This window comes from Malania oleifera, chromosome 3 (assembly GCF_029873635.1).
Source record: "Malania oleifera isolate guangnan ecotype guangnan chromosome 3, ASM2987363v1, whole genome shotgun sequence".
NCBI classification, from domain to species: Eukaryota; Viridiplantae; Streptophyta; class Magnoliopsida; order Santalales; family Ximeniaceae; genus Malania; species Malania oleifera.
The window spans coordinates 19,877,859-19,934,093 of record NC_080419.1 but is presented as its reverse complement, the minus strand read 5'-3'; the positions used below and the strand labels follow the sequence as shown (position 1 = coordinate 19,934,093).

General features: G+C 36.1%; 2 protein-coding genes across 2 annotated transcripts; one reads left to right on the top strand and one right to left on the bottom strand.

Moving 5' to 3' along the window:
- The first annotated feature begins 3,542 nt into the window (after nt 1-3,542).
- Nucleotides 3,543-39,596, top strand: LOC131151192 (retrovirus-related Pol polyprotein from transposon TNT 1-94). Its single transcript, XM_058102440.1, has 5 exons — nt 3,543-3,644; nt 20,253-20,543; nt 20,908-20,998; nt 37,820-37,960; nt 39,383-39,596. Exons 1-4 carry the CDS (start codon nt 3,543-3,545, stop codon nt 37,942-37,944), a joined length of 609 nt encoding a protein of 202 aa, XP_057958423.1. The 3' UTR covers nt 37,945-37,960; nt 39,383-39,596.
- A 2,300-nt stretch (nt 39,597-41,896) lies between these two features.
- Nucleotides 41,897-55,344, bottom strand: LOC131151018 (U1 small nuclear ribonucleoprotein C). Its single transcript, XM_058102174.1, has 6 exons — nt 55,120-55,344; nt 54,697-54,727; nt 54,519-54,561; nt 45,595-45,636; nt 45,160-45,430; nt 41,897-42,414 (listed from the first exon to the last, which is right to left on the bottom strand). Exons 2-6 carry the CDS (start codon nt 54,702-54,704, stop codon nt 42,134-42,136), a joined length of 645 nt encoding a protein of 214 aa, XP_057958157.1. The 5' UTR covers nt 54,705-54,727; nt 55,120-55,344; the 3' UTR covers nt 41,897-42,133.
- Nucleotides 55,345-56,235: the final 891 nt, after the last annotated feature.

The following is a 56,235-nucleotide window of genomic DNA, read 5'->3' as shown; positions in this document are numbered from 1 at the left end:
AAAAATGTGTAAGCTGAATTTTTGCAAGTTTTGTGTTCTTATGAAACAAAATAGGGGACAATTCAAATCAGTTATTTATAAGACAGAAGGTATTCTTGATTATATACATTATGATCTTTAGGGGCCAGTTAGAGTAGCATCAAGAAGTGGACATGTTTACTTTGTGAGTTTTGTTGACGACTACTTACAAAAAGTCTGAGTATACTTCATGCGGCACAAGTCTGATACATTTTCCAAGTTTAAGTTGTGGAAAGTTGAAGTGGAATACCAGATGGGGAGGAGAATCAAATGCCTTAGATCAAACAATGGGACTGAGTACGCTGATTCTAAGTTCATGGAATTTTATAAGCAGTAGGGCATTAAGATACATTTCACTATTCGTCGGACACCTCAGCAAAATGGTGTGGCTAAAAGGATTAACCGAACTCTAGCTGAAAGAGCTCAGTGTCTCAAGCTTAATGCAGGGCTACCGAAGAAATTCTGGACAAAAACAATTAGTATGACTTGTTTATTGATAAACAGATCACCAATGACATCACTAAAAGGGGAAGTGGCATAAAAGGCATTGTCATGCCCCGAACCCGCAGATGGGTCCCAAGTGTGAATATAATAACCTAACATGTCTCTGTATCAATTAAAACATACATGATACTAAACTAAATGAGGGTCCAACCCCGTGGGGTACACATACACCCTATACACATTCACATACATATCCATACTCATCAAATACGCAGCAGACTTGTTCTTTCTATACATACATCATACCATACCAAAGTCTATACATAACTGGAATATACGTTTCCAAAATACAATACATACTCCGGGTGTTTACAAAACCCAAAACTGACAACCCGATTACAAAACCCGTACTTACATAGGTACTAAATGTAGCTAACCGACACACACGCTTTCGGGTGCTAGGATGCTAGTTTCGGCTACCCGAAGGACCTGAAAAATATTTGTATATTCAGGGTGAGACACCTCTCAGTAAGAAAGAAAGCAGGTTATATTAGTGTGTGACATACAGGTGTTATTTCAACATAAAACATAACACGATACAGTTATAGTATTTTCACAGTTCAATTTAAGTACATATGATACGAAACATATGGTCATTGTCATCACACTCAAGCAAACGATATCCTACAATAACTGAAGCCTCATAGTGATATCATGCCAGTACGGTGTCCATTCACACCCATCGGTAACCAGTTGAAACAAACAGGTGATAATTCACACCCTCAGATATAGAGCCAGACACTCTCGCCCACGGTAATTAGCCGAGACATGGCGTCAGGGTACAGTAATTAGCCACCCCTAACTGATTTACAAAACCTGAAACAATTTTGGAACTCATATCCCTATACTCATTAGCGTACGATAATAGGAACCCCTAACTGTTTTACAAAACCCTAGAACATTTTACATACAACATTTCATTGTACACTTATTTAAGTATACAACAAATTATATTGTTTTCAATTTGAGAAATGCAGTTTAATACAAATACAGGTACGGTCATCTCAATACTACATTTTTATACATCATATGATTTCCCAACAGAAATAGAGATGATACCCGAAACCCCAAATTTTCCCAAAAATTGTAACCCAAAAATCCCGCATTTTCACCTGATAGATTTTCCCAAAAAAGTAACCAAAACATACATACGATCGTAAACTATAGGTTTACCGATCCCGATTTCAAAAATAATTGATATAAACAAAATCCTCTTACCTTTTCTCAAATACCAAAATACGAACTCTATGACTCCAAAACTACGAACCGAGACACCAAAACCAAAACATCCAAGAACTATACTTTACTATAATTTTTATTACTACACATATTCAAAAATGAAACTGAAATTGAACCCTTACCTCATTTTTGGGTCAAAACTCAAAAATCCTCGAAACAAACTTTCGATCAGCTAAAAACGTAGAGCTTCTCCTCCTTATCCACGTGGTAATGTCAGATCATTGATTCCAACAACTGACGGCCTGAAATCCTAGAGAAAGAGAGAAAGAGAGAAGTTTCGAGTTCTAAAGAGAGAGAGAGAGAGAGAGAGAGAGAGGGTGTTTTAGCTTTCTTAGCAATGAAGCAAGTGAAATAGATATTTATAACCCCTTTGACCCGGCCAACCTCATTGACGAAATGGCGCCTTCGTCGACGAATTATCCACACGTTTTATCGACGAATCGGCTCCCTCGGCGACGAATCCTATTCCGATATTTTACAACACGTTCGATATATCTTCATCGATGAGACTCTGAATTTTGGCGACGAAGAGTACGAGGGCCTTCATCGACAAGAACAATGGCTTTGTTGACAAAACCTGCAAAATTTACTTTTTTACCCTTTTGTTATTTAGTCAATCTACATATCTCGGGTTGGGTTCTTACAAGCATGGACAAGAAATGTAGTAGAATATTCCGTATTGAAGGTATTTAGTTGTTCAACCTATGATCACGTGTCTAATGAGGAGAGATTGAAACTTGACACAAAGTCTAGACGTTGCATATTTTTGGGATATCAAAAGGGTGTGAAGGGGTTCAAGCTATGGGATCCAAGGGAAAACAAAGTGGCGATCAGTAGGGATGTAGTTTTCGATGAGAAAGCTATGGTGAAGTGTACTTAAGAATTTGATGAAGAGTAGCAGGAGCTAGAAAACTGGAGCAGATACGAACATGTTGTGCAGGTGAAGTTAGAAACTCAGGGCTATGATAATGATTTTGGTCCTCCAGTTACAAGGAGTTCTAGGTCGAGAAACTAGCAAGTTGACAATATTCCTATACGGAGATCTAGACGCACTATCAAACCACCGCCAAGGTATGAATTTGAAGAGTTAGTATCTAATGCTTTTCATTACTAGTTGCAATGATCCAACTACTTTTCAAGACGTAGTGCACAATCTAGAGAAAAGTAGGTGGATGAGTGTTATGATTGAGGAAATGGAACTGCTACATAAGAAGCAAACTTGGGTGTTGGTGAAACTTCTAAATGGGAAAAGGGCGATAGGTTGCAAATGGGTATATAGGAAGAAGAATACAATTTCAGAAAAGGAAATAGAGAAATTCAAAGCATGGTTAGTGGCAAAGGAATACTCAAAGAAAAAGGGAATAAATTATAATAAAATCTTTTCACTTGTGATCTGACACACTTCCATCAGGGTAGTGTTGGAGTTAGTAGCTCATTATCTGCATTTAGAACAAATAGATGTGAAGATAACATTTCTCCATAGTGACTTGGAGGAACATATTTATATGGTACAACTAGAGGGATTTAGTGAACTAGGGGCAAGAACACTTGATTTGCAAGTTGAAGAAGTCTCTTTACGGGCTGAAATAGTCTCCAAGGCGGTGTTACAAAAGATGTGAGTATAAGTGTTGCATGTATATGAAAAAACTTGATGATGATTCTCTTATTTTCTTATTGTTGTATGTATAGCATGTTAATAGTTGTGAAGGATTTAATTGAGGTAAATTAGTTAAAAGATCTGTTGCATAATGGGTTTTGGTCCAACCAAGAAGATAATTTGAATGGAGATTCATCGGGATAGAACTACAGGGAGGTTGTGGTTATCTCAGGACGGTTATATGGAGAAAGTATTGGAAAGGTTTAACATGACTGATGCTAAACCGGTATGTACACCTCTAGCGAATTACTTTAAATTGTCTATTGCTAAATGCCCAAGTACGAATGATGATATCCGAGACATGTCAAAAGCCCCCTATGCTAGCGCCGCGAGGAGTTTAATGTATGTCATAGTGTGTATAATATCAGACTTGACACATGCAATGAGTGTGGTCAGTAAGTTTCTCTCTAATCTAGGTAGATAGCATTGGAAAGCCATCAAATGGATTTTTAGATACTTACGGGGTACTTCTAGTTATGACATCATATTCGGCAAATAACAAGATAGTCCATCAGTTGTGGGGTTTGTTGATGCCGATTATACAAGGGATATGAATGATAGAAGGTCTACAACGGGTTATGTCTTTACCCTTATGGGAGGACCTATATATTGGAGCTCCATGGTACAATCCTTGGTGGCATTGTCTACAACTGAATCTGAATATATGACAGTTGCTGAAGCTGCAATGGAAACCTTATGGCTTACCAATTTGGTCAAAGAGTTGGGTATACAACAAAGTGGGGTTGTGCTACATAGTGGCAGTTAGAGCACTATCTACTTGGCGAAGAATCAAGTGTACAATATTAGAATTAAGCATATTGATGTAAGGTTCCACAAGGTCTGAAAATTGATTACTTCAGGTGAACTTGTACTGAATAAAGTTCACACATCTAAAAACACAACAGACATTTTGACAAAACCGGTTACTACTGAAAAGTTCAAGCATTGCTTGAACTTGCTTCATGTCTCCAAGTGTTAGAAGGGAAACAGACCCAACCTAACGTTTCAAGTTCAAGGTGGAGTAGCGGGTTCATATTTTTCGGTTTCTCCTAAGTGGTGCATGTTTGCCAAAGTGGAGTTCATTGTGAATTATGTCTCACATTCTAAGGGAAAGCAAGAATGGAAATCATTTATTGCTGCGTTTAACTTTTCGCTATGCAAATACGAGTTCATTCACAACAAGATCCATCCTTAGTTACTAATTAATGTTAAACAAGAGGTAAATTACGATTAGGATACTTAATAAGTTTTCATTATTTGAAAAATTGTTATAGAATGTGGTGAAAATTTGAGCCAATCCAAATAAATGTTAGAAAAACAAGAGCAAAATTAACTGTATTATTATTATTATTATTATTATTATAAACAATTGTTGTTGTCAACGCTACTCACAGAACTATTGTCTTCCTTTGTTCTTAAAAAAAAAATAAAAATCTTATTTTGTTTTGAATAATTAAAGACAATAAAGAATTGTCAACATCATTGCCATTTATTTTTGTCGCTAATTAACTTAATTGTTTCTGTCAAAAAATAATTAGAATAAAAAATAATAATACCTTTGATCCTCACACATGTTAGATACTCCCAATTGATCATTATCATTTAGTAGCCACATTAAAGAAATCCCTAGCATCCCTTTTGTTTAAATCATAGAAATTAATATATCATGCCTCCCTTTGCTTAGTCATACTTCACCTATTGCAATCAATAAACTAGACAAGTGCTCCAATTAAAAAACAACTTATCTTAAATTGCTTCCTTCTAGTTTAAAGAGGTATAGGGATTCACATCATAATGACAAATTGCTTTGACCTTAAATCTATTGACCAAACCTAGATTCTTAATGATCCGCATAATTGACTTCATTATTTATACCTAATAGATTAGCTGCACAAGTATATGTTTTATTGGTTGTTTTCAATCTTCGTAATAAAAGAAAAGTCTCCTTATTTTGTTGGTTGTATAATTAATTAGAGTGATTATCAAGTTTATGAGTATCTTAACATTTCACATTTGATATTACGAACATTATGCTTCTCATAAAGACTCCTTTGAATTTTTTTTTTATAAAAATAAAAATTTCATTTGAGCATTTCATTGACCTTTCTTACATTTGATAGTTGGCTTACATGATCATAATTTTTCAACTTATATCGTCATCAAACAATCAACGTTTGTTCAAACAAAGTTTCCTTTGATTCTAATAAATGGTGTTATCATATTATTGAGTGAAAATTTAAAAGATTTACTGTGAAATATAGAAATGAGATATATATACTCGTAGAGTCTATAACAATATTTGGTAACAATTATTTTTGAAACTCTTATAAGAAGTTCTTAAAATTTGAATACATATAATGATTTAAGCATGGCCTAAAAATAAAATGTTCTTGGCTTTGATTTATGCCAAATTGGCTCATTTGGATTTGGATTTCTAATTTGTTAACAATTGGCTCTATACCAATTGCTCATTTCGTGTCCATTTAACTAGTGGCATAGAGTCAATAACGAAAGGTATAGACAAAGATATTGATTAAAGTGCTAGATATTGACTTGATACAATGAGATTTTTCAAATTGCTTTTTAAAATTTAATTGACAATAATGGAATGGAATGGAATGGAATGATATTACCCCATTTGATTTGGAGAATCAAGTATGGAATAGAATCAAATTTCAAGAATTGGGAATGCATTCTAGCATTTGATTTGTGTAATTAAGGGCGGGATTATATTCCGATCAAAATACAATTCCTGCGAATGGAGGAATCGTGATTCCAATTCAAATAGACTGAAATTGATTTTTATTCCATGAAATCAGATTTATTTTATTTTATAATTAAAAATAATCTAAAAACAACAACAAATACTAATTATTATTACTATTATAATAAAAATAATGACAACTAATAATAATTGCAATAAAAATAATATTTATTATTATAAAATAATAATAAAAATAAAATTATTAACAATAAAAAGCCGACATAATTATTATTATTGTTATTATTTTAAGGACAATATATCATAAACATATTTAAAAAATAAAAAAAACTAACAATTTATTATTGTAAAAAATAATAATAACAACAAGAAAAATAGTAATAAAAAGGAAAAAATTGTAATAATAATTATTTTCAAGATAATATTTATTATAAAAATAGTAAAAAGTAGTACAATAAAACATAATACTCACTATTATGAAAATATTGAAAAAAATAACAATAAGACAAAAACAACAACAAACAATAATATTGTTATTATTATTATTATTATGAAAACAATAATAACTAATTGTAATTACAATAACAATAATTGTAGAAACCCCAAAAAAAAAATTAATGACAAAGAAAAATGGAAATTGGTTTGGTGCAAGATCAAACCGTCGACGGTTTGGCAAGCTCAGAGAAAACCATCGATGGTTTTCTCTAGGGTAGTAACTTATAAATAGGTTTTCAGCTCTTTTTTTGGGGTAAATTATAACGCTCTCACTCTCTCTCTCTCTAGGCTGCGAAGACACTCTCTCTCTCTTCATTTTCTCTCCAAATTTGGGTCAAATCAATGATCAAACGCCATTTCGGGATCTTAGTTTCGATCCTTAACTATTTAATCGGAGCAGATTCGTGGTTTGGGCTTCCTAGGCACCACTCCAGGGATAAGGTAAGGGGAATCGATTGTGTTAGTTATTTTCAGAAAATTTAACTGATTAAATTGTAGTATTTGATTACAAGAATAATATATATGATTTCTGAGTATTCAGACATATGGAAATAGAAATTTTGAAATTATTATTATATGTATGTTTTGGGAAAGACCAGGTATTTGAGTTTCAGAAAAACCCTAGAGATGATTATACCATTATTTTCAGCAGATGAATATAGTTATCTTAGGCAGATTATTATGTTATGAATTATCACTCAAATTGTGTGGCATGAGTAATGAATATGTTATAGCATAAATAAACTTGTTAGAATATTTAATGAAAATTTACAGCAAAATATAATTTTACACAAAATTATGATATAATAGATTTTTACAGCTTAGACGGCTTATGCCGAGATATGAAATAACAGTTTTATACAGAGATATGATATATCAGAATTATATAGATTATGAAAATGAGATCAAATTACAATTTTACTATATATGAACAATATTATATGGTATAAGAACCCTGATTGACCAATTATGTTTAAAGCACGGTACCATAGTTAGCCAGATCAGTTAGTGTCACCATACTACTCAGATAAAGTATTGGTGTATGGATAGTCGATTGAGCCAGTGAAGAGTAGTGTTGTAATAACCCGGATAATTATTGGAATTAAATAATAAATAAATAGTAGGGAAAAGAATTTTAAAGGGGGATATAACAGGGCCTCGTTGACGAACACGGAGTGTTAGTCAACGAATCGTCTGCTTGGGCTCGTCGACGTGGACGCGTGTCTCGTTGACGATAATTTACGGAGAGACTATTTTTCAAGGTCTGAAATTTGTCGACGAGGGCACCGTCTTCGTCCACGAACCACCTTCATGAACTCGTCGACGAGGCGACGTGGCTCGTCGACAAGGCCACGTGGACACCATTTTTATATATAGCCCTAAATCAGATTTCCTGAGGAAAAATTCATTTTACCAGTTTCTTTCTCTCTCTAAAACGTATTCTCTCACTTCTTTCTAAATCTTTAACTTTGATTCTCCCCGGTTTGACGATTAGAAGCTACCACGATGATCCTGGGGAGATTCTCTACAACCTAACTAGAGCGAAAATTCAATTTGAGCAGTTTGGGAATCATTCCAAAATTAGGGTAAGTAGATTTTTAGGTATTTTCAGTATTACCAGTATTATTTGAGGTCAGATTTTGTATACTATGAGAATATACAAGTGTTTTGTGGAATAAATTTGGGGTATCATATTTTCAGGAATAGGGTGTTTTGGGCTCTATAGTCATGGGTTGAGGACCCCAGCAAGTATCTTGTAGTGACCCGAATAATAGCATGTTAATAATAATAAAAGGGAGAGAAAATAGATATTGAAACAGAAGGAGGTCGTCGACGACATTGCATTTTGGAGATAATATTAAATAATAAAAAATACAGGAAATTGCCAAGCTTCGTTGACGAACACAGGGTTTCGTCGATGAAGGCCTTCAGAATTTCGTCGACGAACACAGGGCTTCGTCGACGAGAAAGTACCAAGAGGGATTTTGGGATAGCCTAAATTTCGTCGACAAACACAGGGCTTCATCGACGAATTTAATGAAGAACTCGTCGACATGGTGACGTGTCTCGTCGACGAGCTGAGCTGTATAAATAGTAGAAAGACGGGATTTTTATTCATTCTCTCGCCGCTCTCTCTCTCCTACGACTCTCTCTCCCTTCTCTCTTCATTTCCAACCCCACCAGTCGCCGGATCGACGATCCGAAGCTACCACAATGCTCCTGGTGGAGTTCTCTACGCATCTACCAGAGCGGATCGTCGGGGAATCGGAGTTGGAAATCATCCCAAATTCAGGGTAAGGTCTTTTAGTCTTCTTTTGGCCTTGTGGTAGTTATAGGAAATGATACAAGCGGAAAAATACTGATTTTTAGTTCTGACAAATATTGGTTTCAGGGTGTTTTGTAGGAGGCCCTACGGGTATCGGGCTAGAGTACAGTAGGGGCTTTTCAGAGATAAGGTAAGGGATATATGCTATGCTAGGAAATTTCTAAAAATTATGCAGTGTATTTATTTACCAAAATTATGTATTACAATATGTTGTGGCTTGAGTATATGTATGCAATAAGGGAGTATGTTTTATGAACTGTAGTTTCATGATTTTATGTATTTCAGTGCTATGATTATGTGAATTACAGTACCATGATTTTACGGATTTCATTATCATGATTATACGAATTACGGATACAGTATTATGATTATATAATTCCAGTACTATGATTTACATAATTTAAAGCATGCCATGTTTTCTATTACTATAACATACAGAGTATATAGACAGAGCATTTACAGTGTTGATATATTAAAAAAAAATATATTCAGATAATTAGGCAGGTCGTTACATTTCTGTTTGGGAACCTAGGTAAATTATGGTTTAAGAGATTTATGAATAGGCAATTTTCAGGAATTATGGGTGTAGTGATTTACTGGAGAATATGTGTATATAAATGCAGGTTTTTGAGGTTGGTACACCGAGGGTGCGAGAGTGGAGTGTTGAGTGGAGGTCAGCCTCACAGTCAGATAGGTAAGGGAAATATGCTATGTTAGAGATTTTAGAAAGTATATCAGAAGATTATGTATATATATATCAGCTTATTATTCAGTTTTTCCATAATGTTATTATTATTATCACAACAGGAGTTACAGATTTTAGAGCATGAGAATCTAATTGCTTAATTGTGTGGCATGAGTTCATAACAATTTAGTAAAATATTAATACAATTTTACAAATATCATGTTTTACAATATACTAGCAGAAGATATCCATATACAATTTTTAGAAAACGTAGTTTATAATATTTTTCAGAATGCCATGACTACAGAACCATAACACTCAGTTATTCAGTTATTCAGTTGTTCAGTCAGATATACAGATTATGCAGATCAGTTTTGAAATGTTATGGTTGTTTCAATATCATGGTAAAAATAGTAAGATAATTATATATATATATATATATATATATATATATATATATATATATATATCAGTACTAAATAGTATCAGACCCTGTGGAAATATTAAGTCAGATTTAGATAGCAGAGCACGGTACTGTTGCTATTTCAGATTAGAGTGCAACCATATATCTCAGATAGTGTGTGGATTCTGTCTACCGTACCAGGAGAGATTGCAGTATCCCCAGAGAGCTGGGTTGAGGTGGCTGATTTGACGAGGTATAGTAGTATTGTGCCCGGAGAGACTATAGTGGGCCAGATTATTGATTGGTAGAGATTCATATTGACTTACCTGGTAGGCCAACCAGAGTTAGGTCCTGCCTATGGTCGCACAACCCTATCATGAGGGGTTAAATCATGACATTCAGTTCCTAGGGTATTACCACAGTTATATATATATATATATATATATATATATATATATATACAGATTTACAGTGTAGCAGCAGTTTTGTTATATTATTAGAATTATATGTAACTAGAAAACTCAGATATACAGTTGTATTTTAAACTATAATAAATGTAATCTGTACAGCATGCTAGACTATCAGTTTTACAGTTTCAGTATTATATCCGTATATTAAATGTATAACTCAATTGCCACACACTAGTGGTAGCATATCTTCTTTTACTAAGCGTTATCTCATCCTAATGACTTAATATTTTTCAGGTGATCCAACTAGGCAAGTAGATCAGGCTCGCAGGTAGAGAGGTTCTTGCGCTGCCCTTTTTGAAGGGTGAGTGTTTCCTGAGCGTTGGTTGTTTGGGTAGATCTCAGGATTTTTGATGATATCACTGGGTACTTTGTGATGTATATTTTGAGACTTTTTAGATTTCTGGTATTGTATGTATTGTTTACAATTTTATGTTTACCGCTGCTTAGGAATGAAATGTGGACATAGTTTCCTCAGTGCTTCCTTGGGGTCTGAAATGTTTTCAGTAGTTAATACAGAAAGTTTTGCTATATATTTTATATATATTAAGGGGAAAAAATATAGCATGAAAAAGTAGGTTGTTACAAGTGTACCCCCTGGCAGCCCGGACCAGGCTGGGTTTTGATGCCCCGATTTTTATACCATTTTTAAAAAAAAAGTAATTAACAATCAAACATACTCAAACAACAGCCACGTTAAATATTCTGATACCACTTCAACATAACCCGACCCGAAGTGGGTACCGGGTAAATGGTAAATCTCATATACACAAACCTAATAGCGGAAGTCAATATATATACATCTAAAATACAAATGACCAGAGTACTAAACATCCATATTCATATATATATACATATCTAACACATCCCCAAAAATCAACCAAAACTCTAGGGGAAAACATACATCCCTAGGTCAAGACACCAGGTACTAGCTCCCCTCTATTTCGGAGCTCTAGCACCTGGTCTTTCTCGGTTTCCTGAAATATTTAAATATTTGGGTGAGACACATCTCAGTAAGACGGAATAAATTATTTACAGTGTGTGACAGTATGAGTTGTTAACCCTATGGGTCATTCCTAGTTTTGATAATGACAAATACTCTTGGTATTTGATGACTTTCAAGTTTGTGTGCAGGATCATATTAAGTTGGATCATATTGATTGCATATAGTAACTTGATGAAATATGAAGACCTAACATACTCATTATTTATCTTAATATATTTTGGGTGTGTAATAATTTCATTTCAAAGGTCTGTAATAATCTGCATATCATACATGTAGGATCTATAAGCTCAAGACCTTAGAGAGACCTTAGGGATCACCCTTCGATTGACCAACGTCAAGTTTTTGGCATACTTAAAAAGGTTTTAGAAAGACCCTAGGTCCCAGCACGTGCACGTAAGAAAGTCCCCAACATCACTTAAAATATTAAGGGAATTAATTGAAGAAAAAATTGGACTTAATTGAAATTCTTGAGAGAGGTCGGGCGACCAAACCCTAGGAGTTCAAAACTCCTCGAGCGCCTGAACTGTTGGAAAGTCAGAAATTTGACCAGGCTTCAGGCGACCGAACCCAAAATGACCACATCGCCCTCGGGCGCTCAAACCCTTAGAAGGTTACTTTTCACCAACTCGGGCTACTGAACCTTCGCATTCAAAAAGACCTTGGGCGACCGAACTATCTGGTTCGGTTAACCGAACTTAGCTTTGGGCTCCCAAACTGCGGACAGAAACATTCTGTCTTTTGTTCAGCCAACGGACCCTAACTTCAGGCACCCGAACTGCTAAAAACTGATTTTCTAACTGAGTCTATTTGGGCGCCCGAGCCTCAGACTGAGCACCGGAATCTCATAGGGTAAATTAATTTTTACTAAAAATTAAAATGAGTAAACTGAGTTAATTTTTCTAAGCCCGTTTTAAACTTTTCTAATTATCCCTATTGAGTCCCCAATGGTCAAAAATTCCTCCTTGCCTATATATACATGTTCATTTGCAATAATTAACAATGATTGACAAATTGATTAAGGCCAAAATTCTCTCAAAATCAAAAATCCTTTTTTAGCCTATACTACTTCCAAACACTCCAGAACTTCATTTTCCTTGATCTTTCAAGTGTTGTGAGTATATTTAGAGTGCTTGTGCTTAATCCTTATTTTCTCATACTCTCGTTTGTTATACTTATTGTTTGATTTTATTATTGAGAGTAAAATTTAAAGTTCTTCCACCGATTTTATTTGATAAATCTTGTGTGGGAAGACTTCGAAGGTTATGGTTCTTGCAATTTCATTGCAAGACACTTAAGCCTATATTTTGTGTGCAAAATTATTTTCAAAGCTTGCATCCACACACTCCTTTGCTTAGTATATTGAGAACATCTTGTTGAGTTTGATTGAATCATCTTGATTAAGCATATTTGAAACCTTGATATGATTTTGTGATATTCATATACTGTGTTTCAAATCTTGCTTTGATATACACTTTTGATCTAGATTGATTATCTATACTTATTTGAGTGTTTAGCACACATTAGAGCACCGAGCTTATAGTTCATATATACTTGAGGTGCATTGATTATATTGTACATATTGTAGTACATATCTGCTTGTGACGAAGTGTATTTCCGTGTACAAAATTTCATACATATCCGTTGTATTCCAGGCGTGGGCCTGAAGAGGGAGACTAACCTTGTTGAATAGTCCCGAATTGGCTTAGACCCGGTTAGAAAAGTTAGGTGCACCATCCTAGTAAGGCGTACGTTGAGATTAGCCCCGCTGATTGACCTAGTTGTAATTGGTGCCGCTCCACTCGTTAAGTGAGCATTAGTGGAATCCTTAGGCTTGCGAGCTAGAGGTGGGGGCGTAGGCATAGTTAGTAGAACCCTGATAACATATCGTGCGTGTTCTTTATATTTTCGCAAATTTATTTTCCACACTTTTATTTTTAGCACATGTATGTTGTATGCCTGATTCATTATATGTAGTACATGTGTTGATTAGGTTTATAATTGCATAGACAGACCCTAGGTTGCGTAATAATGCTGATTTGGATAAACCTAAGTAGGACAAAATTTTAAATATCCAATTCACCCCCTCTCTTGGGAATACACCAAAGCTAACATGAGTTTCATTATATCATAACATATATTTATTTCAGTGATATTACTGTAGCAACCCTAATTTCCTTTAACATAAAATATAACATAATAATGGAAAAGTCAACCCGAACCCGTGGGTAACGAGGACACTTGTCAATCACAGTGGAAACCTAAGCAACAGTAAAATAAAATCTCAATCATTCAACCATGAAACATAATACCAGAGTTATTTACATTCCCAAAATACTGTATTTATTTACAATCTTTCAAAAGTTAAAATAACACTAGGATCGTACAACAAAATCTCTTGATCCTAGTTCAACGCTTACCCTTCTAGTAGGGAAGCTAAACCCACTCAACGGCGGCCCTGACCCGCCGGTCCCTCTGGGTTTCCTAAAAATAATTTAATATTTGGGGGTGAGACACTTCTCAGTAAGGGATATTAAACTAAATACAGCTGTGTGGCAACATGAATGTTTAAGGCACTTATACGTATATAGTACATTTCATAACTTTGTAAACATTCATCATATCATACTAGATAATCATATAATTTCATATTTGTTAATAATTCATAACATACATAAAATAGCTATTATAACTGTAATACTAAAAATATACCCAGGATGAATAACTAGCTGGTGTCATTTATTACCCCTCATGACGGGTTGTGCAGCCCGAAGGCGGGACCCGACAATGGCTGACCGACCACTGCTTAGTCAAATATGTCTGTAAGTACGATGAGCCTGCCACACCCTGGTCCGAACTGCCAGGTGGACGTCCACACTCTACTGAAAGCCACATCGACTATCCATCTCCTATCCCCTCATGGAATAGTTAACACTAATCTGAACATAGATATCTGATCTACATATAGCTACGGTATCGAGCCCCTGAACTGAACTAAACTAACATCTTGGTTGTGATAACATATAATACATGATCATATATAACATCATTACGGCCTCGTGCCGAAAGTATAGTAATTACGGCCTTATGCTGAATATAACATAATTACAGCCTCGTGCCGAATATATCGTAATTACGGCCTTGTGCCAAATATATCATAAATATGGCCTCGTACCAATAACATAAATACATGGCCTCGTGCCAAAATCGTTTCAGGTACATACATTCTAAAAATAAATCATTTATCATATATTCATCAAAATCATCACAACATAATTCATCTTTTCATAACACTTGAAAACATGCTTTGCTTGTAAAATCTTTCATATCATAATACATTTTACGTAAAATAATATTCATGCCACACATGTGCTGTTAAAAGTCATACTTCATATTCTAAAATCGTGCTTTTCTAACATCTTATACATACATATACATTTTAATCATCATAGCAGTATTTTCCCAATCGTACATTTCATTCGTAATGAACAGTTATAACATAAGTTTTTCTGAAAATAAATTTACTCATAATTAATCATAATTTACATGGAAATTAACTGCTTTAGTTTATTCCCTTACTTGACTAATGAGAAAGCCCCTAAAATATCCTAGCCTGACCCCAGTAGGATTTCCTGATCAATACCCTGAAACTGAAAATCCCTAATATTAAACGTCAGTATTTTCATACGTACATCATTTCCTATAACTATCACAAGACCAAATTTGGCTTAAAAAGTCTTACCTCAACTCAGGGATGATTCCCAACTTTGTTTCCCCAACGATCCGCTCTGACAAACTCGTAAAGAACTTCGTCAGGAGTGTCGTGGTAGTCTCAAATCTTCGATCCGGTGACTGGCGGGGCCAAAATCGAAGAGAGAGAGAGAGAGAGAGCCAAAGAGGGGAGAGAGAGAGAAGAGTTGGCTTCTTTTGTAAGTTAAAAATCGGATTTTACATATTTATAGAGCAGAGGATTCATCGACGAGCCACGTCATTTGTCGACGAGTCCTTCACAAATTTCGTCGACGAAATCCAATCTTCGTCAACCAAATTCAATCGGCTCAAAACCCCCCTCTCGGTATTTTCTCGTCGATGAATCCCTGTATTTGTCAACGAATTTTCTACTAAACTTGTCGACGAACCCCTGTATTCATCGACGAATCCAGGCAATCTCTTTAAAATTATTTTATCCCCTAAATGTAATGTCGTGTTCGTCGATGAAATCTACGACCTCCTTCTGTTTCTGTTTCTATTTATCTCCCTCTTAATTATTCAAATTCCATTTTTATTCGGGTTGTCACAATTACCATCTGAGAAAAATATACCAGTTATTCTCATAATCATATAGATATAAAACATAAGCCTTTATAAGCTTTATTTCCATTTCAACTCATTCACATGCAACTCATATTTAACAATGAAAGTTCTCGATGATAGGGGAGATTACACGCCCATACATGTAACTTTCCTCTGCTCTGATATCGTTTGTAACTTTACCCGATTAACTCGGGTACGGTTACAACTGATATTTATCAGGACACTCAGCTTACTTAGTAAGCCCTTAGGCAGAGAGTTTTACTTCGCCTTATTTATTTATGTTATTAAACTCACACTCTTTCTTTTCACTTTTAATTTCATTCCATCATCTAACACATGAGTGTCCTCAGTAACCAATATATTCGCGTCTGTAACTCATGGTTGCCTTAAGGATATTCTCTCCACTAAATGCTTCACCCCATGGTTAAGGTTGTGCTGCCCTAAAGATATTCTCCAGGCCATGCTTCCCCCCATGGTCGAGGTTGTGCGGTCCGAAGGCTGGATCTAATTGTAGTTGGTCTACCCGGTTAGATCAAAATAGGAAATCCATTAGTGTGTCTGTAGTACGATTGACCTGCCATATAACCTTGGCCCAGACCCAGAGGGAAAAACTACCTTTCTCACTGGCTCATCGACTGTCAACACCACACTCACCATGAGACCGTATGGTTGCACCAACACCTTACTAGCAATGGTATCGTGCTTTATATCAATAATCGTCCATTAGGGTTCTCATTTCCACATTACATCATTCACATTTCACAATCACATTTTAGTATTCATATTGCAGCATTCACATTGAAATATTCACATTTTCATATTCTCATTTCAATATTCACATTGCAGTATTCTCATTGCAACCTTTACATTTCTAGCATTCACATTATAGTATCCACATTTCAGTATTCACATTGCAATATTCACATTCACTTTTCATATTTCAGTATTCATATCTCATCATTCACATTCCTATATTCACATTTTTCATATTCATGTTCTAGAATTCACATTTCATCATTCACATTCCCATATTTACATTTTCATATTCATACCTCATCTCATAACGGTATATATCACATTTCAATATTCTCCTCATTTCCTGTTTCTTCTCATCTTTTCAATACACATTTCATTCTCAATAATATATATAAAATAATATATATATATATATATATATATATATATATATCTCATTTTGCGAATTTCCACATTTCATCATAAAACATATCATATTCTCATATTTCCTCATTTATCATATAAAACATTTTTATAATCATGTTTCACATTTCAAAACATCACAATTTAATATTACTCATATGCCACACAATTTTTATCTGATATTCATATCATAATAATTTCAGGCAAAATAGCATATTCTCATCTTCACGTATTAACTCAACCAATAGTACTCAAAATACCTGTTGTAATTTATTCCCCTTACCTGACTTACTGAGAGGCTCGTAAACACTCAAACTTACTGAGAGGCTCGTAAACACTCAAATCCTACGCCTGTGGCGTTCGAAACTCAAAACCCTAAAAATAACATTTTTCCCAAGTTAAACAACTCATTTCCTGGAACAATTTTCGTTTAACACTTCCTAAGTTTTGAATACTCTAAATAGCCTATTAAGCATTAAAATACTTCACTTACCCTGATTTTGGGATAGTGTCCTGGAACTCTAAATTGAAAATCTGCTTTGACAAAGTTGTAGAGAATCTCCCCACGAACCTTGTGGCGGTTCCCGATCGTCAATCCGGGTTATAATGAAGCCGGAATCAAAGAGAGAGAGAGAGGGAAAATCGTAGGTTTAGAAAAGAGAGAGAGAGAGAGAGAGAGAGAGAGAGAGAGAGAGAGAGAGAGAGAGAGAGAGAGAGAGAGGAGAGAAATAACGCGCTGAAAATAAGGGTTTCACTATTTATAGGTCGGTGTTCGTCGACAAGTTCAAGTGATTCGTCAACGAACCCATGAAGGCACTTCGTTGACGAGGAGGCTGGTACGTTGACAATCCTGAAATTTCCTAAAATTCCCAAACTCTCGGTATCTTCTCGTCGATGAGACACATGTACTTCATCGACGAGTTCTATAGGGACATTCGTCGACGAAGACCCTAAGCTCGTCAACGAATCCCTGCTGTTTCCCCCTTTTCATTTTTCCTTTCTCTTTCATTTCTTTCCTTTCTCTCTCCTTTATTATTATTATTATTATTATTATTATTATTATTATTATTCATGAATAAATTTTTCGAGTCTCTACATAGGTAGCCAATCATACTTATAGAAGCGTTATGTTTAACTTAATGTGGTAGACCAACCATTGCTAAGTCCCGCATACGGGCCGCACAACCCAATCAGGTGGAGTTATTACATGATATTAGATAATTGTCCATTCAGGGGAAAATTCTTTTATGTATAGATATAACAGATGATTTACATATACAAAGTAACTTATTACGATATAGTATACTTATGTTGAAAAATATGCATTTTCTATATATATATATATATGTACGACTATAGATTTACATGATTTATTAGTTAAATTTAATTACTTACAGGATATATTTATATTACACTAAAACTCATGTTGCCACACCCTGACGATAATCTATTCTGTCTTACCGAGAAGTGTCTCACTCCAATAATTTAAACATTTCATGAAATCCAAGGAACCAAGCCTAAAGAGCTCTAGGGCAGGGCTTAGATATTATAGTTTAGAGAAAGTATTGGTGAGACATGGACATGTTTTGTGTATTATGGGATGTATTATGGATTTTTGGGGATTTAAGTATGCAATTATGGTGACATTAAAACTCTGGTATGTGTTTTGGGGTTTTATATATATATGCATGCTTCCGCCATGTTGTTAATAAGAGTTATGGACAGGTGTCCCGGTACCCTACTTTGGGTACGGGTCGGTACAATTGTGGTATCAGAGATATACATAAGTAGAATAGCACTTTGGGCCTCACCGGGTTCAGGGCGCTACAATAATAATATTTATTACTATTAAAATAATAATGACAACAATAACAATATGATAAATGAAAAAAATTAATTATTATTATTTTAAGGACAATCATTATCTAAAAATAGTAAAAAAGAAATATTAAATTAACAACTAATACAATAAAAAAGAAGAATAATAACAAGGAATAATAATAATAATAATTGTTATTTTAAGGACCTCGAATACCATCATTTAAAAAAAAATATATATATAATCAACAATAATAAAAATTTATATTATAAAATAAAAATAATAATACAAAATTAAATAATTATGTATATAGAGATCTTATAAAAATGACTTATTTTTATTCCATTATAGAAGGCATAAAGAATACCAAATGTTGGAAAGAAATTGAAACTAAATTCCTACAGTCATTCCATGTTATTAACCAAATGCGATAATTGCATTCTAAAAGAAATTTCATTCCTATCTTAATTTCATTCATTTTTTGAATCTTTTCCTACTTCAATTTCATTCCACAAACTAAATAGAGGATTAATCTTTACAATATTACAAATTCCCTTCATAAATTTTCATTTCATTTTGTTGTTGCATATACTAAATGGGTATATGATAGGGCAAAAGTAAAAAGGCTTTTGATAATTACACCCATTTACCTTGCACACACATGGGTCTAAGTTAAATATTTTTTAAGAAAATGAAAAAAAAAAATATATAGTCATTTTCAAAATAAAAAAAAGGACAATAAAAAGATGAATTGTGTCGCGGGCTTGGAGTTCTCAATAATCAGAAGGAATCACCCTTACCAAAATTCTCCCAAAGTGTAAAGGAGTCACGCTCGTGTGGCAGCAAGACTACACCAAGTCCAATACAAACATACTCATTCTTAGGGTTGTTAAAAAATATTTGAAAATCGAATCGATATAAAAATATGATTTGAATCAAACCAAAAATTCGGCTAATCGATTTTTCAGTTTATTTTCGATTCATATTTTTTTTATGATTTACGATTTTCAGTTCAATTTTGGTTTTTATTTTCATGAATCGACGGTTACCCGAACCAAACTGATATATGTATTTATTTACAATATATATTATTTATATTATACATTACTATATAATAATTTATATATTATATCTTAAAGTTAAAAAATAGAATGTATTGAATATTTTTTAGGTGATTAAATAATATAAATAAAATGTAAATTCACATACTAAATCAAAATTTAAGTAAAATATTTTTTTTTTTTTATATAAAAAAATTGTAATAATTTAAAAATTGGTTTGGATCAGATAACCAAACCGAACCGTCGGTTAACCGAACCATTGGTTACCCAAAGGGTTTGAATCGATTTCAGTTTGTAAAAACACTGAACCAAAAGTTTTGATTTAGCTCGGTTTTTGAAGGTTCAGTTTGAGCAACCGATCCATACTAATTCTTATTAAAGGAAATACTTAGATTCGATAATCATAGATCAAAGGTATGTGTTAGGGTTGCAGAACAAACTTTAACGCACTGTTTCGGGGCTCTCCCGACTGGACGACTCTCATATCTCTGCTCTCCCAAACTCCCCTCACTGACGGTGGCTGTGCGTCCATTCGCCCCACCTCGGCACCTCCAGTCCGGCGTCTGGCGACTTCGGCGACTCCGGCCTTCCCGTCTAGGGTCTACCTACGAGGCTCCGTCAGTACGTTCCCGTCCCGGCGTCCCGTCAGCACAGGAGCCTAAATCAATCCAGGTATTCTTTGCAAGTGAAAAGCTCTCAAATTTTCATCCTACTGGTCTATAATTCTGTTGCAGATGCATAGTTCATCTGTTCGTAAGCTGGCTTGAAACTAATCCGGTAAATTTTTGCTAGTAAATAGCAGCCAGCGATTTGCAAACCAAAACAGGAGGTTTTATCAATAGGGCTTAAAAAAATTTTAAAAAATTAATTCACCAGCTGAAGAGGGATACACGTCAGTTCAGGCGTTCTTATTGCATTGTTGTGTAAGGTCTCTTTATCTTTCGGACTTGATGGAATTCATCTATAATGATATGGGCTTGCCCTAATATTTCTCTACGAAAATTTTCTCAGTTGTGTTGTGAATTGTTCAATGAAGATGAAGTTTCTAGATTGGTACTTGAAGATTTCACTTGTGTCGGCCATGGTTGGAGCATCCATGGAGATGTTCATGATCAAAACAGGCTTCTGTGTGAGAATCCTCCTTTTTGTGCCTTTCCAATTTCTATCCTTTTTGTTTTTTTTGTTCTCTCTCCTTTGTTTGCCTTGTTCTTAAGATTTTTTTCCATTTTTTTTGCAGTTCAAATTAGTATATTTGACGCTGAACATGTTAAATACTAGTTTTATTGCATGTTAACCTGAATTTGCCAATTATGAATAATGAAAAATTCTGCAATTTCATTTTTATTTACAACATTAATTTAGTTGTAGGACTTGGTTCACATTTTATTCTTTAAATAGTTTCGTCTTGTCCACTCTGATTAGTTGCATACTTGCGTAAATCTTGCAAAGAGACCTGACCAGGTGTTTGGAGCAAGGCTGTAAACAAATTTAGTTGCATAGTGTGGCATTTGAGCTTGATTTCATTACTTCGAAATTATGTTTGAGGTTGGCTTGACAAATAGTAAAGAAGCTTCTTCTTGGATTCATAGGGGCTTGAATTGCTAATCAAGCCAAATGAAGTTCAATCTTGAGCTTAAACCCAAGTTCCCAATCTTGAGCTTTCCATTAAAGTTAGGTTCAACAACCTTTATGCGCAAGCTGATGCTTTGTGCTTCAAGTCTACAAGCCATATCCATTTCAAGCCTAAGCTTCCACTGTTAAGTACGAAGTCATAAGCTTTTGAGCTGTATCAGGTTGAATATATTTTTCATTGAGCTTGGGCATTTAGAAAGCATGCCTCATTTGATGCTTGGCTTGTTTGTATATTCAGTGGCAGACCTAGAAATTTTCTTTAGGGAAGGCAAAGAAATATATAATTATGAAATGTAAATATATTTTTATATTTTCCAAAGTGATTAAAATGCATATGCATTCATGTTTAACACTGTAATAATTATTTAAAACAACATACATTTAACAAAAAAAGAGAGTCAAGAAACACTTCCTATCATGTCATTACATTGATTACAATTAATTTGCCCTATTTTGTTTATTTTAGTCAAATTTCCTAGGACTTTCAAGTTTGTTGTCTTTAGGAGTATGTGCAAAGTAGTATTTTTGAGTAGGGAAACTCTTTAATTTGTCCAAAAATTCTTTTCATTTTCAAATTTTAGGTGCTCCCCCCAGGGCACACCCACTTTCTATTGGGTCTGCCACTGTGTATCAGACACAGATCAGGCAATGCCTGTACCAAATTGAGCCTAGCTGTTCATAAGCAGCTTGGCTTGTTTACAGCCTAGGTGAGAAGGGTGCATATTCCAAAATGCGGAACGATTGAAGAGGACCATGACATGATGATTTAGCAGATATTTATTTATTTTTTTGTTACACTGTATAATACCATGGCAATTGAAGGGTATCACAAAATTGTAATTTTTAAAACTATCATATTTGAAGTATTGATGAATTGCTAGTGTTCTCGACTTATTTTGAAATGGATTTATAGCATTTAGTTATTGAGTCAAGAGTTGTTAATTAAAAGCTAAAAGCAAATGCTTAGTAGCAGCTAGCTTGTGCTTTCAAGAGATCATTAAAATCTATAAAGTTTCTTAAGATGTTTTTTAGATGCGTTAAAGTTGAATATAAGGCACTAGGCACAACATGGCCCTTAAATAGTAGAAAAACACAATGTCTCTGTAGATATAGTAATACAGTAATAGTATCATGAGAGATCATGTAAAAGACTAAAATTTATTCCTCTGCATTATGGGGATAATTATCTAATAATATAAGTTGTTGCTTGTTACCATTATTTTTTCCAGCTCAGGTAATTAGTAGACTACGTTATTGCCATCTTAAGAAATCACGTTTTATCCTGGAGAAACCCCTATTTTATTTACATGGGCTAGATTTTGGACACAATGCGAAATTGAGTATTCTTATGTGGATACTCCGCTTAGAAGGGCTAAATAGTTGGAAGGCAGATATTGGGTGCATCCAGGAGACAAAGATGAGTGTTATTGATGCAAAAAATGCAGAGAGTTTGTGTGTGTGTGTGTTAAAGATTGCATATTCATTTTTCTACAGACGAGGGGCACAGCGAGGGGGATTTGTATCACATGAAAACCTTGTTCATGAATGACTGCATCTTGGGTGAATTTTCTATTTATTGTTTATTACTTTATTCAAGGGCTGGCAAATGGGCTTGAATGGGGCTTTCATAGGGATTTATGGCCCTGGCATCGAGGGAAGGATGAGGCAGCTTTTGGATGAACCGCTGCAGGCTATGGGAGCTTGGGTGTACCTTGGGTTCTTGGGGGCGACTTTAATGCAATTTTTTTCTGAAAGGAATGGGGAGAGGAGGGAGGCTCAAGATGCAACCATGGAGGAATGCAGGCATTTCACGATTGTCGATGGCCCTATGGACCTTCCTGTATCTATATCAAGAGGGTGCTTTGATAAGTCCCCGGGCATATGGCGCAGTGGCAAAGGGCGGTCTTGGTGTTGGCATCTCACAATGTGTGGGCACGGATCGATTCCTGGCTGCTGCGCTGCACATCCGCGTTTACCTCCAGGAATGTGATGGGCTAGCTGCTCCTGGTGTGGGATTAGTCGGGCTAAGCCCGGACACCCGGCGTTATCCAAAAAAAAAAAAGAAAAAAAAAAAGAGGGTGCTTTGATTGGTGCAACTTCAAGAACGAGCCTCTTTTGTTCACTTTGACAAGATTGGGTTGGTTTTTGGTTCCTAAGGAGTGGGATGAGCTCTTCACTAATATGGTGCAAAATCTTCAGTCCAGATCTTCATCTGACTGCCACCCATCTTACTGAACTTGGGGGATCTGAGGTGCAGGGCAACCCATTTCCATTAAAAAATATGTGTCTGAAATTTGACGCATTCGAAGACTTTGTAACACTGTGGGTGGGAGATGAGGGTGGAGAGATTTGCTAGTTTGGTGGTTACATCTAAACTCAAGGGGCTGGAGGCCAACTGGAAATAGAATGAGGAAGTCTTTGGCGACATCAAGGTGAGAGAGGAGAGCCTTCTTTAGTTTACTGATGAATTGGATGAAAAATAAGCATTTTTGGGAATCTCCTTCCAAGATAGGGAGAGGAGGTACATGGTCAAGGATGAATTTGCTGAAGTTACACGAATGGAGGAAACCTTTTAAAGACAAATGTTGAGGCCACTTTGGCTAAAGGAGGGGGATAAAAAAACATCAAATTTTTCAGTAGAGCCAATTATTACTGCAAAATCAATTTCGTGATTAAGTGACCCCCATTTGAGTTGCAACATAGAATTTAGGCAGGAAAGAAGTCAAGGCAGGAATGGAATCAAGGCAAGAATAGAATTAGTGTTGGAATGCGATTACTGTGTTTGGTTTTTCACACAGAATGACTGCTGGAATTGCAATTTGAATTCCATTGTCATGTTTGGTATTCTTGGATGGTGATTGAAATTGAGTAAAAATTAAGTCAGTTTTAAAAATGCCCGTATTATAGACTTACGGCATTAACTTTCGTTCATATCAATCATTTTTATGTGCTTTACATCAAGACTCCCCAAGCACATTAACAGACCAAATGAAAGCAAAATTAATCAGACAAACCAAAAATATTAAATGCTCCATCTATCTCAACATCCATGTATACAACAACAGCAGCAGCAACAGCAATAAGCCTTGAGCCCCATAAGGTGGGGCCGGTTGTATGAATCCTTTTCCAACAGTTCTCACTATCAAACATCCACACACACACACACACACACACATATTGTCTCTCATTCCTCTTGCAGTTTTGCGGCGTGTTTGGAAAGAGAGGAATAGGAGATTTTTCAAAAATTCAATCTCAATTCTTCATTTCAGCGAAGAGCAGTGTTTACTGTGGCTATTAATTTGCACAGTGGACTTGTAGCAAATGAATTCAATGTAATTTTTGATTGTTGTGACACCCTTCAGGGTGGTTGATTTCTCGTACATTGAGTTGGAATCCCCTTGATGCTCTCGTAATATGTACTGTCTTTACTGATAAAAAAATTTAGATAATTATATTCTTATATACTTATTTAGAAATTTAAATAAAATATTAAATAATAAATATATATTGACAATGCTTTAGAAAATTTCATATTTAGAAAAAATTGTGTCTTCCACAGTGGAATCTGATAAGTGAGATTTCGAGTAAGTGTTTACATAATCTAAAATATTTTTCCTCAGGATTCTCTCAACAAATAGAAATAGACAAGAAAATCAATTCGGCCATAGTGGTCAGACTCTCTTATGGATTTCTAAGGAACTCAGCAAAATAGCCCTGTAACTTCGGGAGAAGCGGTGCCTCCGGATTGTAATTTTGATTCAATAGAAGAGTAAAGCAGTAATCCAATCCAAAAAGGTCTTTTTTGGATTGGATGGGTTGATTTCTTGATGAGTTGTGGGATAAAAAAACCAACCTTATCAATTAATATTCATATTTGTTGGTCCTCCCCCTACCCCCGCAAAGTCGGGAGCCCTGTGAGTTGTGACCCAGGGATGCTTTTTTTTTTTATTCCCCTTATATTTGTCGGTCCTTTAAGAAATTTCAAAATTCTGGAATTCCACATCATGATTCAACACATCAAAGGAAGCATGAGCAGCTCAGTTGGTACAAGTAGGACCCATTTATCTTGCAATCATCTTCACTGAATTCAAATTGCATTTTGAAGGAAGACCTGCTTTTACAATTGTGTCCTTTTCTTTCCACTTGCTAGACGGGGGTGATGGATCCAAAAGCCATGACTACAGCACAGTTCACTTCAAGACGGTATCAGCCAGAGAGCCAAGTCCTCAATTTCCACCAAATTCGCTCATTCACCTTCAAGATGAGGACCATTTTTCCAGTGGTCTAATTGCCATCCAATGCGTGGATGATGGGGAAAGATCTGAAATCAGATCTAGCATTGCTGTCACGAGGGAGAGAGAGCTCACTGGAGAGAGTTTATGATAGAAACTGTCAAGAGAGAGAGGTGGGGAAGAGTGGGGAGCAAGAGAGATCCCCAGTGAAGGTGTGGTGTTGCAGCAACGGTCAAGAGGTCTTCTCCAAGCAAAGAGACGTGCCAGATGCATTTGATGCCAGGGCTCTTTTGATTTGGGTAGTTTAATTGATTTTGCATTCTTCGTATTAACATGTTTGTCTAGGGTTATAATGGTCCTCTAAAAAATAAAGGCAAGAATGGAATGGACCCATGGGTAAGAGGCGGAATCACCATTCTCCCAAATGGCAGAATTAGTATTTCAGTTGGAATCACCGCCTCAAATTTGTTTCTCTTCCTGCCCTAATTCCACAAACAAAACCCGGGGGGGGGGGGGGTAAGAGTTGGACGGCAGGAAAGTGGAAGAGGAAAAGGAGGGGAAGGAAGTTATTTGTAATATCTACAAAAATATTGATACAGATTTATAGATTTGGAATTTGATAGAATTGGTGAGGAGAGAGTGACTTGCCTGGAGACATGAAAAAAGAGGTTGAAGAGGCACTTAAGGAATGTAATTGGGAGAAGGTTCTGGACCTGATTGGTTTATTACTTTATTATGTCATTACTTCAAGAAAAGTAGGGGTGCTAGAGATGGAATCATGAGGGTGTTTGAAGAGCTCCATGATATAAGTAATGCGTTAGCAACACTTTAATTGTCTCATTTACTAAGAAAGATGGTATGGTCAACATTAGGGACTTTCCACTCACTAGTCTTGTGGGTTGCATCTACAAAGTAATAGCCAAGGTCCTTGCCATTAGATTAAGGGTGGTGATGGGACACTTGCCAACAGATCAAGGGTGGTGATGGGACAGGTGGTGGGGCCATTCCCAAACGCTTTCACAGATGGTTTCCAAACCCTTCTTTTGATCCTCACTGCAAATGAAGTGGTGGGCAGCAAACAAAAGGAAGGTCGTAAAGGGGTTATTTGCAAGTTGGACATGGAGAAGGCATTCAATCATGATAATGTCTCTTGGGACTTCCTCCTGTGTCTTGGAGAGGATGAACTTTTGGTCTACTTGGAGGAATTGTATTGAAGATTTTTTTTTTCTTCTGTTTTCTCTCATTAATCATGTTCCTTCAAGTTTCTTCAAAAATCCTCAAGAGGACTAAGGGGAGGGGATCCCCCCATCCTTTTCCTCTTCATCTTAGTAATGGAGGTGCTTAGAAAAGTGTTGTTTAGAGCGAAGGATACTGATCTAATTTCCAGGTTCACTGTGGGTGTAATATTTGTTAGAAGCTTGATATACATTGTTGGTCCACAACCAAACAACATAAGCTTTTAGGTTAAGTGGTAATCTTATGCAAGGCAGGATGGAAAATCACCTCTCTTTTTTGAAGATGCTAACATTTTTTGTGGGTTAATCTAGGTGAAACTGTGAATTCAACAACAATTTTGTTATGCTTTGAAGTGGCTTGAGTTTTGAAGGTTAATCTGTGGAAAACTGATCTTATTCCCATTGGTGAGGAGGTGGAGGGGAAACTTATAGTTGATGCATTGGGATGCAAGGTTGGAGGACAGTGATTATTTTACTTTGTCAGAAAACTTAAAAGATAAATGCTTATATGGGATCCAATGGTTGAGAGGTTTGTGAAAAAAGCTAGCAGGATGGAAGAGTTATTTGTCCAAGGGGCAGTATGCTCACCCTTATCAAGAGTATGCTTTCCAACCTCTCGGTGTACTTTGTCTCTTTTCCGTAAACTAAGTTTGTGGTGAAAAGGTTAGAGAACATCCAAAAAAAGATATCTTAGGATAGCACAGAGGATACTTTCAAATTCCATCTAGCGTAGCAAGATGTTCTGAAACAACCCCTATGTCAAGGAGGGTTAGGGATCAAGACCCTTGTTTGGGCAAATGGGCTGTGGAGGTTCATCGTAGAGAAGGACCAAATTTGGAGTTTGTTGGAGGTCAAGTGTGGGTTATGATATAGTTGGATAACAAAGGCCTAGAGGTGCTTGCAGGGTGGGGTTGTGGACTGGAGAGACATTTGGGATGGATCAAATCTGTTTTGGAGCCTGTAGTGGTGTTTCTTTTCTTTTCTGGCAGGGATATCTGGTGCGGAAAGGCCCCTCTAACTAGACAGTTTCTTGATCTATTCAGATTGGTCAGATATGAAAAAGTATTGGTCAGGTCAGATTCTTTGGAATGTGTCTTTCGTTAGAAGTGCACAGAATTGGGAATTGGAGAATTTCACTAGCTTCTATGACCTTATTATATGGGATACTCACTATCCAAGGCAGGTAGGATGGAGTTAAATGAAAGAGTTTTAAAAGCGGGCATTTTGAACTGAAATCCTTCAATGAGATCAGCAACACTGAAAACTGTGGCTCCACCTAAAGTGGTTTTTTGAAGTGAAGTCTTTCTATTGGATCATCAACAGTGAAAACTGTGGGTGTGTTGTGAATGATTTCCTCTGGAAAGCTATATGGAAGACTATGGCTGATGCAGAACAGCATCTGATCCGCAGCCAATAGAGAATGTGGGAGAGAGAGAGAGGAGAGTAGAGGAGAGGAGAGGGAGGGAATTAGGAAAGAAGGAGATACAGGGGGGAAAACCACATGTTAGCAATTCAAATTCAACAATAACCACCTCTTCATGGCTTTACACACTATTTAAGAGAAAGCCTCTTAAAACATGAAATTACACATATACCCCTAAACTACCTGAAATTACAAACACATCCCTATATTACACAAATGTTAGCCCAAAAACACATAATCCTACTACAAGGAAACTAAACACACATAATAAACACCAGTTAACTAAGCACATTTGGGTTTAGGACCCAATAATTTATTGACCCTCTTCTTTGACAAGGCCTCCAAATTGGGTTGACTCCATCAAGTTGGAAAAAGTACCAAGGAGTCCATCAACATGAATAAAATCATCTCACTTCATAAGAAAGGAACCAGTGGTACACATCAAGTCGGTGAGTGGAAGAGCTCGAGATGATATCAACTTATACTTCTTGTCAATGGAGAGGGAATAAGAATTTTCATATTCATCATGCTTAATCTTCCTATCAAATAACCATGGACGGCCCAAAAGGATGTGGCAAATTTTGAGAGGAAGGATATCACATTGAATTGTCTCCACAATTCAATCAATCTTGAAGGTAAGCAAGCCATGATCATGGACCTTCAAGTTGGTATTGTTCACCCATGCAATTTTGTATGGATCAAGATGAGGTTCAAGTCAACTTCTTGTTAGCTTCTTCACAAACTATGTTTTTAGTTGTACAACTACTAGGATCAATAACCAAAGTATCAAGATGCTTTGAAAAGTCACCTGAGTTTGAAAGATGTTGGTCCACATCCAGTGGTCTTTTTCTTCAACCTTGTGGGAAAGAGAGCATATGTTGAAGCACTAACTTCACACTCTATTTCTTAAGAACAATCTTCAAGTAAAACAAACCTGCATAAAAAAATCCTCAAATCTATTCATGCAAACCACAAACTTCACACTCTATTTCTTAAGAACAATCTTCAAGTAAAACAAACCTGCATAAAAAAATCCTCAAATCTATTCATGCAAACCACAAACTTCACACTCTATTTCTTAAGAACAATCTTCAAGTAAAACAAACCTGCATTAAAAACTTACACATGGCAGCAATTTGGTGTGATTCTTGATGTTAGCAATAAAATTTCTAGCAATCCTCAAATCAATTCATGCAAACCACAAACTTCACACACTATTTCTTAAGAACAATCTTCATGTAAAACAAACCTGCATAAAAAACTTACACATGGCAGCAATTTGGTCTGATTCTTGATGTTGACAATAAAATTTCTAGCCTTTTGCATCAAATTAGCATGCTTGCTAGCAAAATATCAGGTCCAAAATCAAAATATCATGCTGCAGATCTAAAGATCATGGAAGAAACCCAATACTTTATGGCTGGAGCATTTTCTCTCAAAATTGGAAAATACAAGACAGACTAGCATGTTTCCTCATGTGCGTCACCACATGTGGGGTGCATGAGCCTCCGGCGAAGGTCCTCCGGCGATGAAATTTCAGGTGAAGGTAGGCTGGGATTACAATGGTAGTGGTAGTGTGCAGAATCAATCCCAGGAAACTAGGGATTTAAGAGGGGCTGATGGCTGGTCACTGGCCAGCGCGTGGTACTTCACTGGTGATCGATCAGTGAAAAATTTCAGGGGAGAGGGTTTGGGGGGTGGGATTCTGTTTTCAATGGTACGGGTGGTGTTGCGCATGGGGCATGTGAGCCTTTGGCAAAGGTCCTTCGGCTATGAAAAGGTGAAGGTAAGCGGGGATTACAATTGTAATGGTGGTGTGCAGATATAATCCCAGGAAATTAGGGATTCAAGAAGGGCTGATGGCTGACTGGACACTTTTGGCCAGCACATGGTACTTCACTGGTGATCGAGCGGTGATGAAATTTCAGGGGAGAGTGTATTTGGATTGATTGGGGGGGGGGGGGGGTTCTGTTTTCAATGGTATGGGTGGTGTTGCAAGATGATGCCTGGAAATTAGGGTTTCAAATAAAGGGCACAACTGTAATTCCCGGAAAAATTTCAGGATGATGAACAGGGTTTCGAAGCTCCAAATTTCTTTGATTTCTTTGAGCAAATTGTTGAAATTCTCTAGTTTGAAGCAATATGGACAGAAATTCTAAGTGAAGGTCTAAACTGCTGATGTAACCACAGTATGTCAGAAGGAGAGAAGAAGGGAGAGTGGCAGAATTACTGAAGGAGAGAAATAGAAACCGAAATGCAGAATTACAGAGTAGAAATTAGAAGGCAGCAAACAGAACAGAGAAGAACAGTAAGAGAAGAAAGAAGAAGCAAGGAGGAAGAAGAGAAGGGGAGAAGAGTGAGAGGGGGGGGGGGGGTGAAATGGGGGATTGAAGTGGAAGAACAGTGATTGGTTTGGGGCTCTGATACCAAATGATGCAGGACAGCATCAAAGATCTGCAGCCATGAGAGAATGTGGGGGAGAGAGAGAGGGAAAGGAGGAAGGTGACACAGGGGGGGGGGGGAATAACACGAAATTCAACGATTACCACCTCTACATGGCTTTCACGCTTTATGAGAATGCCTAACACATGAAATTACACATATACCCCTAAAATTTTATGAAATTACACACCCCTAAATTACCCAAATATTACAAACAAGCCCCCAATCCTACTACAAGCAAATTAGACATACATAATAAACAACTAATTAACTAAGCACATTCGGGTTTAGGACCCAATAATCCATTGGCCCTCTTTTTTGAAATAGGTCTCCAAATCAGGTCAAAATGATCCCTCCAAATATCTGCTGCTTGTCTTATGTCAATGGCTCCCACGTAAAAGAGTTCTAGGAGTGGTCTTTTTCAATTGGAACCTTTCTATTAAATCATCAACCAAAAACTGTGGGTCTCTGTTAAATGATTTCCCTTGGAAATGAATGACTATGGCTCTACCTAAAGTGGCTTTTTTCACCTAAAGTGGCTTTTATCGGGTGGACAAGGCACTTGTTGGAATGTGCAAAATCCATGCTAGGAATTAATGGGCAGCAGTGGGCTCTATTAGGAGTGAGTTGTATATAAAGGAAAAAATTGTACAACTGATCCCTAAATCCATTTTTTGGCTGGTGCATGGGAAAGAGATATGAGGACTTTTGAAAATACCAAATTGTCAACTAACAGGATAAGAGATAGTTGATCAGAACTTTGATTTCTGGTTCATGGTCAGCATTTTGTTAACACTCAGAATGCGTTTGTTTTGTAAGCTAAGGGTGGGTCTAGACTTGGCTAGGCGCTTTATAGCCTGTGTTTGGTGTAACATGTGATGGTCCTTAGCCTATGCAAATGGACTATAGTTGGCCAGTCTCCCTAACCAGCAAGCTTAGGCCAATGCATCTTGCAAGTATAAAACCAAAAAAGAGCATGAAAATTCCACCTATGTTCTTATCCTCTCCTTCATAGATTGTAGAGTAAAGATAGGGTAATTACAATTTCCAGTCCAGTCCAATCTGTACTATCCAATCCACTCCGACAAATCCTTAGCCTCCAAAACAAAAGCACCCTAATAATTCTTTTCTTTACTTATATCTGTACCTGATGCATCTCCCACTCTTTCTTTCCGTTAGCTAGCACCAAGTAAGGTTCCTTTACCTACTACTGAGTTTCCTTGGAGATTTCATAATAATTCTAGTTCAATTTCCTTGGAAAAGTATTTGGAAACAGAAAATTCCATCTAGAGTAGCTTTTTTCGTTTGGACTGCTGCTTTAGGGAAATGCTTAACGATTGACAATTTACGAAAAAGAAAGGTTTGGATATTGGATTGGTGCTACTTCTGCGAGTGTAATAATGAGACAGTTGATCATCTTTTTATTCATTGTCCAGTTGCAATGGACTTGTGGGTTATGGTGTTGGGTTTGTTTGGAGTGAGCTGGGTTATGCCGCAATCTGTAGTGGGACTTCTAGCATGTTAGCAAGGCAGATTTGGTCGTTATCGAAATGGGTTTATTTGGTTGATAGTTCCTCATTGTTTATTGTGGTGTCTTTGGAGGGAGAGAAATAGTAGGTGTTTTGAAGATAAGGAAAGATCCATTTCGGACCTGAAGCTATTTTTCTTTACAACTTTGATGGATTGGTTGGCTGCTTTGCGAAACCAATCATTTTCTTCTGTTTTTGATTTACTAGATTCTTGTAATTTCTGTTTCCCAGACCCCACTCAAAGTGGGAGCCTTGTGCACTGGGTACAACTTTTTACCTTTATGTACACACCTTGTGTATTTGGTGTTCATTTTTTATATCAATGAACTTATTACTTATAAAAAATTCTAGTTCAAGCATGGTTTTAAATCGCGGTAGCAGGTAGCGTAACGTAACGGTAATGGGTGTAACGGGAAGCGGGAGTAGCAGATGTTACATAACGGGAAGCGGGTGTAATGGCCGTGAATTTTTTTGAAGCACACACAACCTTGTGCATATTAGTGTACTTGCATGTTTTAAACTTTTAGCCCTTCTTAGAAAGATTTTTAGTGTATTTTGGATCCTCTAGTTCTAGTAGCTAAGTTATTTGGTAAGGGCAACGAGTTTACATTTGTTTTAAACCACCATCAGGAGAAAAATTATGTGTGCGCGCATATTTATACTTCTCATTGTTCTTATTTGTGATAAATTCTTATGAGTGCTAAATTAATTAATAAAACAAAATACATTATACACTTAATTAATCTATTAGACACATAAGACATACGAATAATACAAATATAAAATAGGTAGAAAAGAAAGAAGGTTGAAGTTGAAAAATATAGAACATAAATATCACCTTACTAATATTATCAAAATAAAATATTTTCCTAACAAGTTAGTATTTTCAAATTGTTAATTAATGCATCATTGTGAGTATTTAAAGAAATAGTAAAATTTGCATCATTGTCATCCTCTTTATGATCTTTTCGCCCTCTTGCCACTTGGTATATTGAGAATGATATATGAAAGAGAAGGAAAAAGTGTGAAGAAAAAGAAAAAAATAAAATAATTTTTTGGTGTAACAGTCCTGTAGCGGTTACGTAACGGCCGTAGCAGCCTTTACGTAACAGTCGCGGTCCGTAACGACCGCTCTGGCCGTGATTTTTCTTCCCACCGATTTCTTGGTGTGTAACGGTATCAGCAACCCAAAAAACTGTTACGTAACTGCTGCGGCCTTTATTTAAAACCATGAGTTCAAGTGAAGGGATTTTACCAATTCCAAAGCAAGCTGATGAAACTATTGATTCAATGACATGCCACAGAGAGTTAGTGGGTAGAGAGGAATTTGTGTTCATTTACCCACTAGGGGGTGAGAGGGAAAATCGAAATCCTCAAGAGCTCCTTGACAGTTTGGGTTTGAAATTAATTAATTTCTTTGGTCAGGAGGTTAGGGTGATAGGAAAAAAGAAAAAGAAAAGAGTTTGAAACAAAGTTGCAAAAATTGAATTCATTAATTGGTTATGGGGTAAGGAAGGCTAGGGGTAAAGAGTGTACATTTTAGCCTTTAATGAGGATCCTTAGTTGAAATTGAGGGGTCTAGGGATGAGAATAAGTTTAAAATCTAAGAGATTATCTGTGTGCTTCTCGTGATGTTGTTTTGTTGAAGAAAACAAGCTTTAGTTGATTGATAGGTGTCCTATTGGGGGTTTTTGGGAGGTGCAGTCTAAGGAATTGGACTGTCTTTTTTCCTCTAGAGCTTCTGGGTGCTAAATGGTGGTGTGGCATACTAGATGTGCCTCTGGGGTGGATATTCTCGTCTTTCACTCTCCCCATTTGTTTCAAGTTCCACAGTAAGGGTCAGTGGTGGTTTTCTTCGAGGTATGATAGTTTTAGGCTTCTGTTTTGAGAAGAGCTTTTTTATGTTACAGTTTTTGTGCTCCTAGTTGGCTTTTAGGTTGGGGCTTTAATATTGTTGGTTTTTTTTTTGGTTGAGAAATTAGGAGGTTCCAGGATTAGTCCTTAGTATATAGTGTTTTTACTGATTTATTAGGGAGTGTGGTATTCGTGATTTCATTTGTCTACTGCTTATATACTTGGTCGATTGGGACTAACTGTTTTGTGGCTAGTTGTTTAGATAGGTTTTTGTGTTGTAATGATAGTAGGATGCCTTTCATTGGATATTTTTTAGGCCTGTATCAGATAATTTTCCAATCATTGATTCTTCTAGTAAAGTGGGTTCCCACTCCATTCCAATTTGAAAATACGTGGATTTCTCATCTTTCTTTTTGTACTTGTAGAGAAGATCTTGGGGTAATTTCTTAGGTGAGAGGTGGGAAGGGTTTTAGATTTATGAAGATTGAAGAGATTGAATGTTCTGAAGGTTGCTTTGGAAAGTTGGAACAAGGCAGTTTTTGTGATGTGCAAATCAGGGATTCCTGTTCTAAAAGAGATAAGAGGAAATTGATCATTTGGAAGATTTGAGTATTATGTCAGAGGATCTGGCATTTAGGAGTGTCTCTTAAGAATCACCTTGAGGCTTTGTTGTTGAAGGAGGAGATGAATTCGAGATGAAGAGCTGGATTTAAATGGACTAAGGAGGGGGGACTGTACTACTGGATTTTTCATAGAATAGCCATGGCAGATGTAGGAATGTGATTGAAAAACTGGAATTTGGTAGGGGTGTCACTGTTAGGAATCTTGGGGTCTGTGTTGGAAAGGTGTCAGGGTTTTTTAGAATTATTCATGAGGACAAGACTTGTTGACCTATGATTGAGGGGTTAGATTGGTGTCCTATTTTCAGTGATATGTCCCCTTGATTAGAGAGGCTAATTGAGGAGGACGCGGCCAAGCGGGCAGTATTTGCCATGGATAGGGAGCAAATCTCTTGGTTTAGATGATTTTAATTTAGTTTTCTTTCAGATTTGTTAGGATGCGGTTAAGGTTGATTGGTAATAGGAGTTCAATGCTTCAGAAGAGTATGAATTCGACTTTTATCACCTTAATACCTAAGAAAGACTGCTCTCTCACAGATAGAGATTTCCATCCTATTAGTTTGACTACATGTGTCCATAAGATTATCACTAAAGTTTTAGCTGATAGGATGCAGGGGGTAATAGGAAGTACTTTTTCTAGTTCCTGGGTGGCTTTTGTGGGGAATGGACATACCCTAGATGCTTGTCCTTTTGTCTAATGTGGTCGTGGAGGATGTTAAGAAGAGGAAGAAGAAGATTAAATCTTTAATATAGATTTTGAGAAGGCAAATGATAGGGTTATCCTTTTTTGTATAGGGTTTTAGATAATATGTATTTGGGTCTAAGTGGCGAGGTTGGATTAGGGGTTGCCTTTCTTTTGTCTCCTTTTCTATGATCATTAATATGGATACCTAAGACTTGGTTTTGTCCCCTTTTTTTAAAAAATAAATAAATAAATTATTTTGGTTGCTGGTGTGTTGAGCATGATGGTACAGGGTAGGCACTGCTGTGGCTGCAGATGGATGGTTCTCTCATATGCAGTTTGCCAATGATATGAACTTGTTCAATGAAAGGTCATTTTTTGTAATATTCTTCTTTGTTGGTGTTGTTGGAGGGTTTTCATTTCTCAAGATAGTCAGGTTTGGGATGTGGATTCTTCAGGAGTCTATTCTTCTAAATCTTTCTATGAGCATTTGACATGAACCTTAAAGTCTTTCCCCATACATGATTTGTTTGGAAAGCTAAAATTCCCTCTAGTTCAGGTTTTATTTGGTTGGGGTTGTTCTTAATAGAGTTCAGCCAACAAATTGTAGTAGAGTAGGAGCCCTTTTAAGGTGTTGTATTTGGATGTTTGTTTCTTGTGTTTGGAAAGCTCGGGATCTGAATCTCATATTTTTGCAATTGCTCTTTCTCTTGGGGGATTTGAAATAAGTGTATGGTATTTTTGGGGAGAATTGGGTTTGTTCGGGTTTGGTGGAGGATTTATTAAATGTATTTTATAGGATTTGGGAAGAATGGAGATGATATAGTTTTGTGGACTTGTGGGATCTTTGCAGTTTATGGGAAATTTGGATGGGAAGTAATCCTTGTATGTCAAGGATTCAATACTTGGCTTCTAATGGTCTTTTGCAGCAGGCTGTTTCAAAGGGGTAGCCTCTTGCAAAAATGCAAGGTAAGACTATGTACTATAGATCTATTGTGGTCTGCCCCTTTCCCGACCCTGCATATGTAGGAGCTTTGTGCACTGGGCTGCCCTCTGTTTTTCCCTTGTCTTTTTTGGTTTTTTTGTTTTTCCTTAGGAGGATGTTTTGTTCTCACTTTTTGCATTATTTTCTCTGTAATGAAGTATCTCTTCTTTTTTCTATCAGAAAAGCAAGTGGGGTTTAGCTGCTATTAATTGACGTGACAGCTAGGTATGATGCTCTTGTGGGTTGATCTTCCGTTGGCCTTTGACTTATCTAGAAGTTCCATCAGGTGGGAATTTTCATTCTGAGAGGTTTTGGGATCCAATGATGGCTAAGGTGCCTAAATGTGTTGATGGGTGGGAAAATGTGCTTTTCTCTTGCGGAGGTCTCATTACTTAAATCCAGGCATGCCTTTCTTCAAATTTTTTGTATTTTTTTAATCATGTTTAAGATTTTGGTGGGTGTCGTGAATAGACTCATAGGATTATGAGAAATTTTCTTTGGTTAGGGATTGATGAGAGGAGAGGTGTGATCTTTTCAGTTGGGAGATTGTCTGCAGGTCTAAGGATGAGGGGGGCTTGGGTCTAGATAATTTGATGTCTAAAATAATTTCAGCAGTGCGCAAGTTGTATGGCATTTTCCTTTGAAAACGGATTCTTTTTGGCAGAGTTATCAAAAGTGAATTTGGTTTGCAAATGAACTAGAGATTCTCGTGAAAGGCCATGGAAGTTCATTTCTTAGGTAAATCATTTCAAGTGTGAAGGAGATGGTTGTAGGGTTTGCAACTTTGCATTTGTGAGAACCTTTGGCTCGGGTTAGTATGTTTTTCAGTTGCCTTTCTGATGCAGGACGGCATCGTGGAATTACAGCCAAGAGACTTTGGAGGAGATGAGGAGAGAAGTGGAGGAGGAGGAAGAAAAGGGAGGAGATACAATTGGGGAGTCGCTCTTCATTTTTAATTCAAATTCATCATAAACTATTACATGGCTTTCGCACCCTATTTAGAAAGCATAAGTTACAAGGATTGCACCTAGACCCCCTAAAAATACATACAAACAAAACCCTAAAATACACAAATATGACAAAGAAAGCCCCAAATACACATAATTACCCAAATACACATAATTATTCTACTGTTTTGCTTTATATATATATATATATATATATATATATATTATTTTGAGGATTTTTCGTCCTCCCTATACATTCTTTCCTCTTAACAAATTTGTCTTATTAGTACACACACACACACACACATATATTGCCATTTTAGACATTAAGTTAACTCGTCACGTGAACTGTACTTTTAACTTGCAGATGACAAAGTGACTGTTTTGGAGTCCGAGAAGCAGGCTTGGGAGGGTTCTCCTGAAGCTCAAGCTATTCGAGATGCTCTTAATCCTTGGAGAAATCATGATGTAGAAGCGAGAAAAAATTCCTAGACTTCTGGTATTGCAGGTTTGCTTTGCATATGATTCCTTTATAGAATGGATTGATGGTAGATTGGAGCCTGAAAATTTGCCGGTTTGTGATTTGACTTGCTTAGTGGTGGTTTTGGCTAAGAGAAATTCTGATAGGAATATGAACTGTGAACCATCAAAAGGAATAATGGTAGTAGAATACTTTCTATTTTGCTTTTTTGCAGAGAGAAGTAGGGAGGCAAATTTCTTAAATTTTCATTTTGATGTTCCTGTTATCACAACTCAGTCATGCACAAGTCATAGAAAACCTTAAGCCTTTCAAATGATACAATTATCTTAACCTGGTCTATATTGAGGCCATTTTGAGCTCAGGTGTCATATTGTCATCTTTCCAACCCTGCAGCATGTTTGAAGAATGTAGATTTAGTGTCTTGTCATGGACTCGTAAGTATCAACACTAGGAAGGGTCATGAGGCCTTCGTCGAGAGCTCTCCCCCAACCCAGTCATCTAACGTTCACTTGTTCAAGCCTGCAGGCATGTCACATATCACCTTGACCAAAGTGGTAATAATGAGAAATTGAAGACAACCACAATTTCTTCTAGGCAAGTGTATAGGCATAATAGACATTCGCAGAGCAACAGTACACATCATAATCCAGCATCATGATATGCATTGAGGGTAGGGTTTACTTGCATTGTTCAATCAACAAGACAATAGTACAAACATGAACTCAGTGAGTTTAATTTACAATAGAAATCCTTGAAGAATACATATAGGTTAACAAATCCTTGGAGAGTAACATATAGGGTTTCGTTATCTCCTCCGTTATTCGCTTACATTGTCACCCTGTAACACCTTGCTTGATTGGTTATATCACCCTAGGCCAAGTTGCAGAGTTTTTAAATTGCCCTGCACATCATACAACATTATGTATGAACAAATCTGCTTGAGTTGTACTAATTTGAATTGGTTGAACATCCAGGGAGTGGCTTTGTGGCCAATAAATGGGCAGCATGGGTAGGGCTTTCACAGTTGGCTTTCATACGAGCATCATATACACTAAAATCTTTGAATACAAAATTTAAAAGTTTCTTTCTTTAATTATTTCTCATGAGGATATTGTCCAAAAACACGAAATTATCACATATTTCATTAGTCCTATATATGGGAGATGTCTTGTATTTGGATTTATGTAGATTTGAATAAAATATAATACAAAATTGTATTGAATTTTATTCAAATTAACCCTAATCCAAATTAATTATTCAGCTAGTAAAGCTAGATTCCATCTTTTTGGTCATACGGATCCATTGGTTGACGTTAGGTCCAATCTTAACCCAGATTGTGCTAGTGCGCACATGCATATTTGTATTCTTTTGTTCGACTACATGTTCAAAATGTCTTTTCACCAAGTTTCTGATGGCAAAATACTGATACTGCATCTTTTTCTTCTGCAGGAAGTTCTCTTTTCCTGAAGATCACCGAGAACAAAGGTGGATAGCGCGGTTTACATAATGCATTGGAGCGTATCATAGTTGGGCGTTTCTGATGTTGTTTGCTGTTTTTTTTGAATCTGTGTTACTATGGATCTTCGAGTAATTTTGTATGCATTTACTTTTTTGGGGTGTATTAAATTTATAGCAGTCGCAAAGAGTTTCTGGATTCTGATTATTTGTGCTTTTTGAAACCCCATAAATTCCTGTCCCTCAAAGTTTTGACTGAAGAAAGGAGTGAGAACAAAAAAATAAGAAAAAGAAAGGGAATGAACACTTGGGAGTGGAGGGAATTTTGTAATTGGAGCAGCAAGAGGAATCAAATTTCTTTTTGGCAGGGAGAACAGTATTACCAAGAACAAGGAAAACATGCTGCAGTCCTCAAATTACCTAACCAATGGAAGCCAGTGCAGAGAAATTCATCGGGGGTAATTGCTCACTCCCCGTCTTACCTATCTACTCCTTTGCTACTACGCAACATAAATTTGTCCAACTTTTCACTCCATTGGGTTACAGCTCCCCTTCCTGGCCTCAAAGAATGTCAAGTACCCTTTTTAACTATTTCCCTAGGCTGAACCCCAACTCCTCCCATACTCGAGACGTGGCCATGCTTAAAGACAATGCGTATCTGGGTGGGATTAAAGAGATAATGGAGTTGCCTGATATTGTAGTCATAGTTGATCAGCAAGTATTGGGGAATTCCAATGATTTATTTAATTGATACAAATTGTGACATGGGTCGAGCTAGTGAATCACATATTTTCTAGACCACGTGAGGTAGTCTCCATTAAAACCTAGATCTTAATGGTAGTATTTCACACCATTTTGAGCTATAGCCTTTGGGGCCACGCATTTCTGTCCTTTGATTCGGGTTTTGATTTAGAAAAATTTAATATAATTGTATATTATATCTTAAAAAGGCTTATTTATTTATTTATTTTTAACCCTCTCCTGGGTTATTCGCACGATGGGACAGCCAGACACCTCGAAGCTTTATTGCTGGAAGAAAGGTTGGAAGCTGCAAATTGTCGCTTTGGCAATCCAACTGCCAACTAGCTTAGGAACTGGCAGGGAGATTCCAAGTAATTATTTAATGAAAATTTATATTCAACGCGAAAAATTATCACAGGAGTTTTTATAAATAATGTGAAATGCTGTTAAGAGTCTAAAAAGGTCTATATATAATACCGAGATGGTGGAATTAAAATAGAATGGGGTGGAATTTTAAATGAGAAAATAAAAAAGTAATTAAGTGACAACTTTAATTCTATTTTACATTTCTAATTAGCAAGATAGCTGCTGCTGCTACTACCGTTCATCAGTGCCCCACACGCCCCATTTCAATGCCACACTCAAGGCTGCCGCTTCTCAATAGGAGTTTTGGAACAGCAGCGGATGTTAGACCTTGTGTCAACCATTAATACCAGAAAACTAAGTTCCCAACAAATGGAAAACAGAGGTTTTAAACATGGGGAACTTGTAACTGATCTAATTGCTAAAGCCAAATGAATATTGTTCATTAATATGCAAACCCTCATACTTGATCTCCAGATGCATTAGGTTTTCATAACTCCAGATTACTAAGATTCCATAATTAATTCCCTTTTGACAAGCAATGTTTCCACAACAACCCCCTTGCAACTTGCCTGTTACAAAACCGTAATCAGCAATATTGCAAACACGTTCTTTCTGCTCATTCAAAATTTGGAATAAAAAACATATTTCACAATTTTGCTGCTTTAAATGTATTTCTATCTCAAATTGTCTTGAAAACCAATGAAACCTTAATATTAGGTTCAAGAATATAATGCTCAAATGGAATTTGAATTTATGTCTAACTGAACAAACACAATAAATATTTACTAATTTAATCTAAATCTATAAAAATCTATATCTACCCAAACTGATGCAGTTTCTTCTTTTTATTTTTTGGATGGTTGAGACTTTATTTGTTCAAAAGCAAGAACGAAAACTGCAACATGAAGATACAGAGTGCTACCACAATCCAAAGCAGCAGCAAATGCAAAGCTGGGCAGAGACAAATCCTAGCTACATGCTCTGCAAAAATCAAAGAAGATTAGGGCAAGGGTTTTCAATAAAAGGCGTCAATGGTTTTCCAAATCTCTCAACATTTCACTCAACACAGTAGGTAAGCTTGTCAAGAACGGCTGACCAAGCAACAAAAAGCCCGTCCAAAGGGTTGGCCTGGTGATGGCAGCCCCCATCCCAGGATGTGGCCCCTTGTAATCCATGGTAAAGAAAAAGGAATGCTTGGATATGAAAATTGGAACATCACTTGGTGCCAAAAAAGGGCTGCTAACCCCTTATTACATCCCAAAGGTCAGCAGCCTTTCACATCTCCAACTTTGGACAGAATCCAAATAACAGCATCCAAATTCTAGTCTAGTTAAGTTTTTTTTTTAATTATTATTTTTATTATTATTATTATTTTTAAATAATTATAATAAGGAGAGTAACTTGAACAAAAACAAAAGCTTCAGATCTTGCAAGAGGTCAAGGCCAATACCCATCCTCAATGGCATGAGCAACAGTAGCTTGTTCACTGAAACCAGATTAATATACAACTCTTTCACTGTAAATAAGGAGAAATGCACCCTTCAGAAGCCAATTATAATGCAGTTCATACTGTCCTTCCACCTAACACAACACACACAAAAAACCCTGAACCCATAATTGCGTACCAGCTCAGCTGGTCTAATGACTGGCCTCAGGTGCTTGTGCATAAGCAAAGCCATCAGCAGAAGTCGCAGCTGAAGGAGCATTACTACTTCCAGGTGCAGTTGGAATTGCCTGATACATTGGCTGCGTAATTGTAGAGGGGTTACCATTAGAAGTAGGAGTTGCCACTCCACTAGGAGCTGCTGTTGGTACATTAACTGTGGGAGGCCTTGGCAGACCATTTAATTGCATAGGTAAGGAAGGCGCACCGGGTGGCCCTACATTTGGTGGCATCATCATTGGAGCTGAACCATAACCTGCAAAAGACCAAATTTTTTGAAAAAAAAAAAAAAGGGAGAAAAGAAGAAGGCCAGAAGAAAGGAAGCAGTCTAATGTTACAGAAATTGAAAAGGTAGAAATATTGCAGGGAAATATGACATGTTTGAGAATGCATTCAACTTGTAAAGAAGCAACTGATAATTCTCTAGAGAAATAAGGCGCGCGGGCATATGCATTAGTAACCATAGGATGTGCGTATTAGTTGATTACATGTGAATAATACTGTTAAAAAAAATACTATATTGTTATAATTTAGTTCCCAAAATTATTTATAAAAATTTATCTGTTTAAAATTATAACAAACAAGGCACATGATATTCTTATGACACTGTAGATACAAAGACATGAAAAAATTTAAATATATAGGATATGATCATAAATGATCTAGTTAAAATTGTACAAAATATTAAAATTTACTATTATACAACATTATAGATGAAAATTTTGGGGTCATTTGATATCATTATCAAAAATTAAAGAAACGAAAACCAAAAACCAAAAGGAAAAACTAAAAACTAAAAACCAGCAACCTATTTGGTTAACGTTTATAAAACTAATGCAAATTAAAAAATTAATTAAAAAAATGTTCATTTTCATATTTAAATCAAAATTTTATAAAAATATGATTAAAATAATAAAATAACAAATAATACACATTAGAAAAAGTACTATTATAAAAATAAAATTTATTATAATTATTTTACTTAATCGTTCTACTTTCAAATTTTACTTTACAATAAAAATTTTATTGGACATGATAATTGAAAAATAGTAAAAATATTTTGTAATTGACTTTATTATTATTATTTTTCAAAATTTATGTATATATATTTTAATTATATTTAAAGTCATATGATTATTTAAATTTTATTTTAATTTAAAAGTGTATAAAATAAATAATTTAATCCAAAAAAAATATTGCTTAATATTAAATTTTTTGGCAATAGGGTTGTCAAAACAACTGAAAATCATAAAATCTGATTTTCAGTTTTTTGGTAAATAGCTAAAAATCGACAATAGAAAAAAAAATTGACAACAGAAACAAATATATTTTTATAATCTATTTTTTCACTGTGGAGAAATAGACACAGAAAACAAAAAACAACCATACCAAACAAACCCTTAGCAAATGCAAATGATTTTTTCCTTATTTTTTAAAAAATTTTGATACATGACTTCTTCCAATGGAAGCATTAATTAAGTTCATTATAAATCTTCCAATGAAAACATTAATAAGTTCATTGTGAATTTTAAATTGTCATTTGCTACCAAAAAATATTTTTATTTGTCATTTACTTAACAATCAATTAATGAGTTCTTAAAATTCTAGATAAATTCTAGGTCTATAATTTTTTATTTTTTATTTTTAAATTTATCTTTTAGAGTTCATATTATTATTTATCTAAATGACATTAGATGCTTCAAAATAATTTTAAAAGATGTCAAAAGAATTTATCTATTTTATTTTGGGATATAACCTCTATTTAGCCATAAATATATATTCGGTTGAAATCTTAACTTATTTGAAGTACAATTTTTAAATGTAAATTTATCTAATTTTATTGAATACAAATATTTTAGGAATGCTTTGTCTTACTTTGAAAAGATAATAATACTTTTTTCCCAAAACATGATTTTACACTATTCATAATTTTATAAATGATTATCTGACCCCACCTAGTAAGATTTAAGGCTTGGTTTGTTGTTATTGTTGTTGTTGTAATGTTTTTATAAATTAGTATTTGTTTATTTATTTATTTTTGCCAAATGGAGTTTCTTCTTTTGGTTCAAATATTTAACTCATCTAAATATATTTGATAAATATAATTTTTACATAATTTTGGTTGAATTTACTATGTTTTTGATTGTTTTGTATTACTTTTAAAATATAAGGATATTCTTCCCACAAAGTTATATACCTTACTCATAGTTTTATTAATTCATACTTTTTAGTATAAATAAAAAAAAGAGTAGCTCGGGGCACGAAGCTCCAGTGTATGCAGCTCTGGGGAAGGGGCGGAACATGACGGGTCTATGGTAGATATAAATATGCATATATACTGTTAGTTTAATTTTATTTTTTAACCATGAAATTTTTTTCTTTTAGGTTCAAACACTAAATTTTTAGACGTTCTAAATATAATTTTATCTAGTTTATCTACATTAATTTTTTTCTATATAGTATTTAAATTTACTTCTTTTATGAATATTTAGTCTTACTTTTAAAATATAAATATATTTTTCTGAACAAAATAAATTACACTATCCATATTTCTATATATAGTATAATAATCTAATTCTTTTAGGAATGTTTGATTTTACTTCTAAAAGAAAGGGATAATTTGTCCACATCTGATTTACACTCTCCATATTTCTATATATAGTATAATAATCTATTTCTTTTAGGAATGTTTGATTTTACTTCTAAAAGTGAGGGACAATTTGTCCACATCTGATTTACACTATTCATACTTCTATATAAAATATAAAAAAATTATTTATTTTAAAGGAAATTTCGGACTTCCTTTCAAAAAATAAGGATATTTTTTTTTTCCATAAAACGATTTATCCCATTTATAATTATATATACTTATAAAATTGAAAATGAAAATAGAATATTAGGAAGCAGTTGTTGGATTAACTAAGAATCAAGATTATATGAAACTGGAAAGTATCATGTCATTGAGGAACCAAGTTATCAACATTAATAGAGATCAAGTTACCTGGTGCTGGCATTGGCCTTGGCAAAACTGGAGGCCTGATTCCCGGTACCAGAGGGCCTGGTGCAGCACCTGGAATGTGCATTCCAGGTGCTGGTAGTATGGGAAGTCGAGGCCGCTGAGGATTTCCTGGCATGGAAGCCAAGTGTTGATTGTAAGCTGCACCAACTTGCTGGAAAGCTGCTGCCTGCCCGAGATGCTCTTTGATCCTCTGATCAATCAAACTTTGTGTTTGTTGCTCCTCAAACTGTTGATAATAGGTCCGAACATTTGCCTAAAGTAGGAAACAGTATCAGCATATAAACCATTAACAAAAAATTTAAGTTTTATACACCAAAGAAAGATCCTTCTCTCTCTATTATTCATTTATTAACTTTTCTTTTTTTTGGGGGAGGGGGGGGGGGTGGTGGTTGAGCCCTTGGGTTGGGATGGGAATACCTTGTGCTTGTAGCCCGCATTGTGTTGCTTTCTGACAGAAGGCTGCAAAGAATTTTGATGAAAAGTTGTTAAAATAAACACACTCAACCGTTGCAGTTTCTACAATCAAGTTCAAAATTAGGTTGCCTAAAATGGAACATTCAAGCAACCTCAACATGAAAGATAGCTATAGCGGTTAAATAATTAGGTTTCTAAAGGCAAGATGCAGCATAGACCAAATTAGACAGAAAATTGTTCTCTCGTAAAAAGAATACTGAAATATCATCATGCATAGACTTAGCTTGCTTTTGGAAGCACACATGTTACACTTTTTATATGAATACAGACTCAAAAATTATTAGGCCAGGTGGGATCAAAACTAGATCCACAGTGCTTGAGGCGAAGTTGGAACAAAAGAATAGCAGATTCTAAACAGAAGGTTACAACAGTAGTTGGATGCTACAAAAGTAACTGCTTTCATGTGTCCTGTATCTTTTTCTAAAGATAAGTTGAGTCTCCATGCTTCCAACTGCAAAACAAAATTATGAGTAGCCCCCGTATCCACCATAGCGCAGGTACTCTTCCCATTAATCCTCAAGTCCACAAACATTAACCCTTTTGCTCGTGTAACTTTCGGAGCTTTTGCCTATTTTTCCAATGCGCTCACCAGAAGCACTGAACCCACCCTCGGGGCATCATCCTCTTCCTCCTTGCTTTCCACCACTTGTCCCGAAGAGGAAGCTTGTAAGGCATTGAGTAATCCCTTGTGTTGACATCCACTCACTCTATGAGGTCCTCCACACAAGTAGCATGAAATTTTCTATACTTATGCCAACCATAATAACTTGTACACACAATGCAATGCAGCATCGCGACAAGTTCCTCACAGTTAAGCAAAGAAATGTTGCATCATTTATCAAATTGGATTATTAGGATAAACCTCATTAAATAGCAACAGGAATTTCTGCTGTACCCTTAATTTTTAAAAATATTACTAAAATCTTAAATATACGATTGGCTCTGATGCTGCTGACAGACTTCATTCTTTATTGATCAAGCTTTATCATGCAAGTGCTCGTAAAGTGGAAACATACAAGTGCTCATCAAGTAGGAGTTAAAGAGTATATAGTTGAACAAGAAGCGGTTGATATATACATTTTCCCTTTTTGGTAGCTCTCATGGACCCTGTCCAAGAAGGCATATCAAAATTAGCATAAGAGTTAAAAGTTTAAGGAGACAAACAGTAAAAGGAAACATCGGTTCAGTATGAGAAGCTGCAAAATGAATTTTTTTTTGGGGATAAAAAAGTATATATTAACAGGGAACCAAATAAGTACCATAACAGGAGAACAAGATGTCCTCCAAACAGCAAAAGGAAACAACCAGAAATCCCTAACAAGATTACGCAGCAACAAACCCGCAAAAAACCTGAAGAAATGGGCTCCAAAAGTGGTCATGAACACTGCTATATCCCACCATAGACAAGGAGAACTAGTACAATCTTTGAAAGTTATTGCATTCCTCTTAATCCAAAAGGTCCACAAAATAGAAAACACCTGCACCATGAAATCCTCCCTTCCTACTCTTGCCAAATCCCCAATACATCTGACAAGCAAAAAAAATACCCACTGCCTGAGGTGTCACCCAAGCATCAACAAAACAAGGCAAAAGTGCACTCTAGAGATGGGTTGCCACCATGCGAAGGATGGTGCACATTCTTTTCATTGGACCGCAGCACATCAAGCACATATCAAGGTTGAGGGCCTTGTAGGGCCTTCTAATCTGTAACAAATCATTCATGTTAATCCTGTGTAGAGTCGTACTCTAGATGGAATTCTGAATCTTGAAAGGAACCTTTGCCTTCCAAATAATGAGGCTCCAAGGAAAGAAACTGGGGGAAGGAGATTCAGGGAGGTGAAGGAAGAAAGATTTAGTGGAAATGAGACCTGATGGATCGCCCTCCCAAACCATCTCAGCTAGCCCTATTAAACGGAACAAAGTGATCCAGAACATTAAGTAAATCGGTAAGCTCATAGACCTCTCTTCTTAGTTGTACAACTAATTTTGAAAAGCACTTGAATAATACCATTGAAGTGAGCAGAACTTGGTTTTGCATGACCTCTTCAACGGTTCAAGAAAATCTTAGTATGTATGTAGAAGTAGCTTCAAGTAAGAATGTTTCTATTAAAACTTTCAAGATGAACTTCTCAAATAAGTTTTTGAGGGCGTCTTTTGATGTTCATGGAAATCAAATGGCTTCATTAAGTTAAGGTCTAGAGGAAGATTTTCATTATCACTAGAGACACCATGGAAATCATGCTAGGTTCTCTTGGGATGAGTGTCCTGAATTATGTCCCATCATAAATTTCACAAATACTCCCAGACTGGGTAATGTCCATGCATAACAATGGCGTTACCTTCAAATACCATATAGAGCACATTAGAGTGATTACAAGTGTGAGGTCCAAAGGCAAGGTGAATGTGTCTTGAAATCATGATCCATATATATTTTGATACCAAAAGAAAGCTATATTAATGGGAATACAATTTACAATAGAGAGAATGAGATGTCTCCAAAAGAAAATCTGGAACAAACCAGAAAAAAACAACGAAGACCTACAAGGGGAATTTTTTATTTTATTTATTTATTTATTTAAAAAACCCTCAACTAACCAGCAGATTCCTCTAATCTCTTAGAATCTCTTGAAACTATCTCCTCTAAAAAATCAAATCCAAAACACCACAATGATGCTAAAAAATGGATCTTATCCCAGACCAGCTCCCGAGTTAACTTTTTCCTAGAGAATATCCATGCATTATGTTCCATCCATATCCCCCATAAAATTGCAAATAAACCACACCCCCATGAGGCTGTCTTATCCTTCCTTTTACCAAAACCTGTAAAAGAAATGGCTAGTAAGTCTTCCACCGATACAGGGCAACCCCAACTACCCCCCCATAATACCAAACAACTAATTCCAAATCCTCCATGCAAAGTTGCAGTGTAAAAGAAGATAAGAAGCTGCCTCAGAGTCCTTGAAGCAGAGCACACAAACATCGGGAGAAAGAGCCTTCAAAGGTCTTCTAATTTGCAACAAATTGTTAGAATTTATTTTATTAAACACAACCAACCAAATGAAAGTCCTAATTTTTGTGGGAGCCTTGGCCTTCCATATTGTAGGAAAGAACGGAAGTGAAGAATTATAACAGATCAAGAACTCAAAAAAAGTTTCAAGAATACACTCCCGATTAATCTAGGACCAAGTGCAAACATCCCTTCTAGATGAAAGATTACTAATGTTCAATAAAGATAGCAAAGAAGACAATTCCTCCATCTCCCTACCATTAAGAGGTCTCCTAAAATGAAGATTCCGAGAAACCGAATGACTGCTCAAATTCCCAACAACCAAAGATATGGATTTATTTTGCTTGGGGTTTAAACGACAGAGACGGTCTCCCCATCACAAAATTTGTGTGAGGGGTAAAGGAATGATAAAATGAGAAATGGACCTCCACAGACTCCTCGAAGAACATCTTAAATTTACTATTGGTATCCTGCCCATTCTCATACCCAAACTTACTTCTTATAACTCTATGCTAAAGGGAAGATTCTTCTAAAGGGAAGCACCATAACCATTTAGCTAAAAAGGCAGTGTTTTTAGACACAACTTACCAAGACCCAACTCTCCCTCCTTTTTAGGCTTACAAACCGCATCCCATCCTATTAAGTGGTCCCTATAACCCCCCACAGCAGACCACAAAAAGTCTCATGATTTTTTCAAGTTTACTAGTAATCCCTACCACTTGTTGGAACCTTAAAAACAGACAAAAAGGAAAGGGGGATAATTGAAAGACAAGTCTGAATCAGAGTAATTCTTCCCCCTAAAGAGAAGAGAGCCCTCTTCCACCCATCTAACCTCTTTGTTACCCTCTCCATCATGAGATTCCAAAACTTCACTACTCTAGGATCTCCCCCCCAAAAAAAAGAACCCTTAAATAAGTCAAATGCCAATCCAGAATGCCACACCCCACTTCAGTGGCTCACTCCTTGACTCACTCGTCGGTTATACTCAAAGCTTCTAACCCACTCTTCCCCATATTACTTTTGAGGCTAGATTCCCTCTCAAAGATTTGGAGAATACCCAAAAATTCTTTTGAAAGGGGGACTATGATCATCAGGGAAGAAAATGGTATCATCAACAAATTGCTCAACACATCTGCTACAAGAACAAATAAAAGAGGAAATAAAGTATCACCTTGTCTTATGGGCTTAGAAGCGCTAAACCAAGATTTGGGTTCACTAATTACGATCACTGAGAACCACACATTAGAAATACAACCCCTAATCCAATGATGCCAATGCTCACCAAAACCCTTCCTTGCAAAGACTTTATCTAAGAAGCTCCAACTTACTCTATCATAAGCTTTCTCAAATTTAATTTAAAAACAAACCCTCTCTTCTTATTCCTACAACAATCCTCTACCACCTCATTAGCCACAAGAATGGCATCCACTATTTGCCTCCCCCCCCACCCCTCCCAACGCAAACGCACTCTAGGCACTAGATATAGTGTTAACAAGCACCACACTCACCCTATTAGCTAAAACCTTAGTAACGATCTTGTACACACTAGAAACAAGACTAATCAGTCCAAGCCATCAACCTTAATAGATCTAGATTTTTTAGGCACCAAGGCTATAAATCAAGAGTTGATACTTTTGGTTAAAATCCCATTCCCAATGAATTTAGTAAAATTTTCAACAAATCACTCTTAACAATGTCACAACAATCATGGAAAAAAGCAATGTTGAAGCCATCCAAACTTGGTGCCTTATCCCTTTCCATCCAAAAACAACCCCTCTCACCTCTTCCTCCTCAAACAATCTCTCTAACCAACTCTTTTGGTTGCCGGTGATAGGGTTCCAATCCAATCCCCCCTCTATCATTGGTCTATGTTTATCATCCTCTAAGTACAATTTTCTACAAGAAATTAGTAATAACGAAAAAGATCTGACGAAGGCCATTAGATACTCTCCTATCCCCCATGTCTAATTCCTTAATCAAATTCTTACTCCTCTAACCATTAGCTAGCCAGTGGATTAAAAAGGAATTCCAATCACCATCTTTTGCCCATTTAAGTTTGGTCTTTTGTCTCCAACTTCTCAATTCTTGGAAAATAACCTCTTCCAACTCATTCTTCAAGGAAGCTCTCCTGCTCTCCTCGCTAACTGAAAGACTAACCTCCTCTTCCTTCCTATCCAAGGATTCCAGCTCGCCCATAATTCTTGAATTTCTAATTCTAACATCACCAAACTCCTCCTTGTTCCACACTTTCAGCATTTCCTTCAAACATTTCAGTTTTCTCATGAATCTAAAACCTTCTCACCCTTCATTTGTTTCCTCTCCCCACAACTCCCTAACCAGAGATTTCAAAGTCACATGATTCAGCCACATATTTTTGAACCTAAAAGGAGTAGGTCCCCGCACCACCATATTGGATTCTAATAAAATAGGAAAGTGATCGAATGTGATCCTAGGAAGAATACTACGGGAAAGGTTCTAAAACTCATCCTCCCACTTCCTGAAAAATAGAAAGCTATCCAATCTACTAGCCACTTTGCTCCTCACCCCCTCCCCCCACGGACCAAGTCAAAGAGGCATTCCCCAAGGGATATCTCTCAAACCACAACCCCTAATCAATGAGTCAAAGTTCTGCATACTAGCAGTCACTCTAACCCCCTTTCTTCTCTCTAGGAAATCTCACCATTGTTAGCCTTGTTGGCTACACTATCATGGTCTCATGTGTTTTGATAATATTAACCTATATATGATTTCTAGTGTTTTTCATCTTTGCAGATCATGTTTAGTATAGGTTCAGTGGCAATTACATGAAGTACTAAGATCAGAGGCAAAGATCGGACCGAGTTGACGTTCAAATAGGAAAATCAAATGGACACGTACTCGGAAAGGACTCAAGCACATCCAAGGAAGCTTAATGTTGTATTATATAAAATGAGGTGTGTGTTTGAGGTAGTTTATGTTGTAACTCTTGTGTTTTGTTTCTTACATGATTTCTGAGTAAGAGTCGAGTAAACACATGCATACTACGACACATTAGTTTATAAGATTTCACCTTAAATCTCAAACTCAACTTTCAAAGTTTTCAATAATTTAAAGAGATTTTGTCAAATGAATCCTAAACTCAAATATGTTTTCTAAAGGGACAAGTTTTCAAACATCTTGGTATTTTGAACATCTTCATACTTAGTCCCGGTTTTATCAAAATGAGTCTTATGTCCTAAAACTTCAAAGAAGCAAGTATATTTTCTATAAAGGACATACAAATATATAAGATATCAAAATGGTTTTTTAAATGTATTTTTATTAACAAGATATCTTATATTCAAAGGGAAACTCATTTGGACAAGTATTAAACTTTATTAGACTTAATATTTTTCATATACTTTTGTCCAAGAACTTTTCAAGTGATTAAAAAGCTTTTTGGTTGGGTTTAAAACCTTAATTATGCACCGATCTCCTTTCCTGAACACCTTTCGGTATGTGGGACATAACTTTTGCTAGAAAAGTCCAAAAAGAACGATCTTGATGTCCTTGGAAAGTTAAGACAAAATGCCACAACTTTCATGTTAATGACTTTTTCTAATTCAGGGCACTTGTCGACGAGAACAGGGGATTCGTCGACAAGTGACTAGTTAACACTAGTCGACAAGTGCAGGGGACTAGTCGACGAGTCCAACGGGCAGAATGACGCTAACGGGCAAAAATGGCTAGTTTTGTTTGGGAATTGCTCCCAACAATCCAATAACGACTAGTTGGGTATTTTGACTATAAATACAAGCTATTAGGCTTGTTTAGACATGGTTTTGATCATTAGTACAAGCATTTTAGTGAAAAAAATCTTTGAATCCAAAACCTAGCACTTTGCACTTGCATTTTAGTTACTCATTCACAAAGTGCTCAATCTCTCTTGCTCATTTATCTTGTTTGAATCATTTCTTGAGAGAGTAGTGTGAGATTGTGTTGTAATTATTATCAGCTCATTGTGAGGGGCATTTCTTTGTAATCATCTAGTTGTTGTAAGGTTCTTTGTGAACCATTTGGTGAAAGTTCTTTGTGAACTGAACTAGCAAGGCATCTTGGTAATCCTTGTGGCTCTTGGTGAGCGTGGTAGGGATTTATTCCCGAATTGTAAGGCTTCTTCGCCGGTGAAGGAGTTTTCTAGTGGATTGTGAGATCCTTGGTTTGGTGCTAAGGCGTGGACGTAGGCTTGATGTCGAACCACGTTAAAACTCCGGTGTTAAGTTTTCTCTCCCTATACTCTTTAATTTATGTCTTGTGCTTGATTTATATTTTATATATTGTGATATAATTGCTTGCCATCTTGCCAAGACTTTTGTTTTGCAGAGAGAAAATCTTAAATACGCGAAAAGAGCCATTCACCTCCCTCTGACTCTATATTGTATATCCGCTACAGGACACACGTATATACTTCCGGGCTACGATGATTAACAACCACATTAAAATCGCCCCAAACGATCCACCTAGGACAGCAGAAACCATAAATGGAGTACAATTCTTCCCTGAAGGAGCTTTGGGGAGTTGGTCGCAAAGTTCCATGTAGTGAGGAAACCCACCACTGTCCTCTCTCTCTCAGTTCAAAAAGCATGGAAAGGGGAAAAAAAATTGTCACTGTGTCCACTTTGGATACTTTCTAAGAGTTTCAATTTTCTCATGAATCTAAAACCTTCTTACCCCCCCCCCCCCCCGCCCAATTTGTTTCCTCACCCCATAACTCCCTGACCAGATATTTCAAAGTCACATGATTCGGTCACATATTTTTGAACCTAAAAGGAGTAGGTCCCAACACCACCATATTGGATTCTAATAAAATAGGAAAGTGATCGAATGTGATCCTAGGAAGAGTAGCAAGGGAAAGGTTCTAAAACTCGTCCTCCCACTTCCTGAAAAATAGAAAGCTATCCAATCTACTAGCCACTGTGCTGCCCCCCCCCCCCCCACGGACCAAGTCAAAGAGGCATTCCCCAAGGGATATCTCTCAAACCACAACCCCTAATCAATGAGTCAAAGTTCTGCATACTAGCAGTCACTCTAACCCTCCTTTCTTCTCTCTAGGAAATCTCACCACATTAAAATTGCCTCAAACGATCCACCTAGGAGAGCAGAAACCATAAATGGAGTACAATTCTTCCTTGAAGGAGCTTTGGGGTGTTGGTCGCAAAGGTCCATGTAGCGAGGAAACCCACTACTGTCCTCTCTCTCTCTCACCTAAAAAAGCACCGAAAGGGAAAAAAAAAAATGTCAGTGTATCCACTTTGGATACTTTCTAAGAGTCCCACATGGCGAATATACCACCAGAGGCGCCATGTAAATCATGATCCATGTTCATATCTCGAACAAACAAAATTTCTAAAGTGATTTTCAAGAGCAAAACATCCTAGTAAATTATGTGTTAGCCTTCACATTTATACTCTCTTACAAAGGCATTTGAGATAGGGTTTTAATTCTCATTGGTGAAGCACCCAATACTAATTTGTAACCTATTATAAGCATATCACATCATTCTATGCAGCAATACTGGAAAATGTTTGATCTTATTCATACAACTTCATCAACAATAAGAAGCTCTCTCTCTCACTCTCTCTCTTTCCACACACACACACACACACACACAAACATGAGTATAGGTTCAGAAGAGGTGGCGTTCAATGAAATAGAACCAGATGGACTATTAAGGCATAATTAATCTCCAAATCTATCATCAGATAATTGCCGACATCATTTACAAAACTCCAATTTTTTTCAGTTTAGCAACAGCAGTCACAAAAATGTACAACAACAAAATATCTTTAACATGAAATCCGCCAAGAAAAAGGTGAAGGAAAATCCAAAACTAATGACTCACAGAATCATGTGTCAAGTAAGTATCACAGTAATCACAATAGTACCTGCAAATTAAGGAGATAGAATCAGAAACATCGACACAAAGAACCATATCTGAGCATACATAAGCTCCCAAACAGTCAATAACACAATAAATAAATAAATAAATAAATAAAATAAAGCACTCAAAAATGGCATACCGAGGCATTCTGTAGATCCAATTTCAGCTTCCTGCAACATATGAAATTCGGATACATTAGACTAACATGATTTGACACATTTTCTCAAGCAAGTGAAGAATATTACTCAAATGAAAGACTCATCCACTATAGGCAGGCCCACTCAAGTCCTTTGCAATCAAGCATCTACGCAAGATTTCACAAATTCGAATCATGGGTATTAAATGAAAATCAGCGTCAAATGAATCCAGCTTTAGTTATCAAATCAAAGTTAGAGTAGAATGATCTAACAACTCAATCGAATATACGCTCATTTCTTTCACGCAGATTGTCAACAAAACCCTAGTTAGAATTCAATTGCAAACTAAACAGCACAAAATCCTAGACAGTCATGAAAGCCCTAACTGTACAAAACTACAATAGGGAGAGTGAGGGAGAGGAAACCTTCAAGTTCAACGACAAGGTAGGGAGCTCCGAGGGTACTGAGCCGGTGAAAAACCTAGTTCGGAGGCGGTCTGGGAGATCTGTGCGCACGGTTTGCCGCCTCCTGCCTCTAGCACTGGTAAGTTCAAGAAGGCGGCAGCTGCCAAAATCTCGTCATGGAGTCATTTTCATTTCCATTTATTTTATTTTCTTATTATTATTTTCTTGTTTGTGTAAATTGTACCTATAATTCTGAAACTGACCATTATATATTAATACTTCTTCACGAGGTTCAAAAATTTTAAAATAATTTCAATTCCATCCTTTTATTACTTTTAATTGAATATTTTTATTTATTTATAGAATTCCAAACTATTGCACCAATAATCTGCAAAATATTGATTAAATTTTATGCTTGTCTCTAATTTTAGATTGTGCATAAAGCTTCGTTAATGATTTGGACAATTGCGAAACTTTTTCTTTTATTGATTTATTTTATTTTTTGAATTTCAAAAATAATTTGCAAAATATTGATAAAAAAAAATTATACTTGTCTCTAATTCTTGGTAGTGTATCAAACTTAGTTAATGATTTGAGTAAATTATGAAATCTACTCGATAGTTTGAAAACTAATGTTGCAATTTAGTTAAAAGTAGTGAACATTTGTGTGAAATTCAGTTTATAATCCCTACTTAAGACTAATGTAATGGTAAATTTAAATTATTATAAAAAGTTTGGATTTGATGATAAGACAAATTAAAGTTGGTGGGAGGGAGTCCGTAAGTTCTTGCATGATATGTTGTTACGGTCCTATATTGAATGTATATTAGGGAGATCATAGTCTTATAAGGAGGGTTTGAACTCAAACTAAGGGAGACATCTTATATAAGACAAGCTCGTGAGGCTGAGCCAAAACGAATAATACCTCACCGGAGTTGGGTACAAAATTATTACACATGTGTATGTGATGTGGTGGAATATGAGATTGTGGGTAATGTAAGGGAATCTTTGTAAAATGTGAGTTGATAAGGGGGAACCCGTGTGATTGAATTGAGTTTGTGTGCTTTAGATTGAGCAACGCACCAAATTATGTGTACAGTGAGGTATGAAATTGATGAAGTGTGTAAAATCGAGTGA

Bases quoted from the DNA above. Each gene is read 5' to 3' on its own strand.
- LOC131151192 (XM_058102440.1), top strand. From the start codon at position 3,543: ATGGAGATTCATCGGGATAGAACTACAGGGAGGTTGTGGTTATCTCAG. The intron at 3,645-20,252 runs GTATGTACACCT...TTCTTATTAAAG, and splicing joins ACATGACTGATGCTAAACCG to GAAATACTTAGATTCGATAA. The intron at 20,544-20,907 runs GTATTCTTTGCA...TGTTCAATGAAG, and splicing joins AGGAGCCTAAATCAATCCAG to ATGAAGTTTCTAGATTGGTA.
- LOC131151018 (XM_058102174.1), bottom strand. The intron at 45,431-45,594 runs GTATTCCCATCC...TTCCTACTTTAG, and splicing joins ATGCGGGCTACAAGCACAAG to GCAAATGTTCGGACCTATTA. The intron at 42,415-45,159 runs GTAACTTGATCT...GGTCTTTTGCAG, and splicing joins AAGGCCAATGCCAGCACCAG to GTTATGGTTCAGCTCCAATG.